This window comes from Taudactylus pleione, unplaced genomic scaffold, assembly GCF_031769625.1.
Source record: "Taudactylus pleione unplaced genomic scaffold, aTauple2 ptg000012l, whole genome shotgun sequence".
Taxonomy (NCBI): Eukaryota; Metazoa; Chordata; class Amphibia; order Anura; family Myobatrachidae; genus Taudactylus; species Taudactylus pleione.
In genome coordinates this window covers 12,361,175-12,433,263 of record NW_028284415.1, presented here as the reverse complement: position 1 = coordinate 12,433,263, position 72,089 = coordinate 12,361,175, and the positions used below count along the sequence as shown (strand labels likewise).

The 72,089-nt window shown below is 43.6% G+C and overlaps 1 protein-coding gene across 3 annotated transcripts; it reads right to left on the bottom strand.

Annotated features, from left to right (window-relative positions):
- Window positions 1-35,395: 35,395 nt before the first annotated feature.
- Window positions 35,396-56,803, bottom strand: LOC148542474 (ketosamine-3-kinase-like). Of its 3 annotated transcripts, XM_088468635.1 has the most exons (7): window positions 56,786-56,803; window positions 53,336-56,184; window positions 52,733-52,884; window positions 49,404-49,495; window positions 48,034-48,116; window positions 46,293-46,415; window positions 35,396-37,473 (listed from the first exon to the last, which is right to left on the bottom strand). In XM_088468635.1, the coding sequence occupies exons 2-7, from the start codon at window positions 53,420-53,422 to the stop codon at window positions 37,135-37,137; spliced, it is 876 nt and encodes a 291-aa protein (XP_088324761.1). In that variant the 5' UTR covers window positions 53,423-56,184; window positions 56,786-56,803; the 3' UTR covers window positions 35,396-37,134. The 3 variants fall into 3 exon arrangements, with proteins under 3 accessions (XP_088324761.1, XP_088324759.1, XP_088324760.1); XM_088468633.1 differs by lacking the exons at window positions 53,336-56,184; window positions 56,786-56,803 and adding an exon at window positions 56,441-56,648; XM_088468634.1 differs by lacking the exon at window positions 56,786-56,803 and having other exon boundaries at window positions 53,336-56,434.
- Between the last annotated feature and the right edge of the window lie 15,286 nt (window positions 56,804-72,089).

The following is a 72,089-nucleotide window of genomic DNA, read 5'->3' as shown; positions in this document are numbered from 1 at the left end:
GCTGTTGACTCTCAATATGAGATCCAAAGAGCTGTCACTATCAGTGAAGCAAGCCATCATTAGGCTGAAAAATCAAAACAAACCCATCAGAGAGATAGCAAAAACATTAGGTGTGGCCAAATCAACTGTTTGGAACATTCTTAAAAAGAAAGAACGCACCGGAGAGCTCAGCAACACCAAAAGACCCGGAAGACCATGGAAAACAACTATGGTGGATGACAGAAGAATTATTTCCCTGGTGAAGAAAAACCCCTTCACAACAGTTGGCCAAATCAAGAACACTCTCCAGGAGGTAGGTGTATATGTGCAAAATCAATAATCAAGAGAACACTTCACAAGAGTGAATATAGAGGGTTCACCACAAGATGTAAACCATTGGTGAGCCACAAAAACAGGAAGACCAGATTAGAGTTTGCCAAACAACATCTAAAAAGCCATTACAGTTCTGGAACAACATCCTATAGCCAGATGAGACAATGATCAACTTGTACCAGAGTGATGGGAAGAGAAGAGTATGGAGAAGGAAAGGAACTGCTCATGATCCAAAACATACCACCTCATCAGTGAAGCATGGTGGTGGTAGTGTCATGGCGTGGGCATGTATGGCTGCCAATGGAACTGGTTCCCTTGTATTTATTGATGATGTGACTGCTGACAAAAACAGCAGAATGAATTCTGAAGTGTTTCAGGCAATATTATATGCTCATATTCAGTCAAATGCTTCAGAACTCATTGGACGGCGCTTCACAGTGCAGATGGACAATGACCCGAAGCATACTGCAATAGCAACCAAAGAGTTTTAAAAAAAGTCTAAAAAGTGGAATGTTATGCAATGGCCAAGTCAATCCCCTGACCTGAATCCGATTGAGCATGCATTTCACTTGATGAAGACAAAACGGAAGGGAAAATGCCCCAAGAACAAGCAGGAACTGAAGACATTTGCAGTAGAGGCCTGGCAGAGCATCACTAGGGATGAAACCCAGCGTCTGGTGATGTCTATGGGTTCCAGACTTCAGGCTGTAATTGCCTGCAAAGGATTTGCAACAAAGTATTAAAAAGTGAAAGTTAGATTTAGGATTGTTTAGTTTGTCCCATTACTTTTGGCCCCTTAAAAAGTGGGAGGCACATATAGAAACCGTTGTAATTCCTACACCGTTCACCTGATTTGGATGTAATTACCCTCAAATTAAATCTGAAAGTCTGCAGTTAAAGCACATCTTGTTTGTTTCATTTCAAAGCCATTGTGGTGGTGAATAGAGGACAAAATATGAAAATTCTGTCAATGTCCCAATGTTTATGCACCGGTCTGTATATGTACATATAACATCCAATTAACACATATATTCACAAAATATGTAAAACATACATGACACAACAAAACAAATATATTTCATAAAGATTACAATCGAATCAACATGTTCATAGTGTGGTAGTGCAAGGTAGTGTCAATCTGAATCAACAACCTATAACTCTCTGCAAGATTACATTCAGCAGGTCTTGTTTCAAATATCTCCTGTATTTACTATGTACAAGTTAAAATCATCCATGTAGTACAAATACGTCATTTCAGAACATCATTTCAGGATTGCACAGTATCAGCAGATCACAAAATAAATAATAATATATATGATATCTGTGTTTGTCATATATCAGTTTTGAGCATTCTTTATAATAAACGAAGTGTGTCTTAATCGTGCCAAAAAACATACATGTGATACCTCAAATATATTTATAAAATTGAAAACAATATGTTGAAAGTGCAGTAGTGCAATATCTTAAGTGCCAAAGGACAATACTCCAAACTTTCGTGGTCCGCCTTTAACACTCTGATAATCTGCATGCCTAATGAAAATATCTAAAAGAATAAATATGGTATCCACAAAAAAGGGTAAAGTAAGTTATCGTCATGCATCATACAACTGTGCATACCCCCCTGTTGTTTCTAACCGTGGGACAGACGGATGCCCGCGACTGCGCAGCATGAGGCATCCCAACTACAAGTTTGTACCCCATAGCGAGATTCATTTCATATCATTTGTAGAACGGGACTTGAGAGGTATGCTATTTGTTGACCTTATGTAATGAGTCCCCAGTAACATTACGTATATGGGTTACTGTGTCCCTTACAGGGTAGCACGGTTAGAAACAGCAGGGGGATATGCACAGTAACTGCGGTCCATCTCATTTGAGTAGTTCTGTCATTGAGTGTACTAGGCGTTAAGTATGACATCCAGCAGCAGAAACGAAATTTGAGTAACGTCCCTGTTATACTTTTGTTTCTAAGGGTAAACAACTCTCCGGTAATCTCTCACTCCTCATAGACACCATTTTGCACAGGTGAGGAGCAGTAGAATGAGAAGTAGTAGCTCTATACCCTGCCATTTCTTACTCTTAATATTTTTACCTAAACAGGATATGATGAAATGAAGGGTACAATTAGATGCATTATGATGTTGCTATTTATAGATTCTATGCGCTGATAATTTAGAATATTGCTATCTGAAGACTTCATACATACATGATCCTACAATTCGCCCTATAAAGAAGAGCTGGATTAATATTGATATCTACAATCAAATTGAGATAAGTTTTTGTCGAAATCAGTGATCTTAGTGATTTCTTATGGAATTTGTTTTGTTGTGTCTTGTATGTTTTACATATTTTGTGAATATGTGTTAATTGGATGTTATGTGTACATATACATATGAAATCAAACTATTTTTAGAGTATATAAGAATACAAGTAAAATTTTCGATTTTCTTCATTTTTCATGAATTTAAGGAGTGCTCACCAAACAGAGTTCCTTTTCTCTTGTTTTTTCTTCAAATTATGGGACTCATAAGGTTGGCGCTCCGTAAACAATAAATATATATTAATACATCCATTCTGTTGGTGGTCAAGGATGACACGTGGATCAAAATTGATTCTTCCTCTTATTCTTCTCCACTCAGATACGAGAAGGTCATGTAAAAGAAACAACTATATATTGTGACACAGTCAGATTAGGAGGTCCCTCTCCTGGGTAGGGGACTCCTTCCTTACACACACACACAGCAGCAGGGAAGCAGCACACCAGTCTGGATGCGACTACAAGCTGGTCGGCGCCAGTCTTTATTGTACAATGTCAGAAATAACATAAAGAAACCATAAACATAAATCCTAGCCCTGTCGGGGCACTAACTTCACAGGTGGTTCCCTCACTACCAGAACCTGGCAGGGCCTAAGGCCCTCACCAGCAACAAAGGCACAGCACAACACTCACAGTTAGGTTTTCAAGTGTCTCTGAGCAAACTCCCTGTCTGCTCTCCCAGGTGAGACCCTCAGCCCTAAACACACTAGGCTTATATTGGCCACTCTCAGGTGGAAACCCTAACAAGCCTGTTACCAGGCTGCGAGAACCAAAACCTGGAGTGGCCGTGGGTGGAGCCCTCCCTCTCCTCTCACCCACAACCCCCAGGTCCCAAACCGGCTTTTCAAAAAGCCGAAACTCAAGCCTGCTACACTGCAGACTTTATCCTGGGGGTTTAAAACACATAAGACAGGAATCTGGGACAAATGTACCTGCCACAGACCACTTTACCAGTGATCCTATCACATATCCCCCCCTTTGTTTCGACCTGTGGGGCGGAACAACTGAAGCCCCCAAACAATGAACGCGTGACAACGCGTCAGCATTGGCCAGCTGGCTTCCTGGCCTGTGTTCCACTGAAAATTTAAAAGTTTGTAACGCCAAGAACCATCTCGTAATTCTCGCATTACTGTCCTTATTTTCGGACATCCACTTCAAAGGGGCATGGTCAGTGATCAATCTGAACTTTCTTCCAACCAAGTAGTACCTGAGAGCCTCTAATGCCCACTTTATGGCCAACGCCTCCTTCTCCACTGTGGCATAGTTTCTCTCATGTACATTCAACTTTCTGCTAAGATAGAAAATAGGGTGTTCCTCACCCTCCTTGTTCTGGGACAGGACCGCTCCTATACCTACTTCTGATGCATCGGTTTGTACTATGAATTCCCTTTCAAAATTAGGAGTCATCAGGACTGGTTGGGAACACAACGCTACTTTCAACTCCTGAAAAGCTTTCTCTGCCTCAGGACTCCATTCTACCATGACTTTTTGTTTGCCTTTGGTCAGGTCAGTCAGTGGGACTGCCATGGTGGCAAAGTTGGGTATAAACCTCCTGTAGTACCCCGTAATTCCCAAGAAGGCTCTCACCTGCTTCTTATTCAGAGGCCGTGGCCAGTTTTGTATGGCATCAACCTTATTGAGCTGAGGCTTTATCAGGCCTCTGCCAATGGTGTATCCCAGATATTTTACTTCCTCCATGCCTAGACAACACTTTTTTGGGTTGGCTGTCAAACCTGCCTTATAGATGGAGTCCAACACTGCTTGTACCCTGGGTAAGTGAGACTGCCAATCAGGACTATGAACGACCACGTCATTCAGATAAGCAGCCACATACCGTCTATGGGGCCTTAGAATCCTGTCCATCATTCTTTGGAAGGTAGCAGGTGCCCCATGTAGCCCGAAGGGCAACATCTTGTACTGAAACAAGCCCTCTGGCGCTGAAAAAGCTGTCTTTTGTTTGGCGCTCTTGGTTAACCGTACTTGCCAATACCCTTTGGTTAGGTCAAGAGTGGTTAAATACCTTGCCGTCCCTAGTCTCTCAATCAGTTCATCCACTCTTGGCATCGGGTAGGCATCGAATTTTGAAACACTGTTCAACTTTCGGAAGTCATTGCAGAAACGCACACTCCCGTCGGGCTTTGGAATCAACACAATGGGACTTGACCATTCACTATGTGATTCTTCAATAACCCCTAACTCTAGCATATTTTTAATTTCTTTCGACACCGATTCTCTTTGTGCTTCTGGTAACCTATAGGGCTTTAGATTAACTTTAACTCCTGGGTCAGTGATTATGTCATGTTTAATGACCGAGGTTTTCCCAGGTACGTCAGAGAACAGCACCCTATTTCTGATCAGAAACTCCTTGACCTCTTGTTGTTGAATTGCCAACAGAGTTTTTGCCACCGTCACTTCGGGAACTAAGGGCCCTGGATTTACCAAAGTAGGGTCATTCAACTGCTCCACGGCAAAGACCTCTCTTCTGACCTCTAAATCAGGCAGATGATCAACTGGCCCAAACAACACTTCCCACCTCAGTGGGAGGCACATCAGTTGGCGGGCCACCGTCACGCTCCGCATTCTCTAGTTCGCCAATCATAGTAGAAAAAGGGAATAACTCTGACTCAGAAGAAACTCCCTCCTCCACTACATCGACAACCTTCTCAAATGGATCGGGGTTGTTCACTTCTGGAACAAAACGGCTTTCCCACAACTTCCAGAAGTGAGCAAAGTCTCTCCCCAATATTGCATCGTACATCAGACCATGCACCAAACCCACAGAAACTATAGCAGAACCACATGGTGTCTCGATGTTCACCTCGGCAGTAACATAATATCGAGTATCCCCATGTATGCAGGTCACACCAACAGTTTTCCCCTTACGCCTCAAGGGGTTCACCAGCTCAGCTTTTATAAGTGTCACCAAGCTACCAGAGTCTAACAGTGCCTCTACTCGGTTGCCATCTACAGTGAGTACACACATGTGCTTATCAGTCTCAGCCTGCCGGTCAGCCGTACAGGCTGTCTGTGCAAAGAAAGACCCCCTGCGGTAGACATGAGCAGTATCACATTGCATAGGTTCAGTTGTAAGTGAACAATTAGCGGAAATATGGCCGAAGCCACCACATCAGAAACACTGAGTCATATTAATGTCTAGTCGTTTACGGGACAAGAACCTTCCTGGCCTGGCAGGTCTGTCTCCAGGTTCTACACCCTCAGTCTTAGGTACATCCCACCGCCCAGCACCCTTCTCCCCTGGAACAGTCTTACCAGTGTCTGTGGGAGTTCGCCGCTGCGCCATCGGGGCTCGGTGGGGCATACTCATCAGCTCCTCAGCCGCCACGTACCTCTCCACCAGCTCGACCAACTGGTCCGCGGACTTAGGGTCTGCATGGCTTACCCACTTGCGCAGAGTCACAGGTAATGATCGCAGGTACCGGTCCATCATGACCCTTTCCACGATCTGTGGTCCCGTCAGCGTCTCGGGCTGTAGCCATTTTGAGGACAGATGGACGGGGTCATGCATCTGTGAACATGGAGGCTTGTCCATATGGAACTCCCAGCGGTGGACCCGTTGGGCACGAACAAAGGTGGTGACTCCCAAGCGAGTTAGGATCTCCTGTTATAGTTTTTTATAGTCCTTGGCATCAGCCAGGCATAAGGCGAAATAGGCCTTTTGTGGCTCCCCAGACAAAAAAGGTGCCACCAGACTTGCCCACTGCTCCTTGGGCCAACTCTCCCCTTCGGCCGTTCTTTCAAATGCGGTGAGGTAGGCCTCCACATCATCGCTCGAAGCCATCTTTTGGAGGAAGTGACTGGCTCGTATGGAGTGAGTGGTGGTGGGAGGACCAGTGGTAACATCTCTGGGCTGGGCGACCAGGTGCTGTACCACCTCTTTTATGGCCTGGCTGTTTTCCGCTAAGGCACGGCTGTTTTCCGCTAAGGCCTGGCGGGTTTCCTCGACGGTGACCTGTTGTTGCCTCTGGGCTGTCTCCAAGGCCAACAGTTGCACCCTGGTGGATTCCTGCTGAGCCCAGGTAGATTCCTGCTGAAGTTTGTTCGTCTCCTGCTGAGCTCTGGTAGATTCCTGCTGAAGTTTGTTTGTCTCCTGCTGAGCTGCTGTAGCTTGGAGCAAGGCCTTAATAATGTCCTCCATTTTGTCCTGGGGTGTATTTTGGAAGCTGAACCTTGCCTCTCTGAGCTTTGGCTGATGCCTCCTCTATGGGACTCCAAGGACACAGTGTTATTTCCACACTCACAAATTGGGTGTCTGTCCCTTTAATTTTTAAACGGAAAGTTTTCCTCTAGCTGCAACTTCAGTGTGTGTGGGTGCCCGCATTCTCCACCATATTGTGACACAGTCAGATTAGGAGGTCCCTCTCCTGGGTAGGGCACTCCTTCCTTGCACACACACACAGCAGCAGGGAAGCAGCACACCAGTCTGGATGCGAGTACAAGCTGGTCGGCGCCAGTCTTTATTGTACAATGTCAGAAATAACATAAAGAAAACATAAACATAAATCCTAGCCCTGTCGGGGCACTAACTTCACAGGTGGTTCCCTCACTACCAGAACCTGGCAGGGCCTAATGCCCTCACCAGCAACAAAGGCACAGCACAACACTCACAGTTAGGTTTTCAAGTGTCTCTGAGCAAACTCCCTGTCTGCTCTCCCAGGTGAGACCCTCAGCCCTAAACACACTAGGCTTATATTGGCCACTCTCAGGTGGAAACCCTAACAAGCCTGTTACCAGGCTGCGAGAACCAAAACCTGGAGTGGCCGTGGGTGGAGCCCTCCCTCTCCTCTCACCCACAACCCCCAGGTCCCAAACTGGCTTTTCAAAAGCCGAAACTCAAGCCTGCTACACTGCAGACTTTCTCCTGGGGGTGTAAAACACATAAGACAGGAATCTGGGACAAATGTACCTGCCACAGACCACTTTACCAATGATCCTATCACAATATGTGTAGTACAGTTTTTCTTCTGTTTTTAAAGAGAAGTTCAAATATATCCTCTTTATCCACCCTGCAAACCGGTGAGGAATAATCAGCATACCATAACTCAACTTCTAAATGTAGTGCACAGCGTATCAAGGTATCTTTACCACCAGGAAATAACGACCCGTATGACGTACTGCACTCACTATAAGTGTAGTCATTTTCCAACATATAAAGGTTTCTTTAAACTAGGGGTGAGCGGGTTCGGTTTTACTCGGATTTACTCGGATCTTTAAACGGCATTTTATTGGCTATCGCCTATCATGTGTTTTGGATAGCCAATATAATAAATCCGAATTTGCGGTAAAGTGGCGATAAGAACCGAGTAAATCCGAGTAAAACCGAACCCGCTCACCCCTACTTTAAACCTGCATGCAAAATCCGAAGATGAAGGGCGTGCCCTACTCACGATGAATGTAGCTCTTTTAAAGCATATCAGGGTATCTTTGTATACTTCTTATTAGTCACCACTAGCACCTCTTCCCTCAATACACAGGGCCGTATTCAATTAGTTTTGCACCCGCGATACTTTTTCGCATGCCGGACTTTTCCCCTACATCGCATACTTTAGCTGCGAAAACCTATCGTGTGCACCCACTTTATTCGCCGTATTCAATTCCAAAACACGCAAAAACGCAACCCGGCGAATGCAAACCAGGTGAAAAGTGCTGACAGAATTGGGGAAATCAGCTTGACACCCCCTAAAAGAGTCACTAACATTGGGGATCAATGTACATGCCCCGAATAACCCTAATAAAGCTATTCGGGGTACTTAAGGGGTGTCAATTTCTTCTAATTAGCGTCTTTTCTCTAGTGGTGAAGAGTAGCATTAAGTAGATTTATTTATTTTTTTTTAAATAAGTAGTCCTGTCAAATTTGGGGTACTTGAAAATGGGTGCAAGCTTGGTTTAAAGTTGCAAAAGTAAAGTGTGAAAAACGCACCTTCAGCATACACCTGCAATCCAAAAAACACCTCACCCATACTTGCAGACCCCCAAAAGGCTATTTCGCTGGTTTTTAAGTTTGTACCCCCACTTTTCACTTTCTCACCCCCTTTTTCCAAGTAATTTTTTGGGGTGTTCCTTTGTTTATTTTTTATTTTTTGGACACATTTATCCTTTGGGGGGGGTAGTCCCAAGGGTGCAGAGTTGTTTTTCCACTTTTGCACCCCTAAATAGTGATTTTGCACTTTTTTTCAACACCTATTCATAGGCGAATCTTTTCACCTATTGCATTGCGCTTTTGCATACGCGAAAAGCAGACGCAATTGAATACGGTGATACTTTTCAGACAGGCAAAAAGTAACAATCTGCGATATTTTTTCGCGGATTCTGACTTTTCACCACTAATTGAAGACAGGCCAAAGTCGACAAAGGAAGACCCAGGTGGATAATCCAAGCAAAAAACTATTAAAAAGATCCCAGACAAACAGGATGTCCACAAAGATGAAATAAGACTGCTAAGAGTCTAATATGAGTCACAATGTCCAATAGAAAAACAAGCAGATGAATACAAAAAAGAAACTGTTCCTTTCATACAAATAAAACTGCAAAAATGAATCCATCATACCTAAAATCCATATGAAGTAAAAAAGGTTGTTCACACTCTAAACTGGTTGACGCGTTTCGGCCCTGATTGGGCCTTTATCAAGACATGCTTAGAGTGTGAGAGACCCCTAATTTAAGGAAAGAACCGCCAGTCATCCTTGAGAAAAAATGACCTCAGCAGCTTCGTGTAATCAAATTTTGAAGTGCCTCATCTTTTCAGTGACACTCAAAATAGATAAATAATACAGGAGATGCATAATGTATACAGTAATTTAAAATGGTAGTAAACATCATTTTAGAAACAAACCTGAAAATTACAACAGCTGCCGGGTTGTCATGACAACCTAGCCTAACAGGAAATTGCCAAATGAGAGGAGCTCTTTAAGATAACGATAATCTGGATAGGTTCATAGCTATTTACAGCTCCTACCTTATAGAGATCTCCACTAGCAATGGTGAAAGATGGAGACATCTATATAAAGTGGTGGCGATCACTTCTCTGCCACGGAGACAAAACAAGCTACCCCGGAAGCGGTCATAGCCCTGACTCCTTCATCGATGGAACGCAGGGTGGACCGCACAATTCACTGGAAATTACGGGGAGAGAGGTTACCACCGTCCTACACATATGGCTGCAACGCATAGTAGAATGCAATAACCTCACTTCCTGTGTAAAGACAGGAAGTGAGAAGGCGGTCACAGCCCTGACTCCTCCATCTGTGGAGCGCAGGGTGGACCGCACATTACACCTCTTCCTCCGTGCAGTGCAGAGGATGTGCAGCCTGTAGCTGCTCCACTAAGGTACCGCCTACTCCTCCCTGGTGGTCTTGCTCTCCCTTTCTTTCATGGTGCCGGTCTCCTCCTCGTCCCTGCTACCAACCCACCTTAACTCAGCAACAAGGTAAGTTATTATTAAAATTATATCTTTCACCCCTCAATATAAAATCGTTCTAACACTCCCATGTACCCAGGGCTGGTGCAAGGATTCCTGGCGCCCTAGGCAAAGCTTAAGCTTATCACCTGTACCCCCAAGACCAACTTCACTACTTTCCCCACATGCCCCGTGCAGCCTGCCAGCTTCTATCTCACATATCCCTCTGCCCAGCAGCTGATTTCTCACATGCACATCTGCCCTCCAACATTTCCCTTACATGCCAATCGGCCTACAATTCCCCCCCACACTTACACTTCTATCTACATAGTGCACTATATACTTCAAAACACAATTAGTTTATTTCCCCTAAATTGGGATTCTGATAAGTGAAGTATTAAACATTATTATAGGGCACGATTCAATTCAGCGTGATGTAAATAGCGCCGGGAGATAGCTCCCGGAGCTATTCAATTCATCGCGCTGTTAGGTCGGGGAAGGCTCGTTATCGCGCCTTAAACAGGGTGTTTAGGCGCGATAACGGGCATTCCCCGACCTAACTTCCCGGCGCGAGGCTGTTTTCCCGGCGCTAAGGGCAGAAAACAGCCTTGCGCCGGGACTTTTGTCGGATTTCTTCTCTCATCCCCGGAGGGATGAGAGAAGAAATCATTAGTCGGACTTGTCAGCGCGGTGTATTGAATAGCTCTGGGAGCTAACTCCCGGAGCTATTTACATCGCGCTGAATAGCATCGAGCCCAAAGATAAAGAAGGTCCAGAAGAACGTAATAGGTGAATTAAAATTGTATATTAGACTCTTACCTGCTCAGGATATAATTTTCTATATATTTAAAAAAATCTAAATTTACCACTTTTCACACTGTTATTATAAGTAGAGAGCGAGAGAGAGGTCAGTGCTCCTGGCACACAGTGAAGGGTGCTTGTGATAAGCTAGGGCAGAGCATAATAGATTGGATGACAGTGAATTGTACCATCCTGATTGTAGTGGGACGGTGGATGAGGGGGTAGTGGGCAGGCTGAGGGAACCTGTGTGGTTGGCTGTAGTGAACAGTGTTATACTTAGTCACCTCATCTGTCTCCAGATACTGGGGAGTGTCAGCTCACCTCACCCTGGGTAACTACACCACTCAAATACGTTCACCTTTTAATTACCCTGTGCAGCAGGATAATAAAGAAGACTCTTTTGCGGGGGCACTCTTATATGGAAATATTAAAACTTAACTTTTATTAATATATTACATATTGCAAAGCCACTTACAAAACATACTCACAAAAACGTATATATATTAGGGGTGTGCACCGGCCACTTTTCGTGTTTTGGTTTTGGATCTGGATCTTTCTTCGTGTTTTGGATCTGGATTGGTTTTTGCCAAAACCATCCTTCCGTGTTTTGGGTTCTGGGTTTTGTGTTTTGGATCTGTATTTTTTTTTAAAAAAGCATAAAAACAGCTAAAATCACAGAATTTGTAGGTTTTTCTGCTCCTATGCTATTATTAACCTCAATAACCTTAATTTCCACTCATTTCCAGTCTATTCTGAACACCTCACACCTCACAATAGTGTTTTTATGTCCAAAAGGTTGCACCGAGGTAGCTGGATGACTATGTTAAGCGACACGAGTGGGCGGCACAAACACGTGACCCATCTAGGCGTGATACTGCAGTGGCAGACAGGATGGCAGTTTGAAAAACTAGGCCCCAAACTGTACATAATGCAAAGAAAAAAAAGAGGTGCAAGATGGAATTGTCCTTGGGCCCTCCCACCCACCCTTATGTTGTATAAACAGGACATGCACACTTTAACAAACCAATCATTTCAGCGCCAGGGTCTGCCACACGACTGTGGCTGAATGATTGGTTCGTCTGGGGCCCCACAAAACAAGCTGGCAATTAATCTGTCCCTGCACAAACTGGCTCTACGGAGGCAAGATGTCGTCCTCATCCTCCTCATCCACCGATTCCTCACCCTCTTCAGTGTGTACATCCTCATCCTCACAAAGTATTAACTCGTCCCCACTTGAATCCACCACCACAGGTCCCTCTGTACGTTCTGGAGGCTGGTCTCCCTGGAAGAGCTGATAATTCATTTTGATGAACATCATCTTCTCCACATTCTGTGGAAGCAACCTCCTACGCCTTTCGCTGACAAGGTTCCCGGCTGCACTAAACACTCTTTCGGAGTACACACTGGAGGGGGGGCAACTCAGGTAAAATAGAGCCAGTTTGTACAGGGGCCTCCAAATTGCCTCTTTTTCCTGCCAGTACAGGTATGGACTGTCTGACATGCCTACTTGGATGCTGTCACCGATGTAATCCTCCACCATTCTGTCAATGGTGACAGTATCATATGCAGTGACAGTAGACATGTCAGAAATTGTTGCCAGGTCCTTCAGTCCGGACCAGATGTCCAAACTTGGTCCTGCCTGCCCTGCATCACCGCCAGCGGGTTGCTTAGGGTACCTAAGTTTTTTCCTGGCAGCCCCAGTTGCGGGAGAAAATGAAGAAGGAGCTGTTGACGTGTCACGTTCCGCTTCAGCTGACAGTGTGTTCACCAGCAGGTCTTTGCACCTCTGAAGGCTTGTGTCGGCCGGAAAGAGAGACACCACATAGGCTTTAAACCTAGGATCGAGCACGGTGGCCAAAATGTAGTGGTCTGATTTCAACAGATTGACCACCCTGGAATCCTGGCAAAGCGAATGAAGGGCTTCATCCACAAGTCCCACATGCCGAGCGGAATCGCTCCGTCTTAGCTCCTCCTTCACTTTCTCCAGCTGCTTCTGCAAAAGCCTGATGAGGGGAATGACCTGACTCAAGCTGGCAGTGTCTGAACTGACTTCACGTGTGGCAAGTTCGAAGGGCTGGAGAACCTTGCACAACACGGAAATCATTCTCCACTGCGCTTGAGTCAGGTGCATACCCCCTCCTTTGCCTATGTCATAGGTGGATGTATAGGCTTGAATGGCCTTTTGCTGCTCCTCCATCCTCTGAAGCATATAGAGGGTTGAGTTCCACCGCGTCACAACCTCTTGCTTCAGGTGATAGCGGGGCAGGTTCAAGAGTGTTTGCTGGCGCTCCAGTCTTCGGCACGCAGTCGCTGAATGGCAAAAGTGGCCAGAAATTTTTCGGGCCACCCAAAGCGTCTCCTGCACGCCCCTGTCGCTTTTCAGAAAATTCTGCACCACCAAGTTTATTGTGTGAGCAAAACATGGGACGTGCTGGAATTTGCCCAGATGTAATGCCCGCACAATATTGGTGGCGTTGTTAGATATCACAAATCCCCAGGAGAGTCTAAGTGGGGTAAGCCACTGGGCGATGATTTCCCTCAGTTTCTCTAAGAGGTTGTCGGCGGTGTGCCTCTTACTGAAACCGGTGATACACAGCGTAGCCTGCCTTGGAACGAGCTGGCGTTTCTGAGATGCTGCTACTGGTGACGCTGCTGCTGTTGCTGCGTAAGGTGATACATCTACCCAGTGGGCTGTCACAGTCATATAGTCCTTAGTCTGCCCTGTTCCACTTGTCCACATGTTCGTGGTTAAGTGGACATTGGGTACAACGGCATTTTTCAGGACACTGAGGACACTTTTTCTGACGTTTCTGTACAGTCTCGGTATCGCCTGCCTAGTGAAGTGGAATCTAGATGGGATTTGGAACCGGGGACACACTACCTCCATCAATTGTCTAAATCCCACTGCACTAATGGCGGATACCGGACGCACGTCTAACACCAACATAGCAGTCAAGGCCTCAGTTATACGTTTTGCTTCAGGATGACTGCTGTCGTACTTCATCCTCCTCACTAAGGACTGTTGGAGGGTCAATTGTTTAGTAAAAGTAGTGGTGTTCCTACTTCCTCTCTGGGATGATGAACGACTCCCAGCAGCAGCAACAGCAGCAGCGGCAGCAGGAGGCGTAGCAATGCAGGATCCTCCGGAGGAATCCGGGATAGGAGAGTCAGTCATGCCAGTGACATGGCCTGCAGGACTACTTACGATCCTGACTAAGGAGGAAATTGACGAGGAGGGAGTTGACGGTGTGGTTTGCAGGCGCTTGGATACAACAGGACAACGGGATTTAGGTGTCCCTGGACTGCTTACGGTCTTAGCCAAAGTTTCTGAACTTGACAGTAACTTATTATGAACGTGCTGCAGGTGCCGTATAAGGGAGGATGTTCCTAGGTGGTTAACGTCCCTACCCCTACTTATTCCACCTTTACATAAGGTACATATGGCAAGACAGTTGTTGTCCGGACTTGGATAGAAATATTGCCAGACCATAGAGGTGGAATGTTTGGTCTTCTGCCCAGGCATGACCGTGATGGGCTTTTTCATCCCACGGACAACAACTGTCTCCCCCGGAGCCTGATTTAAACAAACCACATCACCATCAGAATCCTCCTTGCCAACTTCCTCCTCAGCGCCAGTTACACCAGTATCCTCATCCTGTTGTACTTCAACAGTGACATCTTCAATTTGCATATCAGCAAGTGGACTGTGGGTGCTCCTTTCAGCACTTGCAGGGGGCGTGCAAATGGTGGAAAGAGCCACCTCTTCCCGTCCAGTGCTGGGAAGGTCAGGCATCGCAACCACCACCACACTTGGACTCTCCTTGGGGATTTGTGATATCTTCTTAGAAAGCACAGTTCTTCGCTGTGCTTTTGCCAGCTTAACTCTTTTGATTTTTTTTAGTGGGAGGAGGGCTTCCATCGTCATGTGAAGCTGAACCACTAGTCATGAACATACTAGGGATCGACCTTAGCCGTCCCTTGCCACTCCGTGTCGTAAATGGCATATTGGCAAGTTTACGTTTCTCTTCAGCTGATTTAAATGTTTTTTTCAAGGTCATTTTCCTGAACTTTGTCATTTGGGATTGTATGTGCCCTCTATTATGACATTGGGCATCGGCCTTGGCAGACGACGTTGATGGCATGTTATCGTCTATGTCATGACTAGTGGCAGCAGCTTCAGCACTAGGAGGAAGTGGTTCTTGATCTTTCTCTATTTTATTTTTATCGGAGAAAGTTTGGTCCTCCATTTATGTTATATCGATTTGATATATACGTGCGGCTAAACACAGAAAATATTTTTTTATTTTTGCTGGAGAGTAGTGCACTTTGTGGGTTACACCAGCCTTTAAGAAATGAGCCAGCCGGCTCTTTACTTATGGGACACAGGCGCACGCTTGGCGCTGCTCCTTTGTTGATGCACGTGCGGCTACTGCGCACACAATTCACAAACACAGAAAATATATATTTTTTTGGTTTGGAGTGTACTTTGGGGGTTACAGCACCCTTTAACGGTCAAGCCAGCCGGCCCTTTACTTATGACACAGGCGCACGCTTGGCACTACTTTGTTGATGCACGTGCGGCTACTGCGCACACAAGTCACAAACACAGAAAATAATTTTTTTTTTGGTTTGGACTGGAGTGTACTTTGGGGGTTACAGCACCCTTTAACGGTCAAGCCAGCCGGCCCTTTACTTATGACACAGGCGCACGCTTGGCACTACTTTGTTGATGCACGTGCGGCTACTGCGCACACAATTCACAAACACAGAAAATTATTTTTTTTTTGGTTTGGACTGGAGTGTACTTTGGGGGTTACAGCACCCTTTAACGGTCAAGCCAGCCGGCCCTTTACTTATGACACAGGCGCACGCTTGGCACTACTTTGTTGATGCACGTGCGGCTACTGCGCACACAATTCACAAACACAGAAAATAATATTTTTTTTGGTTTGGACTGGAGTGTACTTTGGGGGTTACAGCACCCTTTAACGGTCAAGCCAGCCGGCCCTTTACTTATGACACAGGCGCACGCTTGGCACTACTTTGTTGATGCACGTGCGGCTACTGCGCACACAATTCACAAACACAGAAAATAATATTTTTTTTGGTTTGGACTGGAGTGTACTTTGGGGGTTACAGCACCCTTTAACGGTCAAGCCAGCCGGCCCTTTACTTATGACACAGGCGCACGCTTGGCACTACTTTGTTGATGCACGTGCGGCTACTGCGCACACAATTCACAAACACAGAAAAATATTATTTTTTTAGCACTTGGGGGGAGCACCCCTGATGGACAGAGCACCCCCTGGACAACACTACAGCACCCCTTTAGGACTGGGACACTGCACAGGACTTTGGAGTGGACACAGCCCCTATGGAGAACTGACTGCACAACACAGTCCAGCCAGCCCCTATGGACTTTGAAGTAGTGGACACAGCCCCTATTAACAACAGCAGCACAGCACAACACAGCAAGCCCCTATGGACTTTGAAGTAGTGGACAACAGCAGCACAGCGCAGCACAACACTACTCTGCACTACACTACACTACACAGCCCAGCCAGCCCTAACTCCCACCCTCCCTCTTCACTGTCCACAGCCGAGTGAGAAAATGGCGCCGACGCGGGTACCTTATATAGGTTCTAAAAAACCCACGAGACTCGGAAGGTGGGATGATGACGTTTTGCCTCGATTTCAGATCCGAGTCAGGCGGGAAAAGTCGAGCCTGACTCGGATCGGCCTCGGATCGGGGGGGCTCGCATTTCAGAAATCCGAACCCGCTCACCCCTAATATATATATGCTTAAAGGAATGAATTTCCCTATGTAATATTAAAGGAAAGTAATTCCAAGAGAGCGCAAAAATCTCTCTTCCCATAAAAATGTATGGGTGCAGTTCAAAGTCCAGTAGCTCCTTTCCTGTGAAAAATCATGGGTAATAAGAGAATTTTGGCGAGATATCAAAAACAAAAATGAAATAGATATGTTTTATCAATATTCATATAATTTACAGGGTTATCCTTAGACAAAACAGAATTTCCAAATTCTGGCGTCAGCAGAGTAAATAGCACATCGATTTGATAATATCCAAATCCATGACAGCAGCTCAATACAGGGCAATTCTATTAACACAACCACATCTATGGTATTTCCACTTTTATATACCTTCTCTCTGCCTGCATTGTGTTTAAACCAATGTGCTGTATTATACATTGAAATCGTGATTTCTGCAGTTTAAACATTCATAAACGTGGTAATTTTGTATCATCCTCCAGGATAAGGTAAGTGAAAAATCACAGCATCACTAACACCGCGTCGCATCTGCTTTTCTGCAACTTGATTTAACAGAGGTTGCACAATGAGAGCACAATTGGGTGTTCTACTGCTGAGGAAGAAAGTAAAGAATGCTTCTGCTGTAGACCGGGAAGCGGCAGGGCACGCTGTCGTTTACAACATAGCAGCGCGTCCCCAACAGGCTACGGTGCTGTGAGAGAGCATGGAGAAGAGGAATGTACCTGACCACTGGCTAGATGTCAGCGGGGATGTGTGATGTGGTAAGAGCTTTCTGACACCAGTGGGGGATCAGCCGTGCACAGCTGAAACTCCCTCCTTCCTGTCCTGGATGTACATTTTGCCTGTCAGCTTTCTCAGCAGGGAGCCATCCACCGCTGACATCTAGTCAGTCAGGTACATTCCTCTTCTCCATGCTCTCCCACAGCACCGTAGCCTGTTGGGGATACGCTGCCATGTTGTAAATAACAGCGTGCCCTGCCGCTTCCCGGTATGCAGCAGAAGCATTCTTTACTTTCTTCTTTCCCAGACTGAATTGGGCACTTACTGCAAAGACCACTGTACTGTGCACTGCCTCCTCCGCTCAACTAACGCTCCATTCACCCCTACCGGCAGGAGGCACTTACCCAGCTTACATCCCCCTCTCACAGCAGGGCTCCGCAGCGTGCAGTGGTTCTCCCAGTCACTGACCGCTTACCTGTCCTGTGACATTGCCGGGGATGACTTGGATTAGTGTACTGTACTACTGGCAGACATCGCAAGGACCTCTGGAAAGGGGAGGAGCACACCACCCTCAGATGCACTGCTAAGGACCCATGGCCACGTCAGTTTCATATAGTAAAAGAGACATCCTAATTTTTTTTGCTCCCGTAGACAGCTGCCTAATGGTTGTGCTGGCCCAGCGTGCACCACCAACAGGTCATGTTTTGTGGATTTCTTAAATCACGCAGTGAGTTAATATATTATAGTTGGCTAGTAATTATCTCAACTGCTTCCACAAACAGATCGTCAAAACATGATTTGTTGAGAAAATTTGAGGGTTGTGGTTCAGAGTCACTGGTATAAACTATCAATGGTTTAATGCCATCGATGAAGATCATAAATGATTGACCTGTTGATGGTCACCTCTACTTATTCCTGGTTTAAATGTGGGTGGGAATAGAATAACCTGTAGCCAATCATAGTAATGAAATGTTCACAGAATCACAATTTAGTTCAGAAAATCATTGTGCTTATCTTATGGGAGGCAATGACCTATACACAGGTCTTATTGCATTAGTGAGGAAGTGGGCAATCCGCTGTTTCATTACCGATCCAGCGTCTTCCAATGAACATTCTGAGTGATCACTAGGGCTGCTCAGAACATCAATGCTGCAACTGATGTGCGCAAACTGCAGACTTGAAATGCCGCTAGTGGGTATCTCAATACAAGTACCAGCAGCTGCGACATTTGCATATTATTGCACAACCGATGTGTACGGGATGGCAGCCGTGACAGGATTTGCATCCACTTCTGAATCCGGCCCAGTGAGTCTCATTATTTGAGGGGGGAGGGGGGTGGAAGGAAGCAGGAAACCATAGACTGATAATGAAGGAGCAGGGTCCCCAACAGAAAAAAAACCAGAAAAAGTTAATGCGCTGACCAGTAGCTGTATAGAAATACTATTCATAATAAGAAAATTCAGTATAGTTTTAGTAATAGTGACAGCCGAATGGAGGTACGCGAATACTCACCATGCACGTCCCCACATTCCCTATGTCACTGACACACCCACCTCGCCCAATCACATACCAAGTGAGTGTTACCCTGATAGAGTGGAGCTGCTGGGCCTGTAGGTTGACAGGCCCTGTGTCTGTGGATGGGGCAGGGTTACCTCCTGTCCTCACCCAGCACTCCTTAGCATTATGCAGTGCTTTCAATCCTACCCAGTCACCGAGCAACATCTGCTCTGCTACCCTCCACCACCCAGCAACCCCTAGTATACTGCCCTCCACCACCCAGCAACCCCTAGTATACTGCCCTCCACCACCCAGCAATCCCAGTCCTATGCTACCCTTAACCACCCAGCAACCTCTGCTGTGCTGCCCTCTACCACTCAGCAGCCCCCTATGTTGCCCTCCACAACCCAGCAACCCCTTATTATAATGCCCTCCACCACCCAGTGACTCTTATTATGATCCCTCCACCATCCAGCAACCCCCTACTAAGAGAATGATTTATTTTCTGAATCAGACAAAATGATACGCAGACCATAGATAAAGCTTTGTTATAATAAACAAGCCATTGTTTTGTAGCACCATGGCAAGTAAAACTCTGTGCAGAACATCCCATGCAAGAGTAACTGAACAACTATATTCTCTTTAAAGCTAGGTAAAAGTTAATTGTCCTTAACAAGAGGTGTAAGGAGTAACCAGGTGAGGAGCATAAGTAAACAAGTCAGTGACGAGTGAGAAGGGGCAATGCAGAGAACGTTCACCAATACCTCAGTCATGCTCCTGTGCAGAGAATGGCTGTCTTCACTGGGCATATGAGGTAGCGTACTTTACAATATAGATTAAACAAAATTATTACTTTTTTATCTGATGGTAAAAGTTCACAACATGAGGTACACTAACCTAAGTAAATATCTATGTATAATTGCTGTGTTTTAATGTCGTCTTCTGGTGAAGTGGTAAATATATATAATAAATCACTTTGCTAGGTTCAGAATGACAGGTATATTGAATACATTAATTTACAAATACTGAAATATTTATACAATGATCAAAACACAATTATATCAAAATTTCCCTTAAAATTATTTCACCTCATGAGATCTATGCCAAGTGGTGCCCATGACTGTGCTGGCATATTAATGTATGTGGATTGCTAGCCATGCACATGGTTTTGAATATAACAAGATAGAAAATTGTCCTGGGGGGAAGTTTTGTCAGAGCTAAGTGGCAGGAGGTCAGTGTGTAACCTGCTTGGCAATATTATTTTTAACCTGTGTGAGGGAGGATACAAAACTAGATGAGCCATGGGGGATGGTGACAAAGAGTAATATTTCAGAACAAATATGTAAAGGCAAACAAACAAAAAAACAGCTTATTCAGGTCAAATATACGACAGTGGCTAATTTAGCATACCTGCCATCTGCTGAGATAGGAAGTCTATGTTGTCTATGCACTACGAGACATGAATGTACTGGCTGCCCTTCTTGGACAGTGTGTGACGTGTGAGACTGTCTCCTCCTTTATTTCTCCTCCCTAAACTTTTTTTTTTTTTTCCCTTTGTTTTGCTGTTGAAGTTTTGATAAAAAACAAAAAGTTAAATTGACCAAGATCGATTGATTTATATTGCGATATGCAATATGTCCGGCTTCCCCTCTTACATTCTTTTTCCTTCTGTATCCCCATTTCTTTAGCTGCATACACACACAACGATTTAGTTAATGAACGATTTTAGTAAACGATTTTCTACCTTGAAAAAATGAACTAAAATCGTTTACTAAAGTTGTTCATTTACTATGTTCAGTTAAATGTAATGAACGATTTTTTAGAACTAAAAACGATTTTTGCATATTAACTTAATGAAAATCGTTGAGTTGACAAGTCTGACTGAACTACAAACTACAAACGTGAACGCGCATGAACAATAATCGTTCATCGTTTGACTCAGAAAGTGAACGATTTTTTCAAATGATTATCGTTAAACGATATCGTTTAACGATAATCATTCAAAAAATCGTTGTGTGTGTATGCACCTTTTGTATTAAACTTTCAATAAAAACTATTATATCTGAAAAAAAAAAAAAAAGTGAACTGGGTCATTTGTGTGTAAATCCAACCCAGATGAATGGTTGGAAGAAAAGCAAGATAATCCCACCATTTATGGTCGAATCAGGACTTTTATCAGCAGGTGCGCAATGGGGTCAGGAAAAGGAGATGTAACATTCTCAAATAAAACTGACTGCATAAAACTAATCAAAGTATAACCTACACAGTATATATTGTAGAACAATTTCCCTCTATTTTCTACCTCTCAGTAGCTGTAACTGCTGTTCTACTGAACATACTCATTTATTTCCCCTTATGTGGAATGTGAGTGTAGATTATGTTGTGCAGAGAAGATTTGAAGGATAAGCACAACTTGTATGACTTGAACATCTGATTGTGTCCGATTGTGTTCCAGGGTGTTGCTGACAAATGCAATGGTGAGGGATATCATGAATTTTTTTTACTCTACAAATACAGAACACATCCAAGGTATGTTTTTTTTTTCTTTCTAGTATTGCAATAGTGATAAAGGAATGCTTCTATACATTGTTCAATTTAAAAAGAACAAAATGTAACCTAGGGGCCTACATACTAATCATTGTGGAACTGCCACAATTCTTAAGGTTTTAGGCCCTCATTCAGAGCCACTCGCAAACAGCAGTACGCTCGTTGCGTTCCGATGTTGACTAACTGCGCCTGCGTCGGTGTAACACTGCGCATGTGCGTACGGCAGATTGCGAGTTTTTTTGGTCTCGTTCGTCAAATAGCGTACAGGAAGTGACATGTCAAATGTGATTGACAGAACAGGGCGTTTTTGGGTGTTGACAGGGGTGGAGATGGAAAAACGCAGGCGTGGCGAGGCGTTTTTGGGGCGTACATACATTAGCAGATGCGAGCGTAAAATGTGTACGGACCGACTCATACGTCACTGGATGATCCTCTTTCCCTTCAAAATGCTCGCACAGCTTAGGGTCTGGATTACTCGACCACATTGGCGATGGCCTTCTCCTCCATCCCGGCCCTCCTCGATGTTGCTGCGATTAATCGCGGGTGGTCTGAACAGCAATTAGTGGTGGATTGAAAACCGGCTTGGTATGTGTTTTGAAAGTAGTTTTTTGTGTTAGCACAAAAGCGTACGCAGGTGGAAATCATAGCTGCTAATGTGATGATTACACAATCAATTTACGTACATTTGTGGTAGTTTCTTTTGGGCTCAATTTTTTGGTTAGGGCCTATTGTAACAACAATGTAATCATGTTTTTTTGTTTTTTACCTTTTTCTTTTGGCCTGTTGAATTTGCCTTGTTATGTTAAATTTGAAACGTTCCTTAAAGAGCCCTTTTTTGGGGGGGCATGTAAAATGTGGTTCTTGCCAGTTTGTGCCTTTTGGCCCAGGATTAAATGTAATCCATTGTGACAATAATGTGAGAATACAATGTCAGTTTTTTATTATGTTTTTATTGCTCAAACAAAAAATCACAAAATAAAAATTTTTTGGCAAAGTTTTTTTGCAGGGTTCATTTCCAAAGTTACAATAATTGGGCCAACATAAAAGATTTATGAAATGTAGAACACAAAATTAAAAACAATTCACAAGAAAGGAGAGGGAAGTTTTGACCAGAAAGGAATATGAGCCAAGCACAGAAGGAGTGTGGGAAAAGTCGCCATTGCTTTCACCGTTTTTTCACCCGTTTGGCTGGGGGAGGGAGGGCGCCAGACCGGGTCCGGGATGTCATCGGGCTTGCCTGTCCAGAGGCAGATGTTGTGGCCTCTGGACTAGGCACAGGGCTAGGCACATTTGGAGGATTGGCTGATGTTGTGCCAGAGGTGGAGGATCCTGATGTTCCGGCAGGAAGGGAGGTCGGCTCCACCATGTGCTGGCGAACGAGCTGCTCCAGGGCATTGGCGATGCGGATGTTGGCCCTGGTATTTTCCGCCAGGGCCTGACCAATGGTCACATTGGCCGCAGCATTTTGCTCCAGGGCCTCAGCCACCCGTAGCAGACTGGCGTCCATCCTCTGCAGAATCTCCGTATGGAAATCCGATTTGAAATTGAGTTCTGTGAGGAGGGCCACTGCCTGCGAGGGGGATTGCCCTGGACTGGCTTCTGCAGGGTCCTCAGCCGGATGTACTGGTTCCTCCCCTGCAGAGCCAGCAGAAATTCGGCGGCCAAGGCTCCCCTCTGGAGCAGACTCATCCGCCTGTGTCTCTGTTAGGAAAAATGAGAAAAGACTCACATTAGAATCTACATATTGGCCCACTAACATTTCAGAGTTGGTGACATCACAAGATTTACCTGGGACAACATGAGGAGCCGCAAAGTCTGGCATGTCCGTATCCATGTTGGACACGCCAAACACCTCCACAGGCTGCACACACCCCTGTGCCAGCTCTTCTAAATCCGTCAACTCCAATGACACAGGGGTGGGACCCCCACCTGTCCCCCTTGCATGCCTAGCCCTGTCCGCAAGTTTTTGCTTTAGGCGATATTTGAAGTCGCCCCATCTGTGGGATAAAATGGAAACCATTATCCTTTTGTTTAAAATGGGGTTTGTTTTTAGGGGGGGCAAGTGTTTACTTACCGCCGTTTGACATCCCGGGCTAGACGGACATAATCACCCACCCTATTGACAGCAACGGCTACCTCTTCCCACATTCTCCACTTCTGGCTTGTACTCATATTCCTGTCTGCCTGTGGCAGGATGTCCATACACTTCTGAATCAAAACCTCCATCTCCTTTCTTGTGAAATGTGGCTGCCTTTTTTTTTTGGCAGCTTTGGCCGGAATACTGGGCCCAGCAGCCTCTTCCATGTCATCCTCCTCACCTATTTGTGTAAATATTCAGATTTCTCAAAATCACAACTTGCCCAATCTTATTTTTTAAATTAATCATTGAGACAAAATGCATGAAATGCGTATTACCGCCTGACTCTTGTCCATTGTTTCCCTGGTCTGTAGCCATGTCTGAGGTCCAAACAAGAAATACACCAGAATTTAAATGTGTTTTCGTGACGTATTTATACATGCGTCCTTATTTTGCGGCCGCATCATTGATTGTGCGTTCCTATGATTCCTCCTTAATTTGTGCGGGAAACGAAACACTATTTATGGCTTGGTGTGTCTCGAGTCGAGGTGGCGTTTTTGGATTGTTGGAGGTTACCTTGGTTGGAGTTTCTTGTTTGCGGATAAAGGAGTTGGCGTTTGGAGTTTATTTTGTTTGCTAGATTTGCGTTTTTATTTTCCGTTCGCTTTTTTTGTATATTTTTTTTTTGCCTCGTTTCTTGATTTGGTAAGTTTTGTGAAGTCTAACTTTGGTTCAATTGGTGTCTCATTGTGTTTCTTCTTGTTTTTAATTTTTGGATCCATAATTTCATCTCTTTTAGCGTTTTTTTTATTTCGGACCCAAAGACCTTTTGATTTGGAATCTTATATATTTGCTCTTGGTAAGTCCATTTTTTATCTTGTATTTGCGAACTAATTAGCGCATTTTTCTCTGTTTGTATAGTGACTTGTATTGGCGAAATAATTAGCGCATTTTTCTCTGTTTGTATAGTGACTTGTATTTGCGAACTAATTAGCGCATATTTCTCTGTTTGTATAGTGACTTGTATAGGCAAAATAATTAGCGCATTTTTAAATGATTATTAATCCTGTAAAATTGTTTGTGGTTGCCCTTTCGCATTTTTGGCTTACATTTCAACCCATTTTGATGTACTGTGTGCAATGTCGTTTTGCTCTTTGGCCAAATGTGTGTTTCGCCTATTTTATGTTTTGTCTAGCACAAAATTTAGAAACATAAATGCACAGACTAAACTTTTACAAATTAATATTGGGATTATTTTCAGTTTGGAAGTATCATGACAATCAAGCTAAGTTGTTCTTCATTTTCATTTGGGGTGGGTCCAAAGCCTTACATTCAAATCTTGCCATTTCAGGTTGATCTTGGGCGGATTGTTCTGGCCATGCTCCCGGAAGCCGACCAACCTCAATCTCGTCCCAGGCGTAGGCATCGTAGGCGTGCAAGGCCCCAGATATTTCGAACACGTGTCACCCTTTTTGGAATGCCCGATGATGAGGTTTTAAGACGCTACCGTCTTCCTCCCAAAATCATCATAGACACTCTCTCATTAATAGAGAGTGATCTTAAGCGGCAAATTGACAGTCCAACAGCAATACCACCACTTATGCAATTTATGGCGGTGTTACATTTCTGTGCCTCAGGATCGTTTCAAACAACGGTGGGAATAGTGGCGGGCATCTCACAATCCTCCTTTTCAAGGATCCTGAGGGCAGTGATGGAGGCACTTTTCAAGCACCTCCATCATTTTATTAAAATGCCTTTGGATATGGGTGCCCTTAGTGTGTCCAAGGCCAATTTTTACCAAATAGCTGGCTTCCCACACATCATAGGGGTTGTGGATGGTACTCACATACCACTTCAGCCTCCAGCACGGCTGGAGGCAATATTTCGCAACCGTAAACACTATCACTCCCTGAATGTAATGGTGGTATGTGATGCCTCCCTCCAGATCCTGTCCCTGAATGCAAAATTACCAGGAAGTGCACATGACTCCTTCGTCATCCGGCAATCAGGGATATGGCACAAATTAAACAACCTACAAGCTGGTGATGCGTGGCTTCTGGGTAAGTGGAGACCTTTAGTACATAACAATGTTAAGCTTGATACACAGTGATCCTGATGTTGTCTATTCTTTTTCACAGGAGACAGTGGATACCCTTGCATGCCCTGGCTGCTCACTCCTTATTTGGCTCCCACACCAGGCCCACAAAGTGAGTTTAATACCGCACTTACAGCCACCAGGCAAGTGGTGGAGCGCTGTATCAGCCTTTTAAAAGGCCGATTCAGATGCCTCCACCGCTCTGGTGGCGAGCTCATGTATTTGCCGGATATGGTTTCGAAAATTGTGGTGGGATCTTTCACAACATCGCCATAAGGAGTGGTGTTCCAATGCAGCCAGAGGATGCCTTACCTGAGGATGGCCCCCCCGAGGTTGGTCGGAGGTCAGTATGTGGGGGGGCCATACGCGATGATGTGGTGGCCCGATATTTTAGGTAATTATTGACCAAACAACAGTGTATATACCCAATGTGGTACTTTTTTTGGCGTTCATCTTTTTTGATATTAATTCTTGCACCATCTTCTGTTTGTTTGCATAATCTTTGGCACTCCCACGATGACTACTTCCTGCTACCCTTCAAAAACCTTTATGTGGAAACTTCTGGAATATATTATGACACCCATATTGCAACGCCATATTTTTGAAATCATGTGGGCATGGACCTTCGTCAACCAGTTCTTGATTTGTTGTGTGTTTGTTTCCTGTTTTTGGTATGTGGTGTATTTCTGATTATCACTGTGTGTTTTGTTTGTGAGTGACCACTTTGTATTTTGATTTCTGTTGTGAATAAATATTTGGAGAGTGTAATTTGTTTCCTTTTTGGGCACGTTAGAAGCAAGTGTAAACAAACTCCCAAACGTTAATTTTACCTAAGGGGTAACCCAGTAATGAAGCAAGTGGAGCTAAAATGTAATATGTTTTCGGGGTACTAACCAACACACCAAGGAATCCTGTACAATCAGTTGCCTTCGTAAGATTGTCCTAAGCAGATTGGCCACCAAATAGGAACCTGAAAAATGTTGTAAACTATCATGTTGTCCACCCCAAAAAAGGAAAATGACATTGGTACTGGGATGGGTTTCTTGTGCCTGTTTGCATTCAAAATACAACACACAATCTGTAGTGAGATTATGTGGCAATCCTTGCTTGAAGAGTCTACTTATATCAGTGTAAAGAATCTTGGATTTACTAAAAACGCATGAGACCGAGCTTGACTTAAAACTGATTTATTAGGAAACAATTAGAAAAAAAACAAAAAACTAATTCCTAAGGAGGACCAACAGATGGTCAAGGCCCTGCAGAAGCCCGGTGACCTGCTCCCGCATACAGGCCACACATTGACAGATTTCTGCCCGACGCCTCTGTTCCTCTGTGGGTGACAAAAGTTTGGGGATTAATAAATCTATAATGAAGCAACATTCTAAAAAAACACAAAACAAGCAAACCAAAACTTAAAAGCTTGTGGGCAAAAAAAACATTACACGGATAAAACCCAGCACCCCAAAATGTCCTAGGCCAAAAATACAAGGGCCCTAAAAAAATGCACACAGGTGTGATATGTGTATGGTGAAATCAGCAGGAACAGGTAAAGACAACCCCCAAAAATACCCTAAGGCAACAAAAAGCCAACAAAAATGGGGACGACACATGATTACATACAAACAGTTTGTGGTGCCCAAAATAAAATTAAAAAACATACCGTTCGGGCAAAACGCCAGAGCCAGAAGCCACTCCCTGGACCACCTCGGAGGGGGCTACATTCCCCAAACCTAGGGGCAGGGTGTGTGAAGAATCCTGGGAGGGGGTATTTGGAGGAGGGACGGATGGAGGAGAGGGGGAATTGGGCTGGAGGGGAAGTAGACCGAAATCTCGGCCACAGGGTCTGGGGAGGAGGGGGTAATTGAGGAATTGGGGGTTGGAGAGAGGGGCCGGGACCGGCGTCTTGTCTGGCGATGACGCCGTAGTCTTTGCTGTGCCCCTAAAAAATGAAAAAAATATTGTGGTTAGTTTCAACAGGAATCCAAAATAAAATAAAAAAAAAAAAAAAATGTACAATGACTAAATAGGACAGACATGAAAACATGCACATGCAGATATGACTACAATGACTAAATAGGACAGACATGAAAACATGCACATGCAGATATGACTACAATGACTAAATAGGACAGACATGAAAACATGCACATGCAGATATGACTACAATGACTAAATAGGACAGACATGAAAACATGCACACGCAGTTAGGGCCCATAAGATAAACTTGAATACCACAGTCCATAAAACTTACTTTCCGCGATCTGCATGCGAAAGCATGCCAGCAAGCGGGGCGTATGTCGGTGCAGGTCCGACCACCTGCGCTCCAGCTGGCCAATATGTCGGCGTGAGCCGAAGGAGCGCAGGCGGCGACGTACCTCCGCATATGCGGAACGCTTTCGCCTATTTGAGATGGGTGGAGGCTGACTGGTGATCCGCCTGTCCATCACCTCCATCAGCACCAGCAGTTCGCGCCTGGTGAATGCAGCGGATCTCATGCTGGCAATGGTGTTTTTTTGGAAAAATATTTTTAATAAAGCACCCAAAACAAATTTGATTGGCTAATGTATTTGGGAAATTAACAGGACAAATTCTATTGGTTAGTGTATGAGTCATGTGTTCGACAGGGCCACAAATCTCTTGAGAGTTATGATAGGCTTGATGCAGTGACATGTGTAAGCAAATTTCAATAAAGAAATGAACCACAGAAAATTTGTGGGGATACAAACAAATAGAACAATTGTTTAATTGGGGCTAACATGTATTTTGAACAATAAAAGCGAAGGTTTCAGCCGTACGTATTCTGCGAGTAAACACAAACACGGACAAGATTAAAGTTTATTGCATTGTGTTGAAAAAAAAAAAACAATTAAGCTAATTGATACATTGATTGGCATGATACGATTGAGGGAGGTAGGCAGAAAAAACGAGCAGGTAATCGGAATCTGACAGGCCCACTTCCGGTTTGTACTTGTGCGTGCGTTCCCTTCAAGCCATTTCGGGGATGTACGCTCGCTATTTGGCACGCTCCTTAGTTAGAGGAGGGGTCGGCTGAGTTTGGGGCGGATTTTTAACTGCGTACGAAAATACGAGCGAGTGCTTGAATTTAAATATTTTTTGACGTACGCCGAACGTACGTACGCCCAATTGCGAGTGGGTCTGAATCAGGGCCTTAGTTTGCAGCAGAAATTTTTAATTTTAATTAAAATATCTCCATTATGTTCTAAGGGAAACTCGCGATAACCGCTATCCCTGCGAGTTATATCCCCGGCATTTTGTAGAGGTTTGTTGAAGACTTCTCTGGAGGAAGCTGACACTGCGCATAGTGTCAGTTTCCGACAGAAGCTCCAGGAGAGACATAAGAAGATCTCTCTCCTGCTTGTAAGCCCCAATAGGCTTAAAGCAATTTGCTTTAAGCCTAATTTGCAATGGTGCAACTAATGGGGTCAAACTCTGAAAAGCTTAGCATTTTGGAGTTTAGTACATAGGGTGGGGGGGGGGGGGTCACATCATAGTTCCCATTGATAATAATGGAGACTGCGATCTGCAGTGCTAATAAGCACTCTGTTGGGAGATTTCTGTGAAATTTTCTGCATTGTGCTATTAGTACATAGCAACAATTCATAAAATGATGCAGGAACTGCAGTTTCTACATAATTTTGTATAAAAAAAACAAAAACAAAAAAAACCTTGATAAATAGGTGCCGATGACACCATGGGGTAAATTTACTAAATTGAGTTTTTAGAAGTGGAGATGTTGCCCATAGCAACCAATCAGATTCTACGTCACTTTTAGTTAGCACCTTCTAGGAGATAATAGCTAGAATCTGATTGGTTACTCTAGGCAACATCTCCACTTCTAAAAACTCTCACTTTAGTAAATTTACCCCCATGGGTTTTGTATACGAAGCAGCGGGTTGCAGGTACAAATGTAAAACACCGGGCATTACACTGACTGTGGGTGCATTTTAAATTATCACCTGCAACTGGACGATAAGCAGCGGTTTACAAAAGCTGCTGATTCGTAAATAAGCCCCATATCTTCATAAATATCTCACTTTTCTTTTCTCGTCATTAACTTATTTGTTTGTTTAAATAAGAAACATAGTACATTAGCACTAAGCCACCAGCTCAAACACACTCCTATCTAATACATAGCTACTATAGCTAGGAATAGTCTTATGCAGCAATGTTCGTCATCAGCAAAATAAAGCACACACTGCGCCATTGTTGGTCAAAATTATATGCTTAAAACCATACCATGGGTTACTCAATTCAGCACGAAGAGCCAACACACTACCATAGCAGCAAAACAATTATGGCCAATTGTTGATACTGATCATCCTCGTCTGTATTAGACAAATTATGCCAAGGTACTCACGTAGCAAGAATATTAAACATTTTGTTATAAAAATAATTATCGCAGGATTTGAAACAAAAAAAGACTAACTTCTTAGAAAGGAATACTATAAATGCGTGTCATTACCTTATCACAGATGTGTTTTTCTTTCTTTTTTTTTAATCTGTATTCAGACAGAGGGACAATTCAAAGAGCGCATGGCTCAGCATAGATAAGCCATTAGGGCAGTAATCCAATCAGGATCTAGTTAACAGCCAGTGGCGCGGCACTTTGCCCAGGCACACCATAGCATGGTCACTTTAAGGCTGGGTACACACCGACGGATATATTGGCCGATCAATTGATCGGCCAATATAACTGGTGCCCGTTGGCCAGTGTGAACCAGCGATATGTGTGAATGGCGTCGGCTGTGCTGCACAGCCGATGGCAGATATATCTGTCCATCAGGCAGTGGGTACACAGAGGCCGCAGGGAGGAGGGGCGGGACAACCCCCCGGCCAGCGGGACCCGCAGCCAGAAGCAGATTATGGTCGTTCAGTGTGTATGAACGCCCATCATCTGCAGTTATACCTGTGCAGTGTGTACCCACCTTAAGATACTGCATAATAGATCAAGTTCCCTTGTAATTACGTAGGGGAGATCCAAAAGAACGTCTTCCACTAGAATTCAAATGCATCTTCATACTGGACACCCTAGTCCCAAAGGGGGCCATTTAACACCCATTTTTGGGTGTTAACATCAAATATTGTTTCCCCCAGATGTATGATAGAGAGACCGCAGCAGATATCAGATTATTGTTGTGATCCCTCCATTCCCGCCAGCAGCCACATCCTTCATAGGTGTCTATGGGGGATGCGATGCTGCCAAACTTATCAACTTCCGGAATGCGATGCATTCCAGATTTGCCCCTGCAGCTGTCATCTGAAGATGGCGTTAGCGGGTTGGGTACGGGATCCCGGCGGTCAAAATCCCGACGCCGGCATCCTGACAGGGTTAGAATACAGACACCTGTTGTTGGTAGGTATCCTAACCCTTTCCCTACCCCTGTCATTTGTATTGTAATTACTTTCACTTATGGTTGTATGTATTTGCTGTTTGGGTCATCATGACTACCAATCCCGATGACGTCAGAGCTCATGTGCCGCACCTTCCTGAGAGTAGTTGCACCCTAACCGGGAACCCAGAGCCAGGGGCTGGCTGGTGAATTTTAGCCTGGGGGGCAAGCACACAGCACATGAACAGTGACTAAACCTTTCCCCTCTCCCTACCCTAACCCTCTCTCCCCGATACCTAAACCTAACCTCCCCCTCCCCTCCCCCTAACCCTTACCCCTTGATGCCTAACCCTCCTCTAGTCCCTAACCATAACCTTTAACCATCCCACTATCCCCGATACTTACCTTTGGGATGCCGGCGCTGGGATTCTGACAGGCGTCGGAATACGGTACCGATATTCTAAGCGTTGGCATCCCATGTTCCGGGATTCTGACAGTATCCCTACACCACACATTACAGACACATTCGTACACACTAGACATACAAACATCACATCATACATGCACCACACACATATAACCGAGGCACACATGCCATCACATACGCATATGTGCACACAAATAAATATCACACATATACACGGCTTAATAACTGAAAATTGTGCTTACCTGGCATTTTTAGGTTCAATTATGTGGTGTTGAACGTGGTTGGTGCTCCGTCAGTCATGTCTCTTCTGATCAGCAGCCATTGGGTGAAGGGGCAGAAGCAGAAATGCGAAGAGGCACACGGGACAAGGGCATAGATAGGAAGGGGGCAGAGGCACAGATATGAAGGGGGGACAGATACGGAAGGGCAGAGGCACAAATATGGGGAAGGGGCAAATGTACAGATAGGGAGTGGTCAGAGTTGGGTAGTCTGAGCAAGGCACAAATATTGGGAGGTAGCAGAGGCACATATATGGGGAAGGGGCAGAGGAAAGATGGTAATGAGCACAGCATTGTCAAAGGAGGGGGCAGTGGCATAGATATGGGGTGGGGGCAAAGGCAGGAATGGTAAAGAGGACGGTGGGAAAGACTGTATAGGAGGAAGGGCTGGGGTACCTCTGTGTATGGCAGACATCTTCTGTGTAGTGCATGCACACTAAGCCTGGCCAGGAGAGGAGAGCTGGCAGTTGTAGAGGCAGATATAAGAACATGGAAGCTTATCTGGAGGGGCTAGAGAGGAGGGACAAGCATGTGAGAGGGGAACTTTAGGCTCCTAACTTTCCATAATCCATTCTGGCTTCGTCCTGTGCGCTCACGCCACATGAAGGGGGAGGTCACTTGAATACGATGGTGGTATATAGTTAAGAATATCACATTTATTTATTAACCATTTCTTATATAGCACAGCATATTCCGTTGCGCTTTACAATTTGAATCAACATTAACATTTTACTGGGTTGTAAAAGACATACATAAAAGACATACATAAAGGTAAGAGGGCCCTGTCTATAGAGGGGCTGTGGAACCATAAGTGTCAGCTAGTTCTGCCTGTCTGTGTTCACTCTCACGGAGTAGCTGGAACCTAAGGGTGATACACATCGTGATGCCTGATGGACTCCCTCCACCCAGATTCTCTAAGATCTCAGCGTAAGACCCCTTAGGATTCTGATTCTTTATCCCTTTCTGTTTACTTTAAATCAGTCTGTGCAATTATATGTATGTCTTGTTTATCCAACTATTTTTCTTGTAATTTAACCCTGGAGATATTTCTCAATAAATCCTAAAACTTTATTAGCGTTATCTCTGTGCTCTAATTAATTCACATGCGTGTGAGTTTAAGTGAGAATGAAGTGTCTGGTGAATGTAAGAGCGCTATTTTAATACTCTTCATGGTGGCAGCTTAGGTGAAACCCACATCACAACCACCCAGCTATACTTGTGTTCCGTGAAGAAAGAGACAAGGGGTGATATGTACTAAGCCTTGGACACAGATAAAGTGAAGAGATAAAGGGCCTCATTCAGAGGCGGTCGTTAGATGCAAGCGGTCGCTCTGAATCAGGGCAGCCGCTTGCATCCTGAACGACCGCCTCCTTGTCGATTGTTAAGCTGTGGGTTAACACCCACAGCTCTAACAACCGACATGGGTGATGGTCGCGATGGTCAAGACCATCGCGGCTTACGTCCAGACCCTAGGGTAGGGTCTGGGCACTCGTAAGTCCCAGGGAGCTTCCTGCTCTGATGGAGCAGGAAGCTCCCCACTGACATCAGCAATGATGTCAGTGGGGTCGCCACCAAAAGGCAAGCGTTCCGACTGGAACGCCTCCGTTTGGCCGGCACGCCCCCGGCCCGCCCAGCAAATGGGGTGAGCTGTCACTCAACATCGACAGCTCGCCCCGTCTGCTACGAGACCCCTAACGACGGAGCACCCATCGTTAGCCGGGTCTCGCGCATGCGCACGACGGAGCCGGATGGTAGCCAAAAGAAAAGCCATCCGTCGTGCGCATGTGCTGTGGGGCAACATCGAGTCGGTTGTGAGCGCTCAGCGCTCACGACCGACTCTGAATGAGCTCCAAAGTTACCAACCAGTCAACTCCATCACGTCTTTATTTAGATCATTATTAAAAATATCACCATATTGTCAACGTTTCGATCCTCTCAGGGACCGTCATCAGGACACCTGTATCAAGTGTAGACAGGACAACACCACAGAACATATAATTTTCTAGGCAGAAAGCCGTGGGTGCTCTAACATCAGAAAATATATGCATAAATAAGTTCATTTGCAACACATGTAGCAGCATTTCGAACCTATTAGGTCTTGACTTCTTTCTCAAGCTGTGCAAGACTAATAGTAACAAACAGTGCAACAAAATACCACACAATGGTGCCAAAACATGCCTAACTTTCTGTAGTAGTGACATCATAATTGGTAATGAACAAACTGAAAACAATCAAAACAGAATGAGAATAAAAAAGCAAGGGGAAAATATTAAATATAAAGTAGAAGTATTAAGATAACTCAAACAATATTATGCTAAACAGTGGGACTACAATTATATATAGCCATACAGACAGACACAATGTACCTAAGCAGCACTTAACAACATGGAAAGCAAAACTTGGGTTATCAGGCGTACATCGAGTAATCACTACAGACGCTACCTTGCAGAGGTACCAGCAAGTAGTGTGTGCTCCAGTGCAATGTGTGAGGGATGCTGCTGTGGCAGTGTGGGGCTGGTTGACCTCAGGAAGCCATTGCTAGGCAACCTCCAGCATTGGATCGCAACTACGGGAGGGCTAGCAGGCTCAAACCTGGAGATCAACATCTGTATTAACCCAATTGAGTTGGGAGCTGATTGGTTGGTACTTTATCCCCATCCACTTTCTCTCTCTCTCCAAGACTTAGTACATAGACCCCCTTAGTGCAGAATCACTCCTCTATCTTCTGATTTATACAGTCCTGCCTACTCCACTTGCAGAGAATTTTTCAAGTAGCAAATGACATATACAATAGATGGCGGCACCCATGGTGATTTGCTGCTGCATGGAACACTGAAACCACGGCCACTGATTGGGCCTGTACAGAGTAAGCCACAGTCCATTGAACTCTGCAGGACAGAACAAGGAGCCAAACATCCTCCGGACCCAGTAAGTAAGGACCACGGTCCAGCTGATCGTAACACCATACAGGGGACCTTTTCCCTTATGCACATCTAATTTCCTGCTTGTTTTTTTGTTTTTGACCCTTTATGGGATGTCACTGTAGAAATAAGGTACCCTCTCCAATGAGACACTTGGGGAAGACATTTCATAGAGATTGTTGTTAATAATAATGAAGGTAGCAATTACTTTTATAGTGCCAGCATATTCTAAGCTTTACAATTGTATCATCCATCACAATACATCACACTGTACTGGTGACATAACCTCTGGTGTTTTAAGCATTACAGATATCTCTAGGTGTTTTTAGACCTAGATCATGTCTCCAACACAGGTACAATGTTCAACTTTAAATGATATTGTATTAAAAGAAAGTTATCAAAGATACTTATTCTTATGTTATATAAGATGAATATATTATTTTTGGTAATTGAATAACAAGTGCTTGTATGGTTGTATGGTGTCATTATATTTAATGCTCTGCTGCTCCTATTTTGCTCTATTCGGTCATCATTGGAAAATTTGAGTATTTAGTTAACAAACCAACCAGTTTATAGATAGGAACAGCAAGATATTAAAAAGTGGAAGCAAATATAACAAATTAAAAACTTAATTTTTTTTTTTAACTAAAATAAATAAAATATTTTATTTTGAACAGTATATAAAAAAAGGTGTTCAGGATGGTAGTCAAAAGAAACGTCATCCTATTTCTAAGAAAGGAGAACACCAGAATGTCTGAAAATGTAATCTTTGAAAAGTTATGCACAAACACCAACATTTTATGGTTATGCAATATATATATAATAGAATAATTTTAGCTTTTTTTTCAGTTTTTTATTAACATGCTGAACCCAAAGTACAATACAGTTCTGTTTTTTGTGACAAATGATTTTTCCATTGGATAAGGGGAAAGGCCTGGAAGAGTGCATTAGGTATGTCCATAAATTAATTGGAGTAGGACCTTAAAAGAGCAAGAGCATGCCCATATTTGCACCATTTATTTAAAATTGTATCTAGGAATTTTAGAAGATGCTTTTAAAATAAATAAAAGTTATAACCTCTGCAAACTACACCCAACATACTTAAGATACAATAGAAAAACACACCAAAAAATATAAAAAAATTGTGTGCCATTTTTGTGGACTGTACCAGTATTAATTTGCTACAAATGATTGAATTGACAGTCTTCCATTTCGATAAAATAGATTTGGCCTGCAAAATGAGTTGTGACTTCAAGTATAAGTGAATGACATTGGAACTGAAGGAGATCTAGGTCATCAGCAGAAAAATATGTATGCATGTATATCTGAATACTTTGTAAAGCCGCATACACACTTGCCGATGAGGCAACAACGAACAAGGGGGGGGACGGCAATGCTGCATGTGGCAGCATAGCATCGTTAACGATATCCCCAGATTTGGCTGCATGTACAGACGACTGGGGATATAGTTATTGTCCCGCGGGAGTGCGCATAGTTCGGTCAGTGCATACACACTGGATGATATAAACGATATATCGTTGAATGATAACGTTATCGTTCTTAAAGATCGTCTAGTGTGTATGGGCCCTTTAGAGTACTACCTGTACTTGGTTGTAAGAACAAAAGTATGTTCATATCTCCTGTTCAGTTGGATCCTGCCTATAGAGTGAAAAAGGGTTGTTTCAAACCTGGAGCTCTAGGACCCTGTCTGAATTAGTACACAGCATTGCAGCTATAGTGCATGGGACTAGTGAAACATCAAGGAAAGAAAGATTAAAAGGTGAATTTAAAAAGCATTCACCGGAAGGTGTTCTATAATTTAATTAATGACACTCATTAAAGGCAATGCTGAGTAAACACTGGCTGAGATATTGCCCGATCAAGTGATGGCCAATATATCTTGTGCAAGTCGTGTGTACCTGCGATGTCTGTCAACGACGTCGTTCACAGATATATCGCGTCGGCTGTGCTGCACATCCGATGCCCAATTGGGGCATCATGCTGTGTGTGTGGGTGGTCAGACAGCCACCCATACACTTGCAGCAGAGACCGTGGGGAAGGGGGCGTGACACGTCCCCCGGCCAGCAGGACCCGCGGGCAGATGACAGAGTGATGGTTGTTCAGTGTGTATGAACAACCATCATCTGCAGATATATCTGCAGATCACTCATATCTGTTAGGTGTGTAACCAGCTTTAGATATCAGGATCACCATAAAATCTACCTGTTACATGTCTGCTCATAGCAAGTATTCTGTTGTCATGGGAACAGCATAGCTCTAACTATACTGCAAATTGGTGACTATTTTCTTAAAGGTTTACAATTCTTGCAAGCACTAATGGATGTGTTTAAGTATTTGATTTTTAAAGTCATTAATATCTGCTACTTTTCTTAACAGTGATTTTTTTAATATTTGAAATATCATTTAATAAGGTCCATGTTTTAGTGTCTGAGGAACAAACTGAATTACACTAAAGTTAATGTCACTCACCAGGAATCATGGTGGGATTTAAAAGTGCTAACGGCAAACACTATTTCTAATCAAGCTCTGGACCCAATGTCTCTTGCCGGACACCCTCACGATCTACTACTTCAAAAGACCTCTCATGATGCTCAGCGATGACCCTCTATAGCCACTTCCAAAATGATTCCAGTGGTTCAAATAGTGGAACAGTTGGTAGAACTTCAGCCGTTTGTCAAAGCCAGAAACTTTGGGCAACTTTGCATGGTAAGCAGAGTAAAAGGATGATCCGAAACCTCCAAACATACCGGCAATTGCCAGCTCAAAATCGGAATGGCCGTAGAAACAGGCAGGGTCAAATATCACAGGTCCAGTGTCTAGCTCAGCCACGTTCCCTCCCCACAGGTCTCCATGGAGAAGTGAAGGCACAATCTCAATTCCAGCAAACAGTTGTGGGATCTTCAACTGTGGGCATAAAATCAGCAGTATTAGCAGAAATCCAGAAGCTGTTACACCATTAATTATGGTAAAGGCAACAAATCCCATCACAGTAACATTAACCTAAATGCAGCAAAAGCAGTGACTGGAGCAAGGTTACGCTTTTATTTTCTAAGTGTATATGTTACTCAATGTTTGTACTCCTGTTAATTAAAGAATTAGGTCCATTTTATTGACAGAAGCACCTTGGAGATGATAGATATTTGATAGTCTAGGCAACTAAAACCTTCTGTTTTTACAGCTTTAGCTTTAAATATGGGTTTGTTTGTTTTTTCCTCTGCTACCTGGCTCACTAGTGCAGGAGGAACTTGTTATTTGGATTTATCTCTCACTCCAATCTATTACTAAATGCCTGTTGATTCTTATGCAGCGTAGTCAGAATTTAAAGAGCATCTCTCCATATATGTGTAATGCATTTTAATATGCGTGGTTAAGGTTGCTTTAAAAATGTTGATGCCCACAAAACTTGCAGTTGCCATGCATTGGCTTCAGAAACATACACTTGGGAACTTCCTGAAATTCAAGCTATGTCCCCTTTACCCTCACATTTATATAATAAAAGGTATACCTTATTTAAACTTGGTCAGTTAACATTTTCTATCTCTGTGTACAAAATATGTTCCATAATAGACCATAGAGCTATAAACATTCTTAGTAAATAAAAATGCCCCATAGCACTATTCCCCCACAATGAAAGATTCTTGGTAAGCGTATAGCATTATCCAGGCTTGTATACATTCTTAGTAAATAAAAATACCCCAGAGCAAACTAATTTTTCTACAATGGAGGACTCTGGGTAAAAGCATGGCCTCATCCAGGCTATGTCAAATCTCTAGGATGTAATAGCAGATATCACTTATCAATTCTGAGATGCCCTCAGAAAACTGTTTTATTAGCATATTTTTTTTTATAACAATATCTTTTTATTGAGACAAAGATTTAGATACAAACATGTAATTCGAATACATATAAAATATAGTATACAGAGTTTTGTTGATGAAACAAAAATGGCATATTAGAATATAAATACATAAAACACAATTGCTTGGCTTTATATGAACAGACATTTCTTAATCTGAATTGCCATATAATAAAGATATAGAAAGAAATGCCAGCTTCATTTCAAATTTGCCTAATAATATAGAACAAAAAGTACAAGTATAAACCACTGAACATGTTCTATAGGAATAGAGAAGTCTCACATTTTATGTATTTTTGAAAATAAAATAAAAATATAGAGTTAAATCATATAAAGGGGAAGAAATACAAATGAAAAAGGGAAAGAGGGAGGAGGGGGGGTGAGGGGCCGAGCCAGAGCACGAGGGGCAACACATCACCAGCGACCAGTCACACAGCATAGATAAGATATCAAGGCGTATGTTTCATAACTAGGGCAGGGCGTCAGCATAGTTAGTATGTGCCTCCAGCCATTGTGTTGATTTAAAGCATCTATATATCATATTTTTAATATCGATAGGTTGAGAGGCTATATATTTCTCCCACATAATGAAAAAACATTTGACTCGAAGTTCCTTCTGAAGAGAGGCCTCCGTCCAGTCCATTTTGAAAATGGAAAACAATTTCTCCTCAAACAATTTAAGGGATGGTGGGATAGGGGATATCCATTGCGGCAGGATACTCTTACGGGCCACATTGGATACTATGGTGAGGATTTTCCTATTTTCTAGAGGTGGATGGTGATCAGACCCTAAATAGCCCAAAACCGCCCATCCTAGGGTTAGAACAAACGATTGGGTAAAATGAAGATTTATATATTGAGTGATTTGTGACCAAAACAGCTGGATTGGGGAGCAGTTCCAAAGGCAATGAAAGAGCGTAGCTGGAGACTGGCCACATTTGGGGCAAGGTGGGGAGTCTGGCAACCCCACCGCACTCGCCCGAGAGGGAGAGACATATCCCCTGTAAAATATTTTGTATATCATTTCCCTATATGTGGTTGCTGGTAAGGTGTTCAGTGAATAGGAAAGGGTGGTTATAATATCTGAAATTTGGAGATGCGGGAATTGTTCCTGCCATGACGATATGCCTGTACGATGTGGTTTGGAGAAGCAAGGGGAGCGTACTAGTGAGTAGAAATGAGAGATCAATTTAGATGTTTGGTCTGGTCTTAAAAATGATGGATCCAATTTGTTGGTCCAGTCATTATCCGATAAGTTATGTAAGATCGTGTTTGCATAGTGTTGCAGTTGAAAATATGCAATAATATGATTTTCGAGAAACCCAAATTTTTCAATTGCATTTTGAAAAGATAACGGTTTCCGAGATTAAATATCCATAATGCATCTAAGTGAAGAGATATCATTTCTGGACCAGGAGCAGAAGGGATAGTTGGTGATGCCCTTTTGGAAAGCTGGGTTTCAACAAAAAGGCAGAAACAAAGAACAGGAGGGATTCAAATTCCAAGCTTTTCTTATCTTGAACCACACCGTTCTAGCGGACATTAGCAGTGGGTTTTCCAATACTGTAGGAGGGATGTCTTTTTTTGCCATATGAAGAAAGGCCACTAGGTGACTGTCGGGTATGAGCTGTTGTTCCAATTCAGAATTGGCATAATTATTATTAGAGTGTATCCAATCCCTAATGTAACGGCAGATAGCCGCCTGATTATAGAAAGCCATATGAGGGAAATTAACACCTCCTTCTTTTTTGTTTTTTTGTAGGACTTTAAGGCTAACTCTAGGTTTATTGCCATTCCATATAAAGCGACGAAAGGTGGCGTTCAGACCTTGTTCGTCTTTATTGGTTAATACTATTGGTAAAACTTGTAAAATATATAGTAATTTTGGGAAGGATATCATTTTTATGAGTTGTGCCCGACCCAGAAAAGATAACTGAAGACTCTGCCAACGATTCAGTTCCTCTGTTACTTTAGAAATTACTTTCGTGATATTAAGTGAGTATAATAAGGAGATATTTTTTAGCAATTGAATGCCTAAATAGGGAATAGAGGTATTTGCCCACTGGAGATTCAAATCAACTGCCCACCGAGGACATTGAACTGGGAATAAGGCCTTAGCTATCGATTTTTGGATGTTAATAGAAAATCCAGTGATTAGGCCAAATTGAGATATCTTAGATATGACTTCCCTCATACTATCTTCAGGATTAGAAAAAAAAAGGAGTAAATCGTCAGCGAAGGCCAGAATCTTCAGAGATTTAACGCCTATGGGGATGCCTTTAAAATGTTTAAGATTCTGCAGAATGCTTAGCAGCGGGTCCAGGGCTAAGTTGAAAAGGAGAGGGGATAAAGGGCACCCTTGCCTTGTTCCCCTAGCCAGAGGAACTGGGGCACCCAACAAATTATTAACAATTAGTTTAGTTGTGGGATTGGAGCAAAAAAATTTGATCAGGTTGATGAACCTCGGGCCAAATGCTCTCCCTTTTAGTACACGATATAGGTGGGGCCAGGCTATCTTATCAAATGCCTTTTCTGCGTCAAGGCTTAATAAGACATTTTGAGAGTTTGTACAATTTTTAGACACAACAATAGCAGAAATAGCAGATCTAATACCTAGAACCGAGTGTCTTGAATTAGTGAAGCCTAGTTGGTGATGAGTTAAAAGGGAAGGCATCAGTGTTTGTAGTCGGGTAGAAGTTATTTTTGCTAATAGCTTAAAGTCCTGTTTTAGGAGTGTTATGGGACGGTAAAACCCCACCAGCTCCTCATCTTTGTTGGGTTTTGGCAGTAGTATAGTATGGGCTTCGTTAAAGTCTGGGTAGGTCGCCCCACCCTTTATAATAAGTTGGAAAAGGGACGTAAGAGCCGGAGACAGGTCCTCACATAAGAGCTTATAGTATTCGCCACTAAAGCCGTTTGGTCCCGGAGCCTTATTAAGTTTGAGTGTGTGAATGGTACGTTGAATCTCCTCAACTGTCACATCTGACTCCATTATCTCCCATTGTGACCTTGTTAGTTGAGGTAGATGCGCCTCCGAGAGTAGGGTTGATGCTAATTGAGGAGAGTCAGGGTCAGCAAAATATAATTCTGAAAAGTATGAGTGAAAGCTATTTTCTATGTCCGAGTGTGAGGTAATAACACCTCCAGGGGTTTTTAGTTTGGAAATAAATTTTCTTTGGATTGTTGGTGGACCATGTGCGACAGTAATTTTCCCGCCTTTCCACCCTACCTAAAATATCTATTCTTAGCGTAGGATACTTTTAGCTGTGCTTCATTAGAAAGGAAGGTTTCCATGAGATTTTTGTGTTTTGTGTAAGTGTTTTTGTTGGTGTCCAAGGGGTCAGTTAGATAATTGTGGTATGCCTCGCTAAGATTTTGGTTGAGTTTTTGAACATTTTCTCTACGTTCTTTATTTCTATGTGATACGTAAGTGATTACATGTCCATGCATAAATGGCCTTTAGATGCGGACCAAAACAGGACAGGATCATTTTGGTGTATATGATTTGTGGATCTATAGCAGTCCCATTGGTTTTTAAGATATTCTTTAAAATCGTCTTTCGAATACAAATAGGATGGGAAGCGTCAGTGTTTATTTGTGTTATGTGGGGATCTTAGGGAGATATCCAGATAAATGGGTGCGTGGTCAGAAATGAGAATATTCCCGATATACGCCTTTTGTAGTCTCGGAAGTAGTGAGTCCGCAGCGAGAATGTGATCCATCCTAGTAAACACATTATGTACGTGTGAAAAGAATGTAAATTCTTTGCTGTTGTAATTTAATAGTCTCCAAGGATCTAACAGATTATGGTGTGAGATTAACAGACGAATTCCATCCCCCCTCCCAGTTGGGCGTGAAGGAATAGCTGGTGATCTATCAATACATGTGTCAATTACAAGGTTAAAGTCCCCCCCAATTATTAGATTAGGGGTGTCCATTTTCATCAGTAAATTGGAAATTTTAAAAAATAAGTCAAAATTAGGTGCGTTTGGGGCATAAATGTTGAGTATGGTGAACAGTTCGCCAAAGATTTGTATTCTAAGTATAATAAAGCGCCCTTCTGGGTCAATGACAGAGTTAACAATATTATACTCCAATCGTTTGTTAAGTAGAATTGCCACTCCCCTTTGTTTTCGAGGATAAGGAGCCGCTATACATTCACCAATCCAAGGACCAGATAGATTAGCGTAGGGTCCCTCCACCCAGTGAGTCTTCTGCAGCAATACAACATTGAGATTAAATGATTTGATATGTGATACCACTTTTTTCCGTTTGATGGCAGAATTTACGCCCGCTACGTTCCAAGACAGGAAACGCAAGTTAGAAACAGTATTAGTTATAAGTTAAGTAAATAATGATAGAGGGTCGGTTATCAACCAATACCTCATCTCGTATGGCCTGCAGTAAGTATTGAGTTGGACATTAAAGCCATCGTCCTGTCCCAGTGATCTGGACGAATTGGCTCCTGATTATTGCAGTATTTTGAAGAATAACTGGCAGTGTGTGAAGGCACAGACCCCCCCCCCCCCCCGGACCCCGGATCCACCGCTCAAGAAAGAAAAGGGGATAGAAAAAGAAGGGGAATGAAAGGGAAGTACAAAAAAAGAAAAACAAGGGTATAAGGTACACAGAAAACCTTGTGTGGTATAGGTCAGACATTTTACTCAAAGCAATTTATGTATCAATTTGTGAACCTGTGAGTCTTAGACTCAATGTAACTTAACAAGTGTGATATGAGACAGATATTTCATTCAGAACAATTTTAATGTATTTTAGTGTATCAACTTGTGAACCTATAAGTCTTGGACTCAATGCAACTTAGGAAGTGTGAATTATCACCTCAAAGAGGAACATCTTAACTCAGCCGTTAGGAGGGGAACGGTTAAGCCCAACAGGCGAATTAGGTGACATATTAAAATGAGCTCTAGCTGCCTGTGGGCTGTCAAAGGGGATTGGTTTGCCATCTAATATAACTCTCAATTTTGCTGGGTATTGCAATACAAATTTAATTCTCTTCTCAAAGAGGAATTTGCAGATAGGACTAAATTCTCTTCTTTTAGGAGAGACTACAGCTGAGAAGTCCTGGAAGACTAGCACCGTGAAGTCACAGATTTTGAGAGAAGTGACCTTACAATATGCTCGAAGAATGTTTTCTTTATCGCGAAAATCCAAGAATCTTTCTATTGCCTGTCTAGGGTTGTTATTTTTAGATTGGCGGTCAGGGCCAATACGGTGACAACTTTCAATAGCGATTGTGCCATTAGTAGTTGAGACCTGGAGCGCACTCACCAGATCTACACTAAGAAGGTCGTTGAGGTCTGAGCCTTTTATCGACTCAGGGCTTCCCAGGAATCGCAAATTATTACGTCTGTTGCGATTTTCCTGATCATCCAACTTGTCAGTCAGAACTTCTATTACTTTGGATTTTGCGGCTACAATGTTCTGTAATATCGCCAGGGCATCTTCGTTGTCACTAGTGCGCTGCTCCAAATCGGCTATTCTTTTGGTATTGGATTCAAGCTTAGTTAAGATTCTGTTTATGGATAGCTGAATAGTATCCATTTTTTTGTCAATAGATGTTTGGATGTTGTCTAATTTTTTATCCATTTGTTGGAAGAATGGGGGATTATCTTGAGACATATCAGAAGCAGGGGAAATCGGAGCAGCCAGTGATGGCGAAGGCTGAGAATCTTCCATTGAGGTTACGTTGTGTGTTAGGGTGTTTTTATTTTGGTGAGATTTGTTACCACCTTTGTTAGATTTGACCATTCTTTGGGGTAATTGTGTATTCATGTATAGAAATCTTTCCATACCATGCAATTTCAAATCGGTTGAGATATAGGTAGCTAGAGTATGATATAGATGATTAGATTAAAGAACCCCTCTTGTATGATATAGTTAGATCAAGACAAGACTAGGATAAATGACTACCCGGTTAACGACTAATCAGTATAAAATGAGTAACAATGAGGTCACTAGAGATAACAAGGAGTGTTGGGGCTAAGTTAAAAAAATAGTAGTTGATTATATGCACGTCAGCCACCTGACCGACACCCACACACGCGAAAGTAAGTACCCATAATAAGCAACAATGAGACCAATAGTGATATAAAGTACTGTTGAGGTCAGACTGGTAAGAGTATCAGTTGAATATAGGGAAGTACTGGTGAGTGAGTATTGGTTGACAATTACTCCTGGGATAGTTTCAGGTAGAACAAATTAAATTGTCTAATATGGTGTGAGGAGAGAATTAGCAATCAGACTGTAAGACATTTGTGTAATGACAGAGAACATGCATTCAAACCCTCACAATCCACCAGGTGGTGCTGGTGTCAATGAAATAACACTGAATAGGCTCAAGTAATGGTAGAGCAGAGCAACTTATAAAGTAGTACACATAAGCATAAAATAATACACAGTGGAATATGTATAATCTTTAACTACAGACCCATATAACTGATGAGAGAAGGTAGGTGGTGTGGATTATGCAGAGAGAAACCACAACCGTATCGCGTGGACCACCCCCCACGGCAACTAGAGTTCAGTTGATGAGCCTTGAAAGAGCTGGATAGGGATACCAGGGCTCATTAGACAGAAATTGATTACCTCCTGGTTGGAGATGACAGATGTCGCGGGCACCCGGAGTCGCCGCTGCGGTACAGGCAGCCAGATTGCAGGCTGCACTGGGGTAGGGAAAATAGAAGTACAGCGCGTGTCCCCACTAATATATGGCAGGCACAGCTGAGGATCACCTCAGTGTACCAAGCAGCATGTAGGGAAGGCGGGTAGGAGGGAACCAGACAAGTTCAGCAGAGTCCCGGATCTTCAGCAGCCACCACCGCAGGGGCACAATCGGCACAGCCCACACTTCAGGGGACAGCAGGAGGACTGCATTCAGCCCTCACAACCGCGATCTACGCATAAGACCAGGCGGCAGGCAAGGGGAAACAGTGCAGGCGGCAGGTAAATGGGAACAATCCAGGCCACCGGTAAGGAGGAGCAGTCCAGGCGATCAGCAAGGAGGAGCAGTCCAAGCGCCAGGTAAGGAGGAGCAGAATATATCACCACTTGTGAATGGCAGATATAGCAGTGATTTCCCCCAGCACTTCGAAGTGGCAGGCAGGAAAGGAGAGTAAGAGAAGCATGGGGGACCAGAGCTCCGATCCCTCAGCCGCTCACCTGGCTAGTATTGCAGATCGGTCTTCGGGCAAAAGAGGATCTGAGTGATATAGTGGTCGAGAGATACCCGTACCTCACAGGCTGCCGCCCAACTGCATCGCCACACGATCGAGCTGCACGCTCCCGGTAAGGGGGATCTCCAGGGGGTCCCAGACACCAGTCTATGTGTCCGCAGGAGGAAGGGGAAAAGCAGGCGTTCGGGGTGATGTAAAGTCAGGGGATAAGGCTCAGCACAATGTAGGTGTATGGTCACTCGAAGGGTTATCACTCCTCACAGGCCCATGCTATGCGGCCCAAACAGTTACGGCCAGACTCCGGTGGATTGGGTGGTCCGATCAGCTTGATATTGGGACCATCTAAAAGCTCACACCCTCATTCAGAATTTGTGGTGTGTGGTAGGTGAAATAAAATCTATCAGGTCTCCGATGCAGATAGATTTTCCCAAGCTGAGACGGAGAGAACATTAAAACGCGGCCATCACGATGCTCTGCCCACCGAAGGCAATTATTAGCATATTAATATGATGAGAGGAGCCATCTGAAGCTGGTGAATACTTCATTTGCCAATCACGTTACAGAAACAATATATAGATGAATCCTATGCTTTGTTATATTACATGTGGAAGTATAAAATTGATAATATGCTGGATATCTCCACACCTATACTACAGTGTCTACAAATGACCCACTTGTAACTGTGCCCAAAGTTCCCTGGCTTCTCTGTCCCCAGAGGACTTCTCGAGCATGTCCATTTGGTGCTGGATTCTCTGGCGGGTGTAGAAAATGACCCAGTCGTCCTGCCAATCATTCACCTGATAAAGAGATATTTGCAGTGGTCAGAATAGTTCTCTAATACATATAATAAATCTGTACTTATAAATCTGGGATTAAATATATGATGCAAACAATTTAGCAAACAAAAAAAAAAGTTGTACGGATCAAAACTAAATAAACCCCAAATAAAAGCCACACACTACAATATTGATTTTTAAATGCAACCAAAACAAAAAATTTACAAAATCAACATGTAACTTTGACAGGGAAGATGGGCCCCCCTCAGCTCTGGGCCCCATACCAGCTGCACTCCTTGCACCTATGGTAGTTACGCTGATGTGCGAGTTCACTAATACCTATTTTCTACCAAAAACCGAGGTCTGACCTGGGTTTTCAGACACGGTTCCAACCCAGATCAGACACAGTTTACACAGCACCATCGATCTGGGTTATTCTCAGGTCAGACCTGTTCACACTGAACCTGAGTCTGCCCTGCTAAACTTTTGAGGTCATATAAAGTGGGAGGTGACTGCTCCACAACCATCAATCAGCTCCTTTTAGGCATGACCCAGGTCACGACATTTACACTGCACCATTACCCAGGTCCATCCTGGGTCCAATCCTGGTAGCTACATGGGTTGGATTGCCGGGTCACTTGACCTGGGTTATTTTTCAGGGACCCTTTTACACTGAGCTGCGACCCGGGTAGACCCAGCAAAAACCCATGGTTTTGCTCTGGTGTAAAAGGGGTATTAGTTAGAGGATAAACAGTTACATTTTCCTTCAATGCAGTAATCCTCTGATTTGGCGAGACCACCCAATGTTCCAGAGCTGTACTCCTCCCTTTTACTTGGGTGGGATTGTTACATAACGGATGAGCAGGCATCAATACCTCTTTCTGTGAACTTAATGTTAGCATGGAGCAATTAGCCATGACAAAATTGCAGTTCCAGGAGGATGGGCCATTAGAACGGAACAGCAGTAATGACGAATCGTTGCACCAATTTAATCATATACTAGTAAACTCCACCTGAAACTAAAGTTAACATTTTGGATGTAATTCTAGAATAAAGGAGATTTCCATCTTCAGATGCTCCTAATGTAATTGCTTTATGCTTTCCCACAGCATTAACTAAATACACATTTTTTGTCCTTTATTTTTTATTATTTATGTTATCAGAGGCGGGTTTATGTTCATTCCCCTGTCATGTGATTTCTGCATTGAATATATATGTATTTAGGCACAAATTTAGTGGCAATCCTACTTATAATGCTTTTGGTCTAAAAATTAAAGGTCTTTATGGGGAGATTACAAATTCTATAACCATAATTATCGGTATGCAGTCAGTTTGTCGACAATCAGGATGCTGATGTATAGAATATCGACACTCACAATAACAGGACTGACCTAAAGTAAAAAATGTCAGATTGTCAATGTTGACACCCAAAATGTCGACACAGTATTTTAGGGTTCGAGTTGGGCTCAGAGTAAGATTGAACGGCAAATCCAATTGTGAATGTTGACAAAATATACCAAACCCCAATTGTCCATAATTGGGAAATGCTTTCATCTAACTGGAAGAGAAAGGACAGTACAGACATGTGATTGGTATATTGTGCAAAATACAGTACCTCAGAGTTAATTAGTAATCTTACCAGGGGAAGATATCCGCAGCAGGTCACGGTATGGAAGCCAAACTTGTCTATGTATTGGACATCAGACTGTCCAGGTCCTTTGCCTTAAACAGCACAAGCAAAATAATCAAATGAAGTCCAGAAAATATTAAAATACTTTCATGTGGCTGGGTGCTAGATAAAACGTGGGGAAGACCATCTGAATTTAGAATACAGAGGAAGCCATTTTCGTGGCCTAAACGAATATTCAAAGATAGATTACTAGTGGCCAGTTCTATCACGGGAGAATGAAACAAGAATTTACAGTTAAGATTTATATCCAGAATATAATTTACCATCATGCACATTTTATTATGAAGGTACTTTCCAGTGCCATCATTGGTTTCCTTTTAACGTAGTGTTTAAGCAGGAAGGTTTAAAAGTATCTTTTTTTCTATCAATTCAAATACAAGAAAATATATTTCTTGATTTGGCTGTTTAGCTGTAACTAAGCTTAAATGGAAAATAACAGTTTTTTTTCTTTTAGGCCAGAAACATACCTCCCAACATTAAGGGCAAATGAGGTCTAAAATTACAACCAGCTACGTCATCTTCCCACACTCCAGCCCACTGATCCAAACACGTCCATTTTCATAGTCGAACAAATTAGGACTGTCCCACTAATTTCAGGACAGTTGGGAAGTATGCAAAAAAAGAATAATTCTGAAACTAAACTAAAATTTTTAACCACATTTGGTAAAAAAAATCTTAAAACAAAAACTGAATTGTGACATTCAAACAAGTGTGTTAAGTATACGTGAGAAGTAGAGAAGTACTGTATCTCTTAAGCTGCATATCCACTACACAATAAATTGGACGATTTGAACAATAAAGATATCGTTCATCATCTGCAATATCGCCCAGTGGGTGTACCGTCAACTACTAACGATGCGCGCTCCCGCTGGTCGTTGACCTCTTTCATTGCCCGTACTTGCAGAGCAACCTGACGATATCATCAGGTTCTGCAAGTACGGGGATAAGGAAGGGTGACATCACTGAACGATATTGTTAATGATATCGTTCAGTGTGTATGCTCAATGTCATTAACGACAGGGGAAACACTAGACGATACCACTCATGGAGCATATTGTCTAGTGCAGTGTTTCCCAACCTCGGTCCTCAAGGCACACTAACAGGTTTTAGTGCTATCCATGATTGGGCACAGATGGTTAAATCAAAATAACTGAGGTACTAATTAACACACCTGTGCTTAAGTATGGTTATCCTTAAAATCTGGACTGTTAGTGTGCCTTGAGGACCTTGGTTGGGAACCCTGGTCTAGTGTGTATGCGCTTTTAGAATGGAATATCTTCCTGCTACTTTTGGAAATGTGGATCCTAATCTGTAATTACCCACAATTCCGCTATCCTTGTTCATCTTCTCCTGCAGCCTCTGGTTAAAGAGATGTAGATCTGCCAGCTGCTCTCCCAGCTTTACAGAATATCTGAAAAACAACAACTTATTAATCTCCAGTTACAATAAACACAAACACAAAAATACCCTTTTTATTATTTAGAGTAATGTAGTTCTTCTGAAAGCCGTATACTTTCTATCCTGTAGGGCAGGGGTCTTCAACCTTGGCCCTCCAGCTGCTGTGGAACTACACATCCCAGCATGCACTGCCACCTTTTTGATATAACAGCATGCTAAAAGTATGGCAGTGCATGCTGGGATGTGTAGTTCCACAGCAGCTGGAGGGCCAAGGTGGAAGACCCCTGCTGTAAGGGGTAGGGGATAATGTTGTGACTGGCCTTATGCAGTACTACCATATTTTGCCATCACTACATAGGGTTCTATTGGTTAAACATGTTTCCTCTATGTGTATCTGCAGTCCAAGGCTGTCACAAGCCAGCTCTACATGTGCGGCCACACTATAATATGTATGTCGTACAAATATGACTGAGATACATGATGGAGATAAATTAAAGGTAAATGAACATGGGCGGTGTCCCTACTTATCTATGTTCCGTTCAATGAGCAAAATGCAGATGAAAAAAGAGACATTAAATAGGGACCACCATTCCTTTTGAGGATGGCAGGGGCTATTCTTATAACTACTCAATGTACCACAGAAGGATCTACGTTCTGCAACACCAGCTGGATGGAACACACAGGTAGTGAGTGGAGCGACAGCCTGCGTGAGTGTACCAGAGGTATAAAGAAAAAAATGTGTTCATTCCACTTAAAATGCAACCTAGCCTTCACTGAAAATGTCCAAATAAAAAGGGATAGGATAGAGCTGTATTATAAAACATACTCGGTAAGTTGTGGCATATTGATCACTGAAGGCAGAAAAAGGCTTTGCAGAAATTGGAGTTTTTTTGCATTTGTATAAACAGAAAATTAGCAGAGATGGAGCAGTATGACCAACAACATGTTTCCTTACTCAAGGTAACTTCCTCAGATGGTCCTATGATGAAGTTTCCTAGAGTAGCAAAACGCTTTAGAAGTCAGTGGACCAGGCAGCACTATTACCTCTGGACTTGCATAAGACCTTGCTGCCACCACCATTTACCTCAGTGACATCTGCATACCTTCCAATTCACTGGACTATTGTGCGGCAATCTGTCACCAGACATTCCATCTCCTATACCTGGGAGCATCTGAGGTACACACTTCAATCTGCAATTGGCTGATAATTGTGCGCATTACCGCTACATACTCCACCTGGTGATACCATTGGTCTCTAGGATTTTTACCATCAGCAGGATCCCTATGTCCATAATTATTGAACTTGACCTATTATTCTAACACAATACATATGAGTAACTACTATTATGTTGCATTTTATTTTGTGAAATACCTGTTTATATAATGTGCTTATATTTAAATTCCACTCATTTTATCCTAACGCTATCCTATATATCTTTTGTGGATTTAATAAAGGACCTGTAGTCTGGCTTTCCCCATACCAGCCCTCAAAATAAAATATAAAATAAAGCACAGGTATTTAATCTAAAACTATGTAACATCACTAACTTTAAGTGGTGTGTAAAGGAACGTCTCTAATAAGAGATACACGAGCAATAACTTAATCACTCCTAAGATCCTGCTTTGTTCCTGTGACCAACGGATTAAAGAGCACACTTTAATCCAACTCTTTAAGCCTAGTTTACTGAATCAACGCTCTGCCCAATACCCAGCAGTCCTAAGACAATAAAAAGCAGTCAGGAGAACTTGGCCATAGCAAAAAACAAATAGGTGTTGCAGCAGCTACACAATACCTGAAGAGTAAGGGCTTTCAGATGCCAGTGGAAGTAACTGGTGGTGGTACCGATTACCCTTCTAAAACTGGGGTCATTACGATTGTGCGCAGGTGACATCCACAGTGGTTGAGTGACTGGTTTGACCAAGTTGCACCAGGAGTGGTCAATGACAACCTGATTATTTTGTTTTTTAAGAACTTTGAGCCATAAACCATTAAACAATCCTAACAAAATCCCTTTATTTTAATAAATCATTTACTCTAATGATTCAAACACACAGCAAAGTATTAGTTGTTGAACATATTTTACTGGATCTATTATAGAATAACACTTGGAAATATTCTGTTATTCAACTTGAATTACATATGCAAAAGAATAGCTATGATTTCATATATTTATAGTAATCTGGAAACGGGGGGCAATATAACAAAACTAATTGGCTGATTACTAAATTTGCCCTAGTGTGTACATTTTAGGACTGTGGTTCTCAAACTCAGTCCTAAGGACCCCACACAGTTCACGTTTTGCATGTCACCCATGTCACACATCAGGTGCACAGGTGTATTCATTACTCACTGACACATTTTAAAAGATCCACAGGTGGAGCTGCTTATTTAAATTCTGTGAGGAGATCTGGAAAACATGCACTGTTTGGGGTCCTGAGGACCGAGTTTGAGAACCTGTGTGTTGGGAAATTAGACTGTAAAGGTGCATGCATACGTAATGATTTTGTAACCAATGATTTTCTGTCAGATTTTCCCTTGAAAAAGTGAACGATTTGTTGAAGTGTAATGAACGATGAACGAATAATGGGCCCGATTCAGACCCGGTCGCAAGCGCTGTGCGCTCGCAACCGGGTCGATGGTGGCCCAGAGCGCATGCGCACGGCGGAGCCGGCTCCGTCATGCACATGCGCGAGACCCGGATAGCGGCAACGAGACCCTACCACAAGGGTCTCGTCTTGACCATCGCGACCATCTTCCTGGCCGCTTGCTATAGCTGTGGGTGATCACCCACAGCTATGCGAGAGGCCAGGAGGCCGCTCTAAAAAAAAAAAAAAATAGCCGGGCCCTGATTCAGAGCGTGCGCTCTGTCAGAGCGTCCGGCTCTGAATCAGGGCCAATGTTCCTTCCCTTAATGAAAATCGTCATGTTGGGACAGTCAGAAATGGACGATGAACGATAACTACAAATGGGAGTGCGCATTTGTGATTATCGTTCATCGTTATAACTCATAAACTGAACGAATATTTTTTCCGATTTAACGATAATGATGCATTATCGACAACGTTCAAAAAATTGTTACGTGTGTATACACCTTAAGTTCTGCAATATTTGGCACTATATAAATAAACCATAAAAATAATAATGAAGATAAAATCAAAGGTTAAAGTAGAGATAAAGTCACACAGACAACTATGTATATGATTTACAGGCATGATTATGACCCTAAAAATTAGTATCATCATGATCTACCTGTTGAGACTTTTCATGTCTAGGTGTTCCATAACTAGCACAGCGCCCGATGCTGGCTGGTCTATGACCTTCATGGGTTTGGGAACCCTGATGGTTTCTGTTTGGTCAATGGCTTCCAGACTAGCCATCTCACCCTCAAACATCTTCCTTGCCTAAGAAGAGACAGAGAAACATTTGCATGCAATATGGTACCATAAAACAATCCTTGATGGTCTTTATCCAACACATGCAGTCTATATATTGTCTGGATTAATATCTCCTCTACAACTATTGTCCAGACCGCCATCATGTTGGAGATATCTATGTTAGCGATATATGAATGACCTGATGAGAAATTTGGCATTGCAGTGGAATACTGCACTTAAATAATAAATACAGAGTTGTTCACCCTGGAATTTTCAGTGAAAGCCAGAGCTCCCTAGGAAACTAGTTATCCCCAGGACGGTCCCAGTTCTTTTGACTGGAAATGTAGAACACTGAAATCTCATTTTTTAGATCCTTATTCTTAGGGTTCAGTTAGTTAGTAGTTTGGCCACTATGAGCCATTCTGGAATAAAACTGTCACGACCAGGGTTTCATGGCGTGGAGGTTTGCGGTCCTTACCGGTGAGGGCGCTGTGGCGCGGTCCTTCTGTTGGGGGAGCTGGTGTGTGGAAACTGGCATTGGCTGTACGCAGACGTCTGCCAGCATTGGGCCATCCTGGCAAGGGTAAGTCTAGCGGCATCTCTGCATCATAAGTGTCTGGGCGCCACCATGTTGTCTTTGGCCATGTGACATTGCAGGCCAATCGTCTGTAGGTCACCTGCTCTCTCTGGCCTATCACGTTCCTCTACTGGGTACTTAAGGGTGTTTGGAGCTCCATGTAGTTGCCAGTGCAACGTGTTCACAGCGTAGCTGTGAGAGAGTTCTCTGCGCTCCTGAAACCTAGACTTGTGCTTGCCTAGCTCCTTGTCGGCTTCTGTCTCCCTTCATAGCCTGCACTGCTCTGCCTTGCCATGCTCTCCGCTGAGATCAGCCCTGCACCTTCCACCAGACCCACTCCTGCCTGAACCTGTCTCCTCAGTTAACCCACTCCTGCCTGAACCTGTCTCCTCAGTTAACCCACTCCTGCCTGAACCTGTCTCCTCAGTTAACCCACTCCTGCGCAACCATCAGCACAGAATTACCGGATATCCCCTGCAGCCACTATTCAGCAAATCAGGATATCAACTTCACTCTCACAGTCTAACTGGATTCATCTATGTCACTGATCTGGACATTCGTTTACTCCCATTCACTACAGCTCTCTTCAGCCACATATATCAGTTTGTTTATTATTGGACTTTAGTTTATCTTATTATTCATGTCTACGAACAGTCACATTAAACAACCCACCTTTCAGTTTAAACCTGTTCTGGTGTCTGCTTCAGTTTCCACCCCGGGTCCACAACAAACACAGACTCTGACAAAAACATCACAGTTGGCAACACTGCTCATTTCTCCTTGCACCCCATAGAGGCGCACAGGATAAAATGTGATCTACAGCCTATAGTAATAGGCACATAACCTTTAACTGAATCAGCCCCATACAGCGGCTGTCACCTATGCAATGTGGAGGCACCCATTTTGTGGAATAATCCAAAAAGTTACATTGTTCTACTCCTATTGTACAAAAAGCACTTGTTACCACCCGCAGGTAACCTTCACGCCCGATCAACCAGTCCTAATACCTGTGCAAATCATATGATCGCCTTATTAAAGGGATGCATTTGCAAACCATCATGAGGATTTCAAGGAAACAGCAATTCTGTGTGTACAACTCGGTCTATTTATAGAAAATTACCAAGTTGCCAATAGTCATAGGAAAGCCTCAGCCAGTCCATAGGTGAAACTAGAGATCTGGTAATGGGTGATCAGAGTTTTAACACCGTGTCAGATATTGTGTTACTGTGAACAAAAATTCTATCACACATTATATATCGCCCCAGCCAGCCTCCCTTCTGTGTCCCCAGCCTTCCTTCTGTTTCTCCATCCCCAGCCGGCCCCCACACTTACCTTCTTCTTGTTGCTCTGAGTCCTACTCCTCACGTGACGCGGATCCTCTTTCGCAGCGGCCCAATGTGACGTCATGATGTCACGAGCCAGGTCTCCAAAAAAAAAACCAAAATGTAATTGCACGGCAGTGGGCAGGCTGCGGGTGGGGCAAGCTGGCCGGACCACCCCCCAGTTTCGCTTATGTCAGCCACATCACTTTTTTGATAGGCTGCAGTCTCACAAATATTGGTTCAGCACCCAAAGGGATTCTGAGTCATACACAAAGTGACTGTGTTTGCGTGATGCCACAGAATCCAGATTTGCGAAACTATTTTAATGTGAGTTTCTGTACAGCTTCAAGCGGGAAGCCTCTCCGCCCACTGTAGCGCCACAGCTGCAACAGTCCATTTTCCACTGTTTGGGAGCAAATTGCTGATTGACATTTGCTCCCATTCATTACCGGATTTTAATTTCAACCAACTAGTTGGTCTGGTGTATGGCCAGCTTTAGCTTTATGTAATCTTTAATCTGATCTCACAGGTTCAATTTACTAATGGTGCGTACAGATGGGACGATCGACAACTATAACGATATAGTTGTTCAATCTCCTGGGTGTGCTGGACGATCGATATCGATCATCCAGCACACCACCAACTCGCTAATGATCGCGGGTCCCTATAGTAACCTGGTCGATACAGATTGGCCTGCATGCATTGGCGATATCGACCATACGTGCCAACGCATTGCAGGTCGTTGGGCACTGAAAAATGCACGATATGATCGATTTCGTTCATATCATCCATTTTAACCGTACCGTGTGTACGCACCTTAAAACTGATTACTGCACGTATAAATATAAATTAATTGATAACAAACAACTTAATATCTACCACAAAAAGCTTCATCCCCACACTGCAACATGCAAATAATTATTTGGTTGTTAATCCCTTCCTCAGTTTGGCACGTGTAATACAAGATGAAATCTCCGGGTTTAAAGTTTCCACATATGCCCAGAACCAGATACTGGGAATGTACTAATCAGCAGTATTACAGACTGGACTACTAGATTACTAGTAATCCCTCTCTGCAAAAAAAATAATGCACGTTAACAATGTCATCTATACAAAACATTTTTAAGTAGTCTGCAGTCCTCCTTGGTCATTTGTATATCCTACTATATATTAATTATACATTAATAGTTGTATTTAAGCATGCAATGAGTAGTCGCCGCACAACAAAACAGCATAAAAGTTACTTAGACAAATCTGTACATGGAGAATATTCCTAAATCGGCACAAATGGTTAGACACAATATAGACAGGACCAGGAGGGATGCTGCATTAAAGATGCACATTGCTATACCTCACACAAAAATAAATACGTTACCAGCTGTTGTTTATCTGCGTAAAATATGGTTACTGCAATGCTGTAACATTTTCCTGCAAATATAGAATTATTAGCTCACAGCACGAGTGCATTGTCTATACCACAGATACAGTATATACAAACTGTGGCTCTACAATTATGGTTGAACTACAACTTCCAGACTGCCTGCCAGACAGATCGAATAATGTGTAGCCCGGATAAAATAGCAAAACAACTGATGCTTGCCGATATTTCTAAAACATATAAAGTAATTTATATATGAATTATCTTGCTATTAATTATTATTATTAATGTAATGATCCAAGAAACCTCGGACTTGTGGTTGATCTTGACATAGACGCGGCCCCTGTCAGTGTCATAGCTCTGTCCCTGGCTGATGCAGCCTCCGCCAGAGTGGCCAGACAGCTTCACCTGGGAGCAGTTCAACTCGTTCTTCAGTAAGGCTTCCATGCTGCTAATACTGTAACTAGTACTGCCTGTGCCAAATGTGTCTGGGCCTGCGCACTGGTGCGTTCCATATGCGTTCCACCCTGGCCATCCTGCTAGGGTTGCTGCTAGATAGTCTCGCGGGCGCGGCGCGTCAGCACTCTGCGTTGTAGTGTTCTGTACAGGAACTGATTTGCACAACCCTTACCCCGAAACTAAAATACTTACATCATGTGTTTAAGCAGTAGTGGTCAAGAAGATACTGTAATTGATCACTCAACGGTCTGTGCTTGTCTTTCCTGTACTACCGTTCAGAACTGTTCAAGACAGCACACAGGCACCACTAGGGATATACTGAAGGGGATCTATCCGCAACCCTTCCCTCGGGGATTGCAAGCTGCACTTAGCATACCACAATTAGGGGTATTCATTTTGAGTGCAGTATGAGCGTGATGTTAGCACCCCAAGGGGCCTATATATTAATGTCGCATTTGCAATGCGATCTGGGCATGACATTACTGCCCATTTGAATTGCAAAATGTGATCATAGTGCAGGGATGTATCATCCCGGCGCTATGACCAGGGCCGTAGCTAGGGTAGTGCTGCCGGTGCCATCGCACAGGGCACCACAGATCAGGCGGCGCTGTTTGGGCCTGTAAAATTTCTGTTTATTATCATTCTCACTTGTAGCTTCCTCTTATTTAATCCCCAGCATCGCTTGGCCTCCCCTATCTCTTCCCTGGTCCTTCCTCATTATTTATTTATTTATTAACAGTTTCTTATTTAGCGCAGCATATTAAGTTGCGCTTTACAATTGGAAGCATTAATAGAACAAAACTGGGTAATAACAGACAGATATATAGGTAGGAGGACCCTGCTCGCAAGCTTACAATCTATAGGGAAATAGGCTTTGATACACAAGGATAGGTGCTATATATTGCAATTTTGGTCCAGCCAGAATGGAAAAGTTTATTGGTGGGCTGCATGATCCAGTCACACAGGAATGTTGGCCAAATATCAGGAGGATGTGAAAGAAAAACTAAGAGGGGTATTCAATATGAAACGTTAACCTCGCCGTCGAAGTTTTCCCCGCACATCGGAGCTTTTGCCAGCGAAAAAGTATCGTGTGCTCCCCCGAATCTACCCGTATTCAATATGAAATCATCGAAAACAGCACCCGGCGAATGTGAAATCAGCAAAAACTTCTCTGATTTTTGGGGAAATCACCCTAACACCCCCAAAAAGATGCTCTGACATGGGGGATCACTGTGGACACCCCCGATTATAGCCCTGCTGAAGGTTTTTGGGGTCTTTAAACGTGCTCAATAGCTGCTATTTTGGGGATTTGGGAATAAGTAGTCCCAGCAAATTTGGAGTACTTGAAAATGGGGGTGAGCATATTTAAAAGTTGCTAAAGTGAAGTTTTAAAAAACGTGAAAAATCCAACTGCCGCAAACACCTGCTATGAAAAAAACACCTGGGGCATACTTGGGGACAACCCTAGATTGTAGTTCGCTAGTTTTTAACTTTGTACCCCCCAATTTTTTTTCCGCCCCCAAAATGAAAGTGCTTTTTTTGGGGTCCTCTGAGGTATTTTTTTTTTTATTTTTGACACAGTTTACCTTTGGGGGACTGTCTGAAGGTTGCAGGGTGGTTTCCAAAATGTTGCACCCCAAAACCCCAATTTTGCACTTTTTTTCGCCACCCATCCCTTGGTGATACTTTTCCGCAGGGTCGAATGCAATATGTTTTTCGCACCGGCGAAATGTTTTCAAATTGAATACGGTGTAAAAGTAAAACCGGCGAAAATGACGTCATCCGAGCGAAAACCCAGCAGAAACGGCGTTTTCGCTCCATATTGAATACCCCTAAATGTGAGAGGTTATGTGTGGGCTGTGAAAGGGGATGTAATTAGATATGGAAGCTATGAAGGTTATGTGGGCGGTTCTGGAATCTGATAAGCTTGCCTGAAGAGGTGAGTTTTTAGGGAACGCTTGAAGGATTGGAGACTAGAGGAAAGTCTTATTGTGCGTAGTAAGGCATTCCATAGAGTGGGTGCAACCTGAAGAAAGTCCTGTAACCGTGAGTGGGAGCAAGTAATGCGTGGGGATGAGAGATATTTTGAAATGAGTGAAGAGATGTATGTTGGTGTGGTTTGGTTAATAGCCTTATGTGTAAGCAAAAGTATTTTATATTGAATACGGTAGAGAACCGGCAGCCAATGGAGGGACTGACAGAGTGGTGCAGCAGACAATGAACGTTTGGCAAGGAAGATAAGCCTCGCAGCTGCATTCATAATGGATTGTAATGGCGATAGGCTGTTTTTGGGAATGCCAGTAAGGAGGCTATTGCAATAGTCAATGCGGGAAATAATGAGTGCATGGATTAGAGTTTTAGCAGTGTCTTGTGTGAGATATGGTCGAATTTTGGATATGTTTTTTAGATGTATGTAACATGATTTTGAGACAGATTGAATGTGGGAAACAAAGGACAGTTCAGAGTCAAGTATGACACTGCCAGATGTCTGCCTGCGAGTAAGAAGCAGTTTGCTGCCAGAATTGGCAGCGCTGCGGGGCTCCTTGTCACTCAGACACTCGGGGAAGAAAAGGCCGACTTACACAAATTAGATGGGAGCACGAAAGTTGTGTGCCGCGCCCCCCAGGTCACCCTAAGTAACCACCAAAAGTTTAACTTATTACCTCGGGTGATGTTTGGACAAGCTTCTCCTCTTCCCCACCCGGAACTTTCCTCCTCCCCCTGCTCTAGGGGAAGGGCAGCTCGGGTCTCTCCGCGGTGTCAGTGACTGTGTTACCACTTCTCCTCTCAGCTCTCTCACACCCCTTTCTCACCCATCAATTAACAGATGTTAGAAAGAAGCAGGGTTTCCATGTCTGCAGCTCCTCCCAGCCGGGAACATGGAGGGACACCTGAGACAGACCTGCAAGACACCAGTTGCTCTGGGGCACCCCTCGGTCTGTATCACTGACTGATCCTGTACACGAAGCTCATTACTATAATATGGCATGTAGGGGACTCTATATTACTATATACCACTAATATACTAATCTCCCTAAAGGGTTGACTATAACCCTGCTAAGAAGTGCATGTCAGTACTGTGGAGGGCGTCAGAGAATATGCTTGCTGTTGGTGCCTGCACTCTATGATAGATCTCTGAGTCCACCGGGTGAGAGGCCGGGGGCCCTGCCTGTTCCAGCTGTACTGGGCCCCACAATTTCTAATGGCAGCCCTAACGCCATCCAGGACTCGCTCCCTGCACAAGGTGACGGCCCTAATCCAGCTCTCGCCGCACCGCTCGGCCCTGACCCGGTTTTGCTGCTACGAGATGCGGTGGTGAAGCTTGCCACTGTCCTCGTGACATTGGCTAAGGTAAGTGGTGACAACGGATGGAGGGGCTTGCTCTCTGTGATACGTGACCTGGGAAGGGGGTGGCACAGAAAGGATGGGGGTGCTGTGCTGGGGGAGGATCAGGCTGGGAAGTTTGTAGCTTGATCTGGGGGAATGAGCACAGTTTCAATAGGTCGATTCAGCAGGGGAATAACCATGGAGATCCCTGTGGGGGGAGTGTGGATCTGCCAGCGTAGTGCCAGGAAATACCCCTACATGGGTTTGAGCTCATTCTGTGTGCCCCCAGATTTCAGCCTGGTGTTAGGTGATCCCCCTGCATAGGAAGGCATCATCCTCCTATGTGCCCCCCAAGCCATATGTAGCCAGGTCCCCTACATGGGGGAGACCTCATCCTCCATCTCTTGTGCCCCCCAGATGCCACCTGCAGCCACAACCCCTGCATGAGAGAGACCTTATCATCCACCTACTGCTTCCTGTGTGTGCCCCAGATGCTACCTGTAGCCAGGACCCCTGCATGAGGGAGACCTCATCCTCCACCTCCTGTGTGCCCCCCAGTTCCCACCTGCAGCAAGGACCCCTGCATGAGGGAGAACTCATCCTCCAGGATTCCCCCCATATGCCACCTGCAGTCAGGGCAGGAGGTGTGTGGGCAGTCAGCTGTCTCTTGCTGCTGGTGCCCACTTGCAAAGGATGAGGTGAGACACCCTGTCACACAGCCAGGTAGTGTTTCCATCCAGCCTCCCTTTGCAGTGATCAGTAAGATACATATAACAGATATGTATGGGGCATAGCCAGAATGTTGTGGGCACCATAGCAACATTCTGAAGATATCCCCTACCCCATTGCCTCTGCCCCATTGTTTCTACAGAGCTGCAGCGGTTGTTAATTTTATCTCTCATAGTAGCACCCTAGTTAATTCTATTCACATTTTAGTGCCCCCAGTTCATATTATGCCACATTGTAGTGCCACCAGTTCACCACACATCACATTGTAGTGCTGCCATTATGCTACATCATACTTGCCTACTTTTTTTTTATCTCTCTGGGAAAAGCCCGGTGAGGAGATGAAGATAGCTGCTTCAGGGGGCAGGGCTCTCATGTTGTTAGGCCCCGCCTCCACTGTGACAATATGCAGTGATTTGCATTTTTGCTAAATTTTAGCCCCACCCCTCCATATGGACTGCGATTCACGTTTTTATCTTCCCCATTCTGCCCACTTCACTAGGACGCGGGCAGGATGCGGGAGATCCCGCCACGCTTCCATGGGTGCGGGGGACTACCTGAAAAATCGGCACCTCTGAAACTTCCTGTAGAGTAGGTAAGTATGTGCTACATATTTCATCCAGGTCATATTATTACAGAATGTCCCCAGTATATGTTATGTCACATTGTAGTGCCTCTGACAATTTTATACAACACTGTAGTACCCTAGTTAATTTTATACTACACTGCAGTGCCCAAAATTGATATTATGTTACATTGTAGTGCCCCCAGTTTATATTATGCCTCAGTGCCAAATTATGTCACAGTACAGTTCCTCCAGTTCATAATATGCCACACTATAGTGCCTCCAGTGCATAGTCTACCACATTACAGTGCCTCATTTCATATTCTGGAACATTACAGTGCCCTCCAGTTCAGATTATACCCCATTACAGTGCCCCCAGAACACACACCACTCGCTGAAAATATAATTTCTCCCCAATAGACAGCCTTTATCCCATATAGAAGTCTGGTAAGGGATTATATTCCATTGACCTCTTATCTTCACCTTATTTTCCAATGGCGACACTTCAAGTGCTCCATTCCTGTTTCTGGCTTTTGAATCATAGGGGTATATTTACTAAAGTGCAGGTTTTTAGAAGTGGAGATGTTGCCCATAGCAACCAATCAGATTCTACTTATCATTTATCTAGCACCTTCCACAAGATAATAGCTAGAATATGATTGGGTGCTATGGGCAACATTTCTAAAATCCCGCACTTTAGTAAATATACCCCTTACACTGTAGCCCCATGTCAGCACGGTGTGCAGAGAAGATTACAGTTTATAGTGAGTGCAAAGACATGGGAGGAGGGAGCTGTGGCCAGCCAGCTCCTACTTCCTAATGCATAAAATTCTACTTTGAGTGGAGATCTTCTTCATTTCATCCCTTTCTGGGACAGTCCCTAATCTCGGAGTGCAGTCCCCAATCCCTAAATTCACTTCACAAAGGCTTTTATCAGGGTCGGACTGACCCGCAGGGGGTTGGGGGAAATCTTTGATACACCTTACTGCCTGGGGGCCTCCTCCATCATGGGTCTGGTTCCAGATTGTGCACTCAAATAATATCTTGTTACTCTACTAGTGGGTCAGTTACTTGGCAGAGCATGGCCATGGACTGGTGGCTTATATGGGTCCCTACTGCTACATTTCCCATGGTGGTTCCTTACAGATGCCGCAGTCCACCACTGGCTATAATCAAGGAGAAGCCTACTCTATGACAATTCCAGGCTCACTGGTTAGCTCAACTGTGTCTGTGAGGGTGAAACGGAAGGGCGGAAGATGGATTATTTCCACGTGGAGCTTTACTGAGAGACAGAGACCTCCACTTATATGAGCGCTGACAAGTCCCCTTTTCAGGCTCGCAAAGGTCCAGACCCAATTGCTTATCTGGCAATTCCGGGAACTTCGTAAACCATGACCTGGGTCTGGGGCCACCTATGCCTCTGGGCCTCATAACAATGGCACCTGCTGCACCCATTATAGCTATGCCCATGAATACATAGAAAATACACAGTAGAGTCACATTATGACCATAAGTTAATAGCCAAAGTACCCTCCTTGTGCAGCACGGGCAGCAGCTAGACGGGCTGGGAGTGACTCAAGTCTGAGAAGGTTGAGGGTGCCTTCCGCATGGATGAGTGGGCCCAGAGAATGCAATGAAAACATTCCCCAAACCATAACGCTGCCACCACCAGCTTGTGTTCTTCAAGCAATGGTTGCAGGGTGTTTGTTCTCCAATGTTTCTCTCTTGACACGCCAACGTCCATCCGTTTCAACTCAGAGAAGGCAACTCTTCACTAATCAGCGGAGGTCCAATACCGATACAGGCGTGAAAATTGCTTTTCCGCAGATGCACCCTAGTTAGCATAAGTGCAGTGACCATATATTTGCTTCAGAGCCTCAAACGCAGCAGGATTCACTTAACTGTCATTTTAGACACACGCCTGTTGTCCCCCAGGTTTATTTTGACGGGGAGCTGCTCCACAGTAGCGTGTTGGTCGGCCCTCACACACCTTCGTAGCCGAAGTTCATTTCACATCAATGGCACGTGGTGCTCCGCAGTTTCCATGTCAGTTATTCAAAAAGGTGCCATTTGATACACCTTCACCACAGCATCACGCGAACAGTTCACAAACTGCGCTGTTTCAAAAATACTGCCACCCTAGGCCCGAAAGCTAATAATCATCTCATTTTGCAACTCAGATAAATCGCCCCTTTTACCCATTACAGCAACAATTGATATGTGTGCAGACGGGCTATGGCACACCTTATATACCTGTGGTACCCTGGAATTAGAGGATCCCATTTCTGAATAATCTGTGCCAGTCATTTAAAGTCATGAAGGTCCTTTACTCTGTAAATAAATGTATTTTAGTTGAAGGAGAATGTTTTTAAACAAAGTAGTCAACGGGTTCATATGTGCCTGGACTATCCCTATAAAAGGGAAATTATGGTTCCATCCCTTCTGAATGGTCCTGTAATACTGGGGGGGCACGAGTACAGGACTCTACCAAGGAGCCTTAGATAGGGGAGAGGTACCCCTGTTATTCATCCCTGTTATTGGTTAGGGGAGTATGATAAGTCAGCACAGGGGGCCAAGAGATGTGTTAGCATGGCCTCAAGGGAGAGAGCAGGAGGATAAAAGCCCAGGATGTGAGACGACTGGCAGTTGGTCCCAGGAGCAATGGCCGAAAACTGTTCACCCCTGTTGCACTCTGGGGACCTGAGAGAGACGGACGGCAGGAATAGACAATCCGGAGACCGGAAGAAACTCTGTCTTTGTCACGACCAGGGTTTCTCGGCATGGTGGTCGACGGGTATTACCTGTGAGGTCACTGTGGTGGGGGGCGTCTGGTGGTGGTGCTGGTGTGTGGCGAGGGGCATTGGCTGTGCGTGGTTCTGCGCGGGCATGCTGTCACATTGGGCTGGTGAGGCCTGGCGCTGCTTCCGTTCCATTTGGCATGGGTGCCGCCATCTTGCCTCCGGTCATGTGATTTGCTCGCCCAATCCTGGTTTGTCACATGCTCTGTAAGTGCCTTTGCTCTAGGCAAAGACAGGGGGAAAGACACATGTTGTCTATACTGGGGCACTCTTAGGTAAAGTGTCATGAAATATAATAGATGAGATAATAACAGAATAAAAATTAACTTTTATTTATGAACCTTAAAAAAATGACGTACAACAAATATACATAAAGATCATCCAATCCAGAGGATCATCCAATCCGGATTAATAATAAATGAATAAGTGAATGACGTACACATATAACAGCTAAACATACAAATCATCCAATCCGGAAGAACATCAATCCGGATTAATAAGAGTAGATAGAAGATACCTGGTGTGAACAGAGTTTCTTAATGAAGATTGTTTTTAACAAATTATAGTCACAGAAAGACATTTGTTATGACATATATATTGACTCTGTCGCACAGCATATATCAATATACATCATATGGCGAAAATATCTATTATATGCGGCCCTCTGTTGATAAATGATATTCAATAATAGAGAAATAAATAGCACACACAAAATGAATATATAGTGCAATAAATGCAAGATACAAATATCATCCACTAAAATACAATATTTAGCACTACCAGGTTAATGTAATTTTAATCTGTAGATAGTATTAGGAAATAAATAAATAAAATGGATGATGCTGTAGATACATGCTGGGAACTCAAACTAACAGAAGAAAGTAAGGACTGGGATATAATTGCGCATACACACTTCTACTGTCCCCTGTCTAAATCAAACAGGGGATGAGAGAGTGTGTGATACGTTAGTCCCAGGTGAAGAGAAAGGCAATGCTTCTGCATTCTGGGATATCCAATATATCTCTCCTCTGGTACAGATTGTATTGCAGAGGAGATGAAAAGAGGGGACCCAGATGAGAGAGCTTGATGGAGGAATACAAAAGGGTGTAGGATTGAGTGTGCTCAGGAAATATCTACTAAGATTATGTGTAATAAAACATGAGCAGGAGTCAAGGCTCCTATTAATAAATAAGAGATACACAGATGTATGGAAAAATTATTATTAAATGTTTGATGTCAAGGGTGTAAAAAGTAAGGAAGAAAAAAGTAAGTCCTGTGATCCACAGAAACCAGAAAATCCCCTCTAATCTACCCCATCTAAATCAAACTGGGGATGCAGGAGGAGTGACCGCATGGTTCACAGGGGAAAGAAAAAGTGACGCTGGTGGAAACTGAGATGTCAGCTGTGTCTCAGCCCTGTTGCCAAACGACATTGCAGGGAGAGTCACCCGCTGATGTACTCAGTACAGGAGCGCGGTAGAGGGAAAGTGCAGTACCTGAGATCCAAGGAGGCAGCATGCATTGGACGTGTGTGGAGGGCAGAAAGCTGGCTACTGGAGTAGCAGAGAGAGGACGCGCGGTCGCCGCTGGGCTTGGTCACCTGATCCATGGATATCCCAGAAAGCAGCAGCATTTGCCTTTCTCCTAACCGGAGACTAACGCATCACACACTCTCTCATCCCCTGTTTGATTTAGACAGGGGACAGTAGAAGTGTGTGTGCGCAATTATTTCCCAGTCCTTACTTTCTTCTGTTAGTTTGAGTTCCCAGCATGTATCTACAGCATCATAAATTTTATTTATTTATTTCCTAATACTATCTACAGATTAAAATTACATTAACTTGGTAGTGCTAAATATTGTATTTTAGTGGATGATATTTGTATTTTGCATTTATTGCACTATATATTCATTTTGTGTGTGCTTGCGAGTGTTCAGCGTTGGAGCGGGTCTGAATCAGGCCCTCTGTTCACACCAGGTATCATCTATCTACTCTTATTAATCCGGATTGGATGTTCTTCCGGATTGAATGATTTGTATGTTTAGCTGTTATATGTGTAGGTCATTCACTTATTCAATTCCTATTAATCCAGATTGGATGATCTTTATGTATATTTGTTGTACGGTACATAATTTTTTGTAAGGTTCATAAATAAAAGTTAATTTTTATTCTGTTATTATCTCATCTTTTATATTTCATTACACTTTACCAGTATAGATGAAAATTGTCTTTCCCCCTGTCTTTGCCTAGAACAAAGGCACTTATTTTGCATGTGTACAGCACAAAGTCTATGGGTGCACCACCAACTCTAAGTTATCCAGGGTTCTCCAAAGTGATATATCAGTATGTTAGTTTTTTCCAATGTTTTGATTATTCTCTAGCTATCTTATATAGCTACAAATCTAGATTTCTTTACTTGTGTGGACTCATCTATGACTGAGAGAGAAAGAGAGAGAGAAAGAGAGAAAGAGAGAAAGAGAGAAAGAGAGAAAGAGAGAGAGAGAGAGAGAGAGAGAGAGAGACTCATCACCTGTTGCCTGTGAAACGCTACCTGCCTGCTCCAACCCTGCTGGACTACCCTGCATCCTCCATTACCTTACCCTTGCCTGAGTAACTGAGTCCTGCTGTTCACCTTGCCGACACTGCTGGATATTTCTTCCTCTGTCTACATTCTTCATTAACCAGTCACTACCTGGACATTTTCCATTGCCTGTCACTAACTGGACTTTTTCCTATTTGCCTCACTACAGCTCCCAAGTGCACTTTATTGCTATACCCAGACTTTATGTTTTACCACATTCATGTCTGTTAAGCCACTCATTAAAAACTCCACATTTACTTTTAAACCTGCTTCAGAGTCTGCTCGTATTACCACCCTGGGTCCACAACAAACCAGAACCTCACAGTCTTCGGTCTGAAGATATTGCGGTGGTTGGAGGGAGCCGACAGCAGGAAGCGGAAGCCTGTTGGTGAAGGTGAGGCTGAGGCGGAGTTTGGGAGAACAGCGTCTAGTCAGAGTCGAGGCTGTCAGAGACCTTCTGGAGGTTGTGTCCGGCACAGCGGAGGCAGAGGAGTTGAATTCAGTCCAGGGGGTAAGAGACTTGCCACACACACCCATCCGTAATTAACCATTAACAGCTACCGGCACTTAGTCATCCACAACAGCCCGACCAGAGCCGTGCACAGCAATAACCTTCTCCGTCAATAGTACAGGGAGCCACCCTTAATTACCAATTAACTACAGCGAAAAGCAATCTAACAACATACTGTCCCACAGAACCTCAGACATATTAATAAACAAGGTGGCAGGAGAGTCAGCGTAAGAAACTACAGGACTTGTCCAGATTAAACCAAATAAACGCAGAATTATTATCAGTCTCAGGGGAAAGCCTCAGCTGTTGTTACCATTGTAGCAGAAAAGAGCCAGTTAATAAGCTGCTCCAGTGGCTTGATATTTAGCAACAAACTTGCAACATACGTAGCAATATAAAACGCCTGTGATTGTTTCCACACTCTTGAAATAGTAACCTACAGTAGTGGCAGAGACTGTTAACCAGGATTTATAAAGAGAAACAATTGCAATAGGAATAAACTCAGTTTATGCAGTTAAACACAGTGGAAATATACCTACTGAGGACAGTTTAAAGTCAGTGTTATCAACTAATAACCTGGGCAACGTGTGTACACTTATTGAGACTTAGCACTACAGGTATTCATGAACTACTAGTTTTCTGGCCAGAAAAGCACTTAATTCTAAAGCTGCATACACACATTACGATTTTGTAACCAACGATTTTATGAACGATTTACTGTCAGATTATCTGTCAGATTTTTTAAAGTGTAATGAACGATTTTTTTGAACTACAAACGATTTTTGCATATTCCCTTAATGAAAATTGTTGAATTGACAAGTCTGACTGAACTACAAACTACAAACGTGAACGCGCATGAACGATAATCGTTCATCGTTTGACTCAGAAAGTGAACAATTTTTTCAAACGATTATCATTTAACGATAATCGTTCAAAAAATCGTTGTGTGTGTATGCAGCTTTAGTTAGTAAGATAGGATGCTTAGTTAGCCATAGTTACACTCTGATGTTGTAAATTGGAGAACACTGGTGATACTGGTTTTATGTATGGTGATAAATTGTTGTTTAAATGTGCTAAATGTATTAACCTTTTGAGACCTATAGGAACAGAAAGAGAGCGAGATCCATCGGTAGAAGGGAGGCTGTGTTCCAGCATAATAAAAATTGCTCTTTGCTTCAAGAAATGTTATTGTGATATTTTGACAGTAGCAAAGGTTACTATTATTACTTTTGAAAGTTTGAATTAATACTGTATGTTTTCTTTGCTGTAATAAATTACTTAATACGACCCTGCAAATCCAGTGTGCTTACCTCTCTGCGAAGAAGAAAGGAACCAGGGATCCAACACCTACTCTAAGGTCACCAGGTTTGGGGTGTTACATACCCACCGAGCCAGCGCATGGCATGAGCGGTACTTCATAGGCTATGCGCTGCCAACATCAAATGTAGGTGGTGGTCATAATAATGTGACTCAACTGTGTATAATCACATGTTTTAGGCAAGAACTTGACATACTTGTGACTAAAGTGATAGAAAAATGAATAGAAAGTAGTCACCAGCTTTGGCCAAAGAGAAAACTATGGCTCAAAATAGCAAAGGGGTTCCCAAACTCCGCTATTACAGTCCACAATTTAGGGATATCCATGCTCGATCACAGGTGACTTAATTAGTACCTCAGTCAATTTGATTTAACAATCTGGGCTCAGACATTAATATCCTTACAACCTGGACTGTAAAGATGTTTGGGAATCCTCTGAAATAACAGGATCACTTATAAAGCAAACAGTGATTGAAGTGTAAAAAAATGAATACATTTAAAAATAAAAAGACACTCACCAATAATAAGAAAGACCCGGTAGTGTAATTGAATGGTGCACTTTGTGTTACCAGTTTATGGGCTTGATCAGAGGTGGAAGCCATCAAGGCCACGTCTGCATCTTTTGGCAGCAGCGCTTCTGCAACTTTATGCAAATGCCTCTACAAATCTCTTCTCTGGTGTACATCTGTACATATGAATGACTTAAACGCCCCACTATGAGCATCTGGTGCATCTTTAGACGCCACCATCGGTCACCTCATTGAAACTTGCACCAGATCTATGGCAGATGCAAATTCAGTCTGTGCATGGCCCGCAGAGTGAACGACTGCGCATCTGTGTATGCAAACACTCCAGTGACATCGATATTTTAACCATGTCACATGTCGACATAACGCTCACATTGACGTAATAAATGCTGACATTCGGAATGTCCACATTTGATACCACACAAATATTGCATACCTTTTCTTCTTGTTACTGCCAATTTACAGACCAAATGCTATGGTCATTTTTGTTACTGTTAAACACTTTTACAATACACCAGTAATTTCTGGAAAGTGCTTAAGGTGCGTACACACGGTATGATATCTATGAACGATAATTATATCATTCAACGATAAATCGTTTATATCATTCACTTTTATGCAAACGACCAACAATGCGCATTCCCGCATGGATGATAACAATATCTATGGTCGTCCATACATCCAGGCCAACTTGGACGATGTGGCAGGATGACTTCACTGAAATATATCTATCATAGATATCTTTCAGTGTGTACATCCAATATAGTTTGTCCTGCACTACAGAAAAGATAAAGGGAAATCATTCAGCGATATCGTTGGTTGTGCAGATCGTACGTGCATATGCAGCTTTAGAAAGATCTATTAATTAGAATGTTGAAACTGGTAAACCCTACACAGCTTAATGTATGATCATGGTACTATTGATACCCCTTACTCGCTATACCCAATTGTCGCTCTTATGTGACAAAGTCGCTTAAGAAGTAATTCCTTTCCAATCCAATTCTGGTTCCAAAGCACAGAAAAAGTTATATTATTCAAGGAAAAGTATAAAGCGCTGTGATCTAAACAATTAGCGCAAAGAGCAAGTGAATACAAGGTACAGCCAATACATACGCTAGCGCTCTGGATTCCAGTTCTCAGTCATCAATCCTGAAGCCTGTGGTCATCTAAAAAGGGAAATGACTTCCCTATGGTTTCTAGAGCACTAGCCTATATACCTTACAGGTCACAGCTCTAACAAAGAAACTAGTTGACAGATTTCCATTGGTTCTTGTTCCTGGACATTCTGGCATGATGCAGGTCATAAGTCAGTTCATACAGTGTCACTAGGGGTATGTCCCAGTTCCTCAAAAGTTTCTTTGTGTGGTTTTCCCACCGAATAACTGGTTTAAACTAGCCAAAGACACTACATACAGAGGTATACATTCTAATCACTAATTCCCTATACTTCATAACTTGCGGACGCATGATGCGATCTCCTTGCCGATAGAACCGGAGATCTGCGAATAAACAGGGATTTAGAATGGTACCAAACATGACTTTTCTACTAGTTTCTGTACCTTAAATATCATATACATTACATTTCACAACATAAACATTTGCTAATAAAACCACTAATATCAAGCTTAATGTGAGGAAACCTTTTTCTAAGTGCTTGTATGCGTGAGTGTGAGAATATTGTGTACTTTCGCTAGTATGTGTTGTGTGTCTAGTGCTTATCTGTAGGTTTTAATGTACAGCGCAAATGTGCGTTGTGCATCTTGTATATTTTATATGTATTATCTAATGTGCGTATAGGTTTTGTTTGGACTTTCAACAATATGCAGTAGCAAAACAGACTCACAACGCTAATAACCAAGTATAGTGTCGTGCACAATGGTATCGTGCTGATGACGCAAAATGGCGTTGTTAGAGGCGACGCAAAATGGCGTAGCCAGATATTAATTTTACATTTTTGGTCTCAGCCAATCATCCGACTTCGACAGTACTTACAGGGCCGGCGCTACCACTAGGCAAACTTAGGCATTTGCCTAAGAGCGCCGGCCACTGCAGGGCGGTAGTGTGGACGGCACATAAGTGCAGTCCGCACTACACTACTAGCAACAAACACACAGCCGCCGGCGCCGGCAGCTGTGTGTTTGTTTTAACAGCCGATGAGAGTCAGATAGACTCTCATCGGCTGCTGCGCCCACTGCTGGAGCCGGTCTTCCGGCTCCCGCAGTGGCTGATGGGAGAGATGTTATGACATCTCTCCGATCATGCAGAGCGGGCCGCCCCGGGAGGACGCTGGACAGAGGAGCATGCCGGAGCGGGGATTAAGGTAAGTGGAGGTTTTTTTTCTTTCATGTGTGTGTCTGGTGGGGGGAACGGACGGACTACTGCTGGAGTACTACTAGGGGCACTGATGGGGGTACTACTAGGGGCACTGATGGGGGCACTAATGGGGGTACTATTAGGGGCACTAATGGGGGTACTATTAGGGGCACTGATGGGAGTACTACTAGGGGCACTGATGGGGGGTACTACTGGATTCACTGATGGGGGGTACTACTAGGGACACTGCTGGGGGTACTACTAGGGGCACTGCTGGGAGGACTACTAGGAGCACTGCTGGGGAGCTACTAGGGGCACTGCTGGGAGTACTATTGGGGCACTGCATAGTGGGGGATTACTACTAGGGGTACTGTTGGGGGACTGCTACTGGGGGCATTGCTAGGACAGACTGCTACTAGGGGCACTGCTGGGGGGACTACTACTGGGGGAACTACATAGGGGTGATTACTGCTGGGGGCACTGCTAGGGGGGGCTACTACTAGGGGGACTGCTACTGTAAGCACTGCACTTTTGGGACCACTACTAGGGGCATGCATAGGGAGGGCTGCTACTGGGGGGATTACTACTGTGGCACTGCTGGAGGGGAGACTACTACTGGGAGCACTGCATCAGGAGGACCACTACTGGGGGCACTGCATATGGAGGGTTACTACTGGGGTCACTATATAAGAGGCACTGCATAGGTGGGGGACTACCACTGGGGGCACTGTATAGGGGCCACTACTGAGGGCACTATATTGGGGGCACTGCATGGGTGGACCACTACTGGGGGCACTGCATAGGGGGGACCACTACTGGGGCAGTGCATAGA

Bases quoted from the DNA above. Each gene is read 5' to 3' on its own strand.
- LOC148542474 (XM_088468633.1), bottom strand. From the start codon at position 56,581: ATGGAAGCCTTACTGAAGAACGAGTTGAACTGCTCCCAGGTGAAGCTG. The intron at 52,885-56,440 runs GTTTCTTGGATC...GTCTCTTCTTAG, and splicing joins AGATCAACCACAAGTCCGAG to GCAAGGAAGATGTTTGAGGG. The intron at 49,496-52,732 runs GTAGATCATGAT...GTTGTTTTTCAG, and splicing joins GACATGAAAAGTCTCAACAG to ATATTCTGTAAAGCTGGGAG.